General features: G+C 39.0%; 1 protein-coding gene across 1 annotated transcript; it reads right to left on the bottom strand.

Annotated features, from left to right (window-relative positions):
- Positions 1-32,461: 32,461 nt before the first annotated feature.
- LOC108291574 (NADH dehydrogenase [ubiquinone] 1 beta subcomplex subunit 3-like) lies at positions 32,462-61,696 on the bottom strand. The gene is made up of 2 exons (XM_037732622.1): positions 61,657-61,696; positions 32,462-32,766 (listed from the first exon to the last, which is right to left on the bottom strand). Exon 2 carries the CDS (start codon positions 32,756-32,758, stop codon positions 32,462-32,464), a length of 297 nt encoding a protein of 98 aa, XP_037588550.1. The 5' UTR covers positions 32,759-32,766; positions 61,657-61,696.
- Positions 61,697-72,089: the final 10,393 nt, after the last annotated feature.

Genomic DNA, 72,089 nt, shown 5'->3' with positions numbered 1-72,089 from the left:
ACAACTTAATTGCTTTCTCTATCCCAGAACTAAATGCTCTTCAAATAACTTTGAAATGTTTTTTCACAGATTTTAAAATATATTTTGATCAGTTAATTTCTGTGTACATAATTAAGTAGAAATTTTCTGTTCTTTCTTTTGTTCTTTCTTTTTCTTTTTTTCTTTTAAATTTTCATTTTTTACATTTTTGATTTGAATTTTACTGGCCTATTGAATATCCAAGATACACATATTATATCTAGAAATCTTATTGAATGTTGTTATTAATTGTAATTATTTCTAAATTATTTTGTTTTCTCCAGAGACAATTATGTCATCCTTAAGTAAAATAGTTTTTAGTCTATTTAATCTATTTCCTTTCCATTTTTTGATGTTTATTTTTCTTATTTCATTGGCTTGGATGTCTCAGTCGTATTCACCAGAAATGGTAACAGTGAGCTTTGGGTTTTTCTGACTGCAAATAAAATTCTTCCAATGTCAACATCTATTATTTAAATCATAGATGGGAATTTTATTTTCTCAAATTATTTTTCTACATCTGCTAAAATGAATATATAATGTAAAATGTAATATAGTGAATTATGTCAGTACATTTTTATAATGTTACATTATTATTGCATTGCTGGAATATACCTTATTTGGTCATAATGTGTACAGTTTATGTGTCTGTATACTTAATGCATAACTGGATTTGTTTTTCTGATCATTTATCAGTTTCTGTCGCCACCATTTCTTATGTACAACTCCTCTTCTATGTTAAATTATGGAAATGTTTTAGTCATGATCTCTTCAATTCTTGTATCTTTTCTATTATCTGATGCCAATATTTCATGCCAATTTCAGCCTTGAAACTATCTTTCTGTATTATTTAGTGGTATTTTAAATTTCTATCCGATTGTCTCTCAGTTAGGTTTTAAATGACTTCATCAGTGACATCTATCAATTTACTACTTTTCTCTCCAACTGTGTTTTGGAAGTCTACTGCTTTCTTCTCTATTGTATATTTTATTTCACTGGCTTTATCCCCCTGAATTTTGTTCTTCTGTCTTTGCTTTTGTATTTAATTTTTGCCTGATTTTGTGTTCTTTTTTTAAATGGAAGTTATGACCTATATTTTTGAACACCTCAAACATATTTTATCTGACTAAAATACATTTGTAATCCAATTACTATGTCAGCCTGCTTTAACATTGGATTTTGTGTGTTTTGTGATCTTATTTTGCAATCTAGTTTTGAATGGGAATTTGGGGTTTTGTGGAGATTTTTGTTTTGTTTTTCTTTTTTCTCTCTCTTTCTTCATCATCTCTCTATGTTCATCCTCCCCTGTAATTTTGTTTTGTAATTGTTTCTATCCATTGTTTAAGGCAGCTTACCCAGTATGAATTTGTTTACTGGTGTGTGGATGAATTTCTGGAGATAATGCTCCAAATATCTTAGCCCTGGTGCCAGAGCCTGTTGGTTGTCTGGCTCAACAATTGGTCCCAAGACTGTATTCTTTTCCCCAAATTTCCCTAGGTAATTGGACCTCAGGAGCTATAATCTCGGGTAATTTTTATGCAAGATTCTTATTTTCTCTCCCAGCATTTCTGAATGAATAGTGAATAACTCGTGACCACCACAAGCTTAGTTAGTAGTCTAGGCAACAATTATCTATACAATTTTCGTTATAATTATTTACCAGAAAGAGAAAAAAAAACCCAAACCAAATGGTGTTACCAATTGTTCAAATATATTGTTTAACTTATTGACTGTAATATCCTTCTGAGCTAAGTACTATTCATATTTCCTAGCAATAATAGGTTGGAAGTGGGAGAAGGAAAAAGTTAAGTATCTTTTCCAAGTGGTCATGACCAAGAGAGGAAAAAAGGGTTGGAGCTGGGTTTTCTGATTCCCAGTAGAGAACTGAAATAGTTAAATAATTGTAGTGAAGCTCTTTGCACTGTTGTCCCACTGGGTTAAGTGTCCTTTCTCAGCTACAGATATGGGGAGTTGTATGATATGGTTTAACTGTGTCCCCATTCAAATCTCAACCTGAATTGTATCTCCCAGAATTCCCATGTGCTGTGGGAGGCTTCCAGGGGGAGTTAATTAAATCATGGAGGCTGGTCTTTCTGATGCTATTCTGGTGACAGGGAATAAGTATCACAAGATTTGAAGGGTTTATCAGGGGTTTCCACTTTTGCTTCCTCCTCATTTTCTCTTGATGTTGCCATGTAAGAAGTACCTTTTACCTCCCATCATGATTCTGAGGCCTTCCCAACCATGTGGAACTGTAAGTCCAGTTAAACCTTTTTCTTCCCAGTCTCAGGCATGTCTTTATCAGCAGCACAAAAATGGACTAATATTAATTCATTTATGGGCAATTTTAAAAAGAGGTTGAATTGGACTTACAGTTCTGTGTAGCTAGGGAAGCCTCACAATCATGGCAGACGGCAAGGAGGAGCAAGTCACATCTTACATAGATGGCAGCAGGCAAAGAGAGAATGAGGAAGACGCAAAAGCAGAAACTCCTGATAAAACCATCAGATCTTGTGAGACTTATTCACTACCACGAAAATGGTATGAGGAAACTGCTGCCATGATTCAGTTATCTCCCACAGGGTTTCTCTTACAACACATGAGAATTACGGGAGTACAATACAAGATGAGATTTGGGTGGGGACACAGAGCCAAACTGTATGATAGGTCTAAGTAATTCAGGATAATTTTGGGTGTACAACTGATCTTCCATGTCTGTGGGTTTCTTGTTGTAAATTCAACCATCCATAGATCAAAAATATTTGAAAAAAATGGATGATTACATCTGTACTGGACATGTACAAATTTTTTATTGTCACTATTCCCTAAACAATACAGTGTAAGTACTACTTATATATCATTTACATTTTTCGGGCATTAAAAACAATCTAGAGATGCTTTAAAGTGTAGCGGAAGAGATGTGTGAGTTATATGAAATATTATTCCATTTTATATCCCTGACTTTAGAAATCATGGATCCTGGTATCTGTGGAGGTCCTGGATCCAATCCCCCATAAATACGGAGGGATGACTGCAATTAATTTTTTAGAGAAAGTTATTAGAGGCTGGGCATGGTGGCTCATGCTTGTAATCCCAGCATTTTGGGAGGCTGAGGCTGGTGGATCCCTTGAGGCCAGGAGTTGAAGACCAGCCTGGCTAACATGGCAAAACCCCATCTCTACTAAAAATACAAAAAATATCTAGGCATGGTGGTGCACTCTCACAATCCCAGCTACCTGGGAGGCTGAGGATCACTTGAACTCAGGAGGCAGAGGTTTCAGTGAGCTGAGATTGTACCATTGTATCCCAGCCTGGGCAACAAAGCAAGACTCTATCTCAAAAAATAAAACCTTCTTAAACAATGGTGCTTCCCACATCTGATGCCATGGAATGGGCTCAGGGCTTTGAGGCATTGATATTTAAATTTTGTACCTTTCTATCCCCTCAGCATATACACCACTCCTTAGATATTCATGGCATCAAGTTTGACCCAACTCAAACATAGCCTTCTTCTTGCCCAGAAAGAATGAAGGACACTTAGAACTAAGGCCACAGGCAAAGAGGTCACTGTCAAGTGAGGGGATGAGGGCCTTTTCTTTCCTTCTTTTCTTCCCTTCTTTCTATTGGATCACATTACTGTTGAGAAATACTGGTGAGGTGATGCAGGTGAAATCCTGGATTAACTGAGTTACAGGGCCAGGAGACAAAGCCAGAGAGACACTGTACACAGTAACTCTACTATGTGTGGTGCTGTGTGGATAAACCTCCAAGGCTCTCAAGGATCCACTGTCATCCAGAATTATTTTTTCCGTTGACTTCCTCAACATGACTTCCATAGTGCAGACTGCAGAGGTTGGCCCCTGGTTAATTTTCAGAAAACCAGCACATTCAAGGAAACAAAACCAACTCACTGTTGCCAGACTGTGTGTCTTTCTCCTTCTCCCCTCTTCTGTTTCAAAGCCCTTTTGCTTTATTACATGACAGCAGTCTTTCTCTCTTGTCTAGTAAAGTAATCTTGCACGCCATGAGTGATGCTGAGCCATTAATGTTGTTTATGGCTTTGCTAGTTTATGTCCCTACCCTCCTGCAGGTTACCTCCTACTAAGAGGCACCATCTCCTATCGCTGACCTGCTCAGTTTTCCTGAAGAGACCCAGAGTGCACTGTGGCACAGAATGTCAAAATTAGTCTTTTCAGGTCTTATAATCCAACTCTAAGGTTTACGGAACGCAGAATACCCGATCCCCCACCTCCTCAGCTGTAGAGTTGGGAACCTAATAGCAACTCCTCTGTCAAGGGCTATTTCCACTCAGCATCCAGGTCAGCCCCTGAGACACAGACTCAGGTTTCCCATTTCTGCTGCTTTTACAAAGTCCCCTTGACAGTCGTGAATGAAAGTCTAGCTCAACATATTCCCCTACTTTAGGATATTTTAAGATAATTCTTGCAGACCTCAGGAAGCTATCCATGATGAGGGGATTGCAATCATTTATGCAGGAAATTGGTGGAAATATTTTGAGATAGAGGGATTGCAGCTATATGGTACTTATGTTAATTTACGTCTTGTTAATACCCTCCTTCTGTAGGTCCACATGTGAATAGGCCATGTATAAACAAGGACACCCATGAAATGAAGTATGGGTCACCCTGCTTAGTCCATCACATGGAGCCATGAGCAGCACACAGGAAGTCAGCCAACTATAAACAAGCACTGTCTGTGGATCTCAAAAGTTACTTGATCCTCACTTTAACTGATTCAATTAACAGGAAAACTATGAAATACATAGATCCACTGTACAGATGAGGAGATGTGCAGAGTTTTTTAGGATCTTACTGAAAATCTGAGTTTTAATGGTGACAGTGAAATGTGAACCCAGATTTTTGAAGGCAGATTCTATACCTGATGTTCTTTTCACTACAGTGCATGTCTCAAAAGAAGGAACTTTAAAGTGAAAAGGTCTTTAGAAGCAATGTGCCTTACACTGATGAAACTGACATGTAGAGGTATGTAATGATTTTGTTTTCACCCCAAGGTCACGTATACAAAGAGCCGCAAGGCCAGGATCAGAGTCCTAATCTCGTCTCATGCCATCTCCAATGCCATTGCCACTATGTTCCCCTCACTGTGGAGGATGAAACTCTCCTTTAGACCCACCATTTCCACTTTCAACTTGTATTCCCCCACAGGCTCCTTCTAGCACTCAGGTTACCAATTCCTCTCTGATCTCTGGGACCCAGTAACCACAAAAGCAGCTAATCTAAGTAATATCTCTGCCTTCTTTTGAAAGGACCAATTTAAGAGGAGCAACTTGAAGCAAAGAGGTCAGAAGACAGACTACAAGGAACATGTTTTATTAACACATCAAACAGGCATGCAGATCCAGGCAGCCTTCTCAGCAAAGATAAGGGGAGAATATTTTACTAGGAATAGGGATGAGGCAGAGGGGCCAACTATACCTGGAGGGCTCTCACCATAAATACTGCTACCTGAAGATGCTATAGTATACCTTACAAGTGAGGAGAGCATAGCAGCTGGAGACTCTCTGTCTAATCCACTAGAGGTGGGTACCAGTGTGGGCCTTCTGACAGTGACTGCCACCATTATCTCAGGTAGTTTATTCACTCAGATGTAGCTCTGCCTTTTCAGGTCTTGATTTCCATTGACTCCATTCTGCTTATGCCAGCTGCTCCCATGATCATACTCTAAATTTGCCTCTGAACTCACTAATTAGGACAAACATTTCTTATTCTCAAACTTTTTAATCATCTCATTTCACCCTACTCAATATCCATGCACATACTCTTAACTATGGCATATTATATCACCTTTAGGTTCATGAGATCGATAGTACATCTCATATGATAATACCTTCAATTTGTGCCAAGAGCGCAACAATTCAAATTGTTGAGCTTGAATTTCTGCTGTTCACACTGACATGAATTTAACCTGTTTGCTTAGCTTCTCCTCTTGAGATGAAGGATGTTTTTCTACTGCCATTCATGGGCAGTTCCTCCCCATGCCCAAGTCCTGGCTCCCCTCCCTGAATCTGCTCCTACAGTGTTCTCATCCCACTAAATGGAACCACCAGATATTCAAGTAGCTAAAAGCAGAATCTTACAGATGCTCTTGAAGTCACCCCCTTCCCTGCATCCTCCAAATGCAATCTATTATCAAATAAAGCATCAGTTCTGAAAAGCAATAGAGAGGCTTGGACTCCCTTGTTAGACCTAGATCCTGTAAGTCTATAGACTTAATAATAAATGTCTTCCTGCCGGTGGGATATTAAGATGATATAAAATGTGAATGAGCCCTGGGAAGGGAGCCTCTGCATCCCAGAGCCTCATGTGCTGAATTAAAAATTTGAACACAGACCAAATTACCCTCAATAGGCTAAATTTTCTAGGACCTTGGAATATGCTGTATTTATTTTCCCCTTCTTTACATATGAGTCATTTCTTAAAAGATTGTTTATTCACTGTTACCTGATCTCTGGTTGGTTTTGAGGCACATTAGGCATAAACACCATGTCTGTGCTTAATAATAATCGTAGCACATGTGTTGAGCATTTATCATCCAAGGCAGCATGCTAAGTGTTTTCCATGTATTAGTTCATCTAATCCTCTCACTAAATCTACAAAATTGGCACAATTGTTACTATTAGTATCCCCATTTTACACATGAAGCAACTGAGACTCACAGAAGTTAAATAATGTGCTCCAAGTCAGAGCTAATAAGTGACACTTCACAGATGAGAACAATGAGCCCAACAAGGTTAAGTTCAAATGCACATTGTAAACAGGCAGCCAAATTGATATACGACCTATATCTGTTTGGAACAAATGCCTATGGTCTTTAGAAGGTTAACAAAATTCAGTATGTCCTGGGTATATTGTGTTTATCTGAGTTAAAATCAATTTTGTCCAGTTCCTCAACAAGAAAAGCAGTGTTCAAGCAGGGGAGACAGAATGCATGTGAAGAGAAATGCTCTCAATTCAGGAACAGGGTCTTGACTAGGACAAAAAGCCAAAAATTAGAAACCAAAAAGGCATTGACGAGAAGTTGGAATAGGGAGATCTAGGACAATAATCACAAACATATTGGGGTGCTGACTGCCTCAGTAGATAAAACGCTAATATCTATCAGGCTAGCCCAGCAGCAGAACTGTAGAATAGAGCATTGTCACCAACGATAATTTAGAAATTCTAAGGCAAATCAAGCCAATGGCTTTATCCCAACATTATAATAGCAAAGACCATTTTATAAGAAGTCTAATTCCTGAATAGTCCACTTCTTTCCTGAAAGCTGGCACTGTCTTGTTGGCCTTGGCAAAGAACAATAGAAATCCTTTGTCTCTTACCCAGACATCAACAGCTTTATTCTATTTCTGTGGACCATTGCAGAACACCAAGGATGTAGTTCACTGTGGAACAGTGCGCGGGGTGAACAAAAGAGAATTGAGTGGTTTTATTAAGATGTGAGAAACCAAGGCAGAAGAGGCGCAACGCTAATACAATGGGCGTTGTGTAACTAAGCACAGATGCTGAAGGGTTGGGCAGATCATCATAACTGATTTGGAGCTCACTTTGTAAGGTGAAAAAGGAGTACATTTTTTTCCTTAGAAATAAGAAGGAATGTGAAAAGAAAACCCATTCTTCCTCCTGTAAGAGATGCGGAAGGAGAGAGCAGCAGGGTAAATGTGTCCATGAATAAGAGGGATTCTCACGCTCGTGAAAAAAAGCAAATGAAGACCATGCTTTGATGGTAAAAATAATTTTATCAAGGTCTTATGGTGTGGCTTGCAGCATTTGAAGAAGGAGGAGGAAAGACATGTGTCTTTATTATAGCTTAAAAACTGCCAAAAATTAACTTTCCAGAACTCCTAACCTACTTGATTATGACTCCCATATTGCAGTTATCAAGACTATAATTCATATCAGCTGTTCTTAATCTAGGATGCGTGAATTTCACGAGGAGTCTATGGATTGTCATTAAGACATCAGAAATTTTTAAATTGTGTTCAAAATTATATGTTTCTGTGAATGCGAGTGCATTCATTTTGAAAGGGAGAGAAGTTTGCAGAGATTTCATAAATTTCTTGAAGGAGACTAAGTTCCCAAATATTGAAGAAACATTGTCAGTCTAATAATAGTCATACAGTATTGATTTTTCTTACTTTCCCCTAAGTCCCTGATTTGGGTTTTCATCACATAGCTCAGGTATCTTTGAAACTGGCATTTCTATTGCAGCGATACATAAGTTACCTTGTAGCGCAAAACTCTTTGGGCCAGCAACATTGATATAACTTGGGGGCTTGCAGAATAGGCGTCCCACCCATTACACATGGGATGTATTTGGGGTATCTCTCTGATTCCTAATGCTTTCCTGAACTCCCTTTCTCTAGCTTCACCAAATCCTTTGCTTTTAAATAAAAGCCTTAAGTGAATGTGCTCTGTGGATTCTGGTCAATTCTTTTAATTATCTAAACTGGGGAACCTTTGCAGGGTAAAATTCCTGACCCATGAGCTAGAGCAAGTAACTAGCTTTGCCTAATAGGATATTGGTGGATCTGATGATAGCCAAGTCAAAGATGCTTGAACTACAGGGATTTACCATTTTAGAATGACTCTCACTGCATGAAGACATGCTGGGAGTAGCTTGATGAAGGATGACTAATATGAGAAGCAGGATTGAGTCAGGCCAGTCACCTCAGCAAAGAGCAGCCTTAGCTCTGTGGACCCTGAACATCTAAGTAAGCCCAGTCCAAATCAACAGAGCGTCCTGACCAAACTCAGCTGACCTCAGAAAACTGAGAAAACAATGTCCATTGTTGTATGCCCTGAGGTTCTAAAGTTGCTTGTTATACAGCATTACTATGGCAATAGACTGGAGACATAGACCATCTTCCTACACCAGTCAACTAGGGTGTAGGAGGATGTATCAGAGTATGGCTGCCAATCAAATAACTACATCAATATTGCTAGAGTGCTCTGTAAAATGCCAAATAATTTGAAACCAGCAGTGAGGCACCTTGGAGACCTCATACATGAGAATCCCAGGGATCAGTTTTAAGGAAGGTTACCGAGATATATTTGCACTTTCTTAGCCACTTTAATGTACAGTAGCCACTTTTCATCACAAAAACATATCAACTTAGTGTGTGTGTGTGTGTGTGTGTGTGTGTGTGTGTGTGTGTGTGTGTGTAGTAATGCATCATTTAACAACAGGGATATACATTCTGAGAGATGTGTTTTTAGGTGATTTTGTCACTGATGTGGTTTGGATATTTGTCCCATCCAAATCTCCTGTTGAGATATAATCCTCAATGTCAGAGATGGGGCCCGGTGGGAGGCGTGTGGGTCGTGTTGGCAAATCCCTCAAGGCTTGGTTCTTCCCTCACCATAGTAAGTGAGCTCTATGAGATCTGATTATTTAAAAGTGTGTGGCACCTCCCTGTTTCTCTCATTCTTGCTCACACCATGATGCACCTGCTTTCCCTTCTTCATCCACCATGATTGTAAGGTTCTTGAGCCCCTCACCAGAAGCCAAATACATGTTGGTGCTATGCTAGTATAGCCTGCAGAATCATGAACCAAATAAACCTCTTCCCTTTATAAATTATCCACTCTTAGGTATTTATAGCAATGCAAGAACGATCAACCACAGTCATTGTGTGAACACCATAGAGTATACTCCCACAAACATAGATGGTGTAGACTACTGCAAACATGGAATGTAGGGTATAGACTATTGCTCCAAGACTACCAACCCGTACAGAACGTTAATATGCTGAATCCTGTAGGCAATTGTAACACAGTGGCAAGTTTTGTGTACCTAAACATTACTAAACATAGAAAAGGTACAGTAGAAATATGGTATTATACTCTTAGGGGACCACCATCTTATATGTGGTCTGTCATTAATTGAAACATTGTTATGGGACAAATGACTGGCTCTTTGCAGACCTCATAAATGGGAAACCCAGAGGTCACTTTTAAGGGAGGTTACTGACCTATTTAAACTTTAGTAGCCACTTCCATGAACGGTAGCCACTTTTTATCACAATAAATTATATCAATTTAGTGTGTGTGTGTGTGTGTATATATATATGGTGTATGCATACACATACATACATACACACAATAGATAATAGTACATAGACAAAAATACTGAATTCAATAGTAAAAATAACGTGAATTTTCTTCCCACCTGGTATAGAAGTTTATTTCTTTTGAGGCAGTTCAATATTGACAGTGTCTTATACATTGTTCTGTTGAGGGGCTAGCAATTAAATTAGTAAATCCCCATGGCTAAAACAGGCTCTTGGGGGAAGTAAACCCATTTGTATATTTTCTTCTTTATTTGTTGTAACAGGTATAATGCCATGTCACATTTAAAAAATAAAAATACCACACTACTGTGAATTAAAAGTACTCTCTAGTGCCTAGAAGAAAAATCCAGTGGGCAGTCCATGTAAACTCTTTGAAGGAGCTTCTCACATTGCTGGAGGAAATGCATCCTTGCTCCTGGGAAGTGCATAACGAGGTATCCGCCTTGCTGAAAGCCATGCTTGCTTTACATGTATCATTACGTTTAAATGGTCACATATGCATTATTCTCACTCATATAAATACATTTTAAACTATTTGATTCATGTCAAAAAATACCAGATTAGTTTGTTATGATTGCAATGGTGTGATATTATATAAAGGACACAGGCTTTGGACTCAGATATCAAAAGTTTGCTACTCTGGCTCTCTCAATTACTAGCTTTATGATTTTGATAAGATGCTCAATGTTTCTGAGTCTCAGTTTCCTCATCAATAAAGTGGAGAGCATAGTATCTATTTAACAAATAATTATTGAGAAATCATAGTGCTTGTCACTAAGGATATAATGGCAATAAATATAAACACCAACCCTTCCCTCCAGGAATCAGCAGGGAAGACAATAGGGTTAGTTACGACTTCTTCCTCAGCCCTATCTTGAGAATTTATAATATAGATCCCAAATATATTACTCTGTTTTCATACTGCTATAAAGAGCTGCCCAAGACTGGGTAATTTATAAAGGAAAAAGGTTTAATTGACTCACAGTTCAGCATGGCTATGGAGGCCTCAGGAAACTTACAATTAGGACAGAAGGGGAAGGGAAAGCAAGGCATCTTGTTTACAAGGTAGCAGGAAGGGAATTACCGAACGAAGGGGGAAGACCCCTTATAAAACCACCAGATCTTGTGAGAACTTACTGTCATGAGAACAGAATGGGGGAATCTGGCCCCATGATTTAGTTTTCTCCACCTGGTCTCTTCCTTGACAAGTGGCGATTATGGGGATTACAATTCAAGGTGAGAGTTGGGTGGGGACACAAAGCCTAACCATATCCAAAGAAAGAGAAATCAGTCCCAGCAATCAAGGATCTTACTTATAAAATCCCTTAAAAAATGAAGACTTCTCTATTTAATCTCTGGTCTGTAGTGGCTGGAAACTGTGCCTGAACCCATGTGACTCATGTAACCCATTGCAGGGACCCATCTGACTCATCTAGCTCCCCTTCTAGCTGCCCTGCAAAACCCACCAATTCACAGAGCTTAACGTTCTGCACTGGAAAAATGCACATCGGGAACTGTATGCTCAAATTGTATGACAGCCAGCTGCATGTAGTGGACTATTTCACATTCCACGGCAACATGCTGGTTTCCTTTATAAGTCCACCACCAACAACACATTGTTGTTTTCTGTTTCTACCTGCCTCCTGGCTATACAAATCAATTTCAATTTTGTGTTTAAAATGGGAATGAGAACTGAGGACTTTGTAAAAATAGCTTTTTAATATATAGGTGTCCTCAGAGGTTCCTGAGCATATTTCAAAGTAGAAACTGATCAACAATGATAACAACTGACAGAGGCTTTCAGTGCATTCAGGGGAGGAATTGAGAGTCTCCTTTGATTTTGCGCTGGCTCCCGTCCAGCATGAAACAAATGAGGACAGTCACTGTCTTAGAAAAGAGTCTACTGAAATTTGTAGATAATATTTTCATCTCTGATGAGAGATAAACTGTTCAAGTCATTTTGTGAGAATATTTGTTTTAAAAACAATTCCCTCTTATTATGAGCACCCTTAGAAAATTCCCAAATGCAACCAGGTGTAACTAAATTTTGATTTTTTTTTAATTTTTTTCCAGAATAGATGAAATGTAATGCCTAGACCCATGGTGTCTATGTAAGGTGGGCATAGCCCTTGTATCCCTTTTGTAAAAGTAGAGTGCACATTATTTCTATTAATAAATGCCCTGATAAAACTATCCATCACCTCCCTTTTAACAACAGTGCACATTTTTTGTCTTCAGTTATTAAATCCTGTATGTTTACCTTCTTTGAGATATATGTCCCATGGATAGTTTAGGGGTACCTTAGAGACAGATCACAAACAAGGTGCAGAGGAGATCTAAGTAGATATCAGCACGGGCCACAATTATCACCCAAGAAAGCAATGAAAAAGAATCAGAACTACCCTTTGCTTGTTGAAACAGACACCAGCTGGGATCGGTGGGGAGTTTGACATCACATTTCAGGTATAACGTTCCCTCATCCAGTCAGCAGTCTCTGAGGAAGTAGTGTCTCTGAAACTCAGGGATGTTTGGATGACTGGAGAATCTAAGTTTTGGCAGGAAGCTGTCAGTTAGGGTGGGTGTTGGCAAGGTAGGAGAGGAAAGGATGCCTACCCACTGAACCACTGAAGGGCACTGTATTTTCCAGATGAAAAACTGACCTGTTTCTGTCCCTGGAAGTTCTAAAATTTTATCTCACTCTAAAAAAAAAAAAAAAAAAAGATGGTCTAGCCTCCAGGAAAGATGACAGTCTTAATTTGGGGAGAGTTTAAGATCACTCTCTTATTTTTTTCTGGGGTAGGTAGAGATGAATTTGCCTTTTGCTTAAGTTCCAAAGGAAGAAAGATATTTCATAACTCCAGCTCATTGTGATTTCCCCCTCTGCTCTGTGGTCTAAAAAGGAGACTCCATTTGCTACTTCCCTTTCTTGGCATACCCATGCAAACAGACTGTTACTGTGGGCATCATGCACCTTTTAATAACGAAATAAAATATGACCTAAAACATGAAATAGCACAAGCAGTGAAAACTTAGGATGGAAAGTTTCTGCTAGTGAGAAAATCTGGACCTCATCATCTCTACAGCAGGCTGTGTTTTTAAAAGTCTGATTTGGCAGCTGAAGTCTGTCATTTATGCTAAAATCCAAAGTGTTGAGGGAAGGTGGGGGGCTCTGAATTTATCGTATGTGGGAAGACCACCCTGCTTGCTCATTTCCCTGCCGTATGGGAAGGCTATTATTACAGGCTCTTCTGTTAGGCATTTGAAACTTCTTCAATAATCTTTCTGAATGTTTCAAAATTTGTCGCAATTAAAATGTCAGATGGGGAGGCATACCTGGAACATGTTTTCTAGGGGATGAGCCTTCAGCAACCCACTTTGGGAATCTTCATGTGCTGTGGCCTTGGGAAGTGGAGACAAGGCAAGGTGAGAGAGGATGTTGTCTTGCCCTCAGGTTTTATAGTCTGGAGAAGTGCATTATCAGCTAATGCTGCATTCTTCATCCCATCTTAGAAGACAGACAATGAGTATCAATAGAGTTTTTATCAGGTTCCTTATGGAGGCTGTTGCAGTAAGGCAAGGGTTCAAGTCTTTCTTGGTTTGGCCACCAAATCCATATGTGATCATCCAGCATGTAAACTGAAGAAAAGAATAGTCCCTTTCTCAGAGGGCTGTTGTGAGGTTGTAATGAGGTAATTCTCATCAAAAACTTGCAGCTTCCCTACACCATTGCAAGCTTCATGGCATTGGAAAGACAGGGCAGCCCTGGCTTATGCTCCCTGATGCTTAGTCTGCTGGTGGCCAAGTTGTGAAGCAGGTGACAGTCTGTCCTGTAGTGACTGAATGTCTGACTATGGATGGATCCAAGTCTCTCCACAGATGTGTTCCAAAGTCTAGGCTCACTAAGGGCCATAGGATGTCTTGTTACAAACTTGAATACAAACTTATCATTTGTAAATATTTTGCTTTCTTTCTATTTTGATCTAACTCCCCGAGTCCACAACTGTTAAGACTCATGAGATGGAAGCATGGAGATGAAACCATTGAACACCACCAAACCTCCAACATACGTATATAAGAAATAGGGTTTAGGTAAGGCATCTATCCAGCCCAAAGAGATTGTCTTAGCTTCATCATTCCATAATTTAGTGAATCATTTTTTCTTTACTCCTCCATAAAAGGCTTCTGTTTTCAGTCTTTTTACAGAAAAATATAATTTTCTTTCATCAGATCTTCATTTTGTTCCAATTATGAAGCTACCACAATAGATATAAAAGATAAATACGATATGTTCTCTGTCATCAGAAAACATCCTGTAAGTGAAGGAGACAAAGATGTTAGCAATACAGTATATCCTAATAACTGTAATTATAATGTAAAATGTCCTAGATACAACTCTTACCAGCACTGTAGCCTCAGACAAGTTAATTAACCTCTTTGGAATTTCATTTTATCACCTGATAAATTGATATAACATATCTCTAGTATGGTTAGGTTAGAAATAATAGGTATTGCTAAATAGCAACAATAATAATGGTGCTGTCTTGTGAAATTTCAGAGCTTTCTAAGGAGGTACCTGGGTTGCCAGTCCCCATGTCATTTAACCAGAATGTACATAGAACCAGGCAGAAGATCATACATAGGTTTAGGTTTTCTGATTTTTTAAGAGATAAGATATCTGTTTCTTAAAATTACTTAATAAAAATTCCTAACATAAAAGTGCTGTAAGAATGGAATTTTGGTAAGGAATACATACAAAGAAATAAGCTTCGAATATTTTGAAAAAGTAGCTGTCATTTATCATGGAAGAAAAAATGTCAAGAGCAGAGAAGACATAGCTGTTGAAATCTCTATTGTTGGGGTGTAAGACCTAAAATCAAGACTCAAAATGACATGTTGCCTTGACATCTCATGAGATAGCCTTACCACAAGTTTTTCTCCTCCCTTTGTTTCCTTGAATAAGATTCCTTGACCAAACAACCTTCTCATTCAAAGGGCCCAGGCACACTTTCTGCTTATAACTGAGGAGTTGGTTTCTGTTCCTTGCCAGACTATAGAATGATTCAAACAAGCCAATTACATCCTCCCACAGAAAAAAGGGTCACCCCATCCTCTTGATTCTGCAAGGCATGTCTCTCACAACCCCTGCTCATTCACTGCATTCTCAGTTGTAAGCTCCACAAGGTCCTTCTCTCTGGGGCCATGAGTAGATGTGACTAATAAACTGCTGTGAGCTTCTCTGTCTAGTGCTGGGTATCATGTGTTTGTCCATCTCCATGACTCTTGGGTGGAAATCCTTCCTCATAAACGGTGCATGGGAAACAGTTAACACAATTGTTCTCTGATGGCTTTATTTGTGTGCATTTCATGTCATTAACTGCCTTCAAAAAATTGTTTTTAATTCAATGTGTGCTTGATTAAAAAGAATATCTTAGCATCATTTGGAATAAGTCAGACAAATTGAGAAGTAGAAACTGAGACTTCGAAAATGGACACATGCATGTCCTTTATTGAAATTAAATGCATTTGATTAAGTGAATCCAAATAAATGCATTTTCAAATACCAAATATTTTAATGTGTTGCCAGTAAAAACACCTTTTTTTTCATTTAAATGTTTGAAAATGTTTTCAAATGCCTGGATCAACTGCAACTAAAAGAAAATAACGTATTTTCTAAATTATAAATTATTTCACATAGAATAATGCAAAAATTCAATTTACAGTTTCTAACTGATCACTCTAAGGAAACAAAAATCTACATTCCTAGACCTGAAGCTTGAGGGTTTTCTTTCTCAAACATAAAGTGGTGCCCTTCTTAGCATTCTACTGAGCAGCAACATCTCATCTAAATGAATGGTTCATCTGACATGTTCAAGTACAAGGTGACTCTGGTTATGCTAAGACAATATCTGTAAGACAAAGAGGGGTTCATCTTACAGGTGCTGTTCCTAAACACCTTGTAATTCCTTTAGGTAATCGTTTCTTTGCAGATAATACAGATAGAGTACAGGATGTGTTAAACCAATCAATTTAACAAAAACAAAGCTAAGAATGAAAATAGAATCTGAAAGTAAGGGGATTAACACAGCTCTGACTCCACCCCGACAGTGGCTGTCCATATTGGTATAAAGGCACCTGGCTACCTGCCATCATCATATTATGATGACTCTAGGAGCAGCTACCTCCATTTTGTGCTTAGAATCATTAGAGAAATGCAAATCAAAACCACAATGAGATAGCATTTCACACCAGTCAGAATGGTGATTATTAAAAAGTCAAGAAACAACAGATGCTGGTGAGGTTATGGAGAAATATGAACACTTTTACACTGTTGGTGGGAAAGTAAATTGATTCAACCATTGTGGAAGATAATGTGGCAATTCCTCAAAGACCTAGAACCAGAATACCATTTGACCCAGCAATCCCATTACTGGGTATATACCCAAAGGAATATAGATAAATCATTCCACTACAAAGATACATGCACTCCTATGTTCATTAACAGCATTGTTCACAATAGCAAAGACATGGAATCAGCTCAAATGCCCACCAATGCCAGGCTGAATAAAGAAAATGTGGCACATATACATCATGAAATACTATAGAGCCATGTAAAGGAATAAGATAGTGTCCTTTACAAGGACATGGATGGAGCTGGAAGCCATATTCCTCAGCAAACTAATGCAGGAAGAGAAAATCAAACACCACATGTTCTCACTTATAAGCGGGAGCTGAACAATGAGAGGACATGGTCACAGAGAGAGGAGCAACACACACTGGGGCCTATCAGAGGGTGGGGCGAGTGGGGGAGAGAGCATTAGGAAAAATAGCTAATGAATGCTGGGCTTAATACCTAGGTGATGGGTTGATAGGTGCAGCAAACCACCACAGCACACATTAACCTATGCAACAGACCTGCACATGCTGCCTATGTACTCCAGAACTTTAAATACAGATTAAAAAATTTTAGAAACATAAGAGTCAGTGGTGGCTGTTACACCTTTAACCATGGTTTGATTCAAGCAAAATTGTAGGTGTAAATAGTTTGGACATCTTCATCAGCTTCTGGTGCAAAACCACATAATATTTCCTTTCTTACTTTGTTTTAAAAGATCCAAGTCTCAATCCCACCGACGGTCAGAAGACAGTTTTTCTCTTTAGTTCTCCTCCTCAGGTACGTCCAAGGCATTGAAGGGTCTTTTTTTAATTCAAAGAAGGAATCTATACTTAAACATTGTCATCACCCCTCTCTCCGATGTTCTGGACAGTTCATAGAACAACTCCCAGAGAATATAGTCTCTAATTGTCATGGATCATTATCAGAAACATGTTATTTTGACCTTAGATGCTGAGACATTCTAACCTCTGCTGGGAAGCTGTGCTTACTACCCTGGCATTTCCCTCTTCTTTTTCTAGAAGTGGGTGGAGAAAATTCCTCCCACCTCACTACTATGCTCTCTATCAGGGAATGACTTACGACAGAAAGAACAAAATTGCGCCCATGATCCACTTGTTGTGGAAGATGGACATGGGACTTTTCTTGCAAATATCCCTGAAATCTCAGGTTTGTTCACTCCTAATTCAAACACTGGTAACCCCTTATCTGGAGAATGCATTGGTGACCCTTATCTCATTGGGGCACAACATTTTTACCTGGACTTTGGGTATTCTAGATGAGAATGTACATATGGCAGGTATTTTAATAACATTGTTTTGTTCAATGTCACTTCATTATGACATTGATGAGAAAAAATAGATTCCCTATCTCAGTGAGGCTTGCACATTCTTCCCATGGCTACATGGGTTTCTCCAGGTACTTTTGTTTCCTCCCACATCCCAAAGCTGTGCACCTTAGGTTAATTGCTGTGCTACACTGTCCCAGTCTGAGTGAGTGTGGCTGAGTGTGTGTGTACCTGCAATGAGACAGCCTCCTGCCCAGGGCTGGTTCATGCCTTTCATCCTGAGCTGCTGGGACAGGCTCCAGCCACCTGTGACCCTGAAATGAATATTGGGCAAATAATTCTCTTACTTACGTTTATTATTTTTTAATGTATATTAGCTTACATTTATTTCAGTGTTTTGAGTCTTTAGAAGTTTGGTAATCGATGTTTTTGTGGTCAGAAATATACTGTAGAAACTTAACTCTTATTTATATTAATTAGCATATGGTAAAATTGATTTTGCTACATGTTGATTCAATTAATATCATAGTTTCCAAGAACCTATTGATGACGTTAAGTGAGGACTTATTTTGCCTCAGAAGGAATTGTCAGAGTTTTCTCCCTTCCCAGTGAAAACATGAACCAATAAATAAATTCTCATAGGACCTTAGGCGTGAAAATCAGTTGGCTTCAACTTGAAAGCCTTGACTGTCTAAAACAAGGGAAACTTAATTCGACTTCATGTCTCTGGGGGAGGGACATTCATTCTGTAGTGCTCTGCTAATGCCCTCATGTTCAGCTCTCAGTGACGACATCCCAAGTTTATACATCCTGCATTGGAGCATCCAAGAAATTCATCAGCATCTGGGAGAGTCCTCAGAGGAGGGATGGGATGAACCACTAGAGAATGTGATTGTCCCTAGAAGGAATCAGCATCAGTGTCTCTTAATTCCCATCTTCCCAAGAGCAACTGACTCAATTCAGGAAGAATTATTCTCCTCCAATGCTACCTGTCTGTCATTTTATAATGAAAATGCATAATTAAATCTTATTCACCTTGTAGAAATTTGCTAGAACCTTTTCAATCTATCAACTAAAAGCGTGACACTCTTTTAAATATGTTTTATATACAGACAATGCATTCCAACAAAAGGTATCTTCTTTGCGCTCTATCTATTTTTTGGCTCTAATTAGAGTATAAACTATTGAAGTCCAGAAAGACCAACCTTTTATTTCAGTCTTCTTCTCTGTGGAACCTACTCTATTAACTGCATTAACCTGACTGACCTTTGGTAAATATTGATTGAGTCAAATTAAATTGAAGGACAGACTCTCTGTGTGTGATTTCAGAATTAAAAACACAGTGTTTACATGGTGAACTTGAGGGCATATTTCCAGGAACTCAAGCATCAGTTTGAGAACAGTGAATTTTATTCCCAGTGAGATAAACAACTGAATAGCTTTACTCATTTAGTGCAAGCGAAGGGATATGAAACACAGGGGAGCAATCATCCAGTACTGCACTCTGATTCAACCAGGTTCCAAGTGTGTTGTCACTGCAAACTTTATTCCATTAAGGCTCAGAGATTACTGGGGATCAGGAGATCTCTTTGCATGCAGACTATGGCCACATCTCCGTCAGCATGTACCAGACTTAACCTATCGTCTATGCCCCAAATCCACACTCCCTCTCCTCTACCCTACATTGGCTCACTCTTGGCTGATATTTACTCCAGACTGCCCTCACTGCTCACTGACGCCACTCCCTCCCTCCATGCTCAAATCTCAATATGTAACAATGGTTCAGGGTCTTCCTGTTATCAGTAGGATTCCATGTCATGACCCATAGATACCCCCGTAACCAGGGGTCATCTACCTTCTCAGTCTCATCTCCATTTTTTTGCCTACATAAAGTTACATGCAGCTACAGGTCATTCCTGTAAGGCAGTAGGTCCCTTATACTGCTCTGTATTTCCCTGTGCTGATTCATTGGATAGGATGCCTGCACCTGATTATCTGCCAATCACTTGCTCATCTTTACAACCACACAGAAATCACCTTCAAGAGGTTCCTTGTCCTACACTTCCCAGGCAGAAGAGGGACTCAGCTCACAGAGTCCCCTCTAGACTCCTCTGCCATCATTCTTATGGCATGGTCTTACACCTTCACTAGATGTTGGCTTCATTGCATCTCTTTTCCCCTTTAGGGCATGGCAAGCTTTTCTAAGGCATCTTAGATGCTTTTATTTATCTTCCAGATTTTCTCTTCAGCTTTAATTCAATCAGTGGCTGCTTGATGTTTAGATCATATATGCCTCACCAGCCAATATTTCCCTAATATTGATCTCTGTCATCTATTGATTAGGGAGGATAAGTCATGGAACTTCTTTGAATTCTGGTTTTCACCTCTAAAATGAACTTACTATTATCAGTTAAAACATTAGAGTGAAAATGGAAAATAACTTCAGTAAACTGTATACCACAATGTTTTGTCATTGTAAATCCACAATATACCATTAGATTATTTAGCAAATATTCAGTTTATACTCTAGGCCAAGCAATGCAAAATATTAAGAAAAGTCAAACCCAACCCATGACCTCATTGGGTGTACAACAAACTGGAAGTGATAGACAATAGTTATATTATTACAGCTGCACACACACTCACACACACACACAACTGTAAGAGAAATACGATCTTAGAAGAGGAACTTTGTGTTATAGAAATTATAATAGGGGCCTTCTAAACCTAGTGTAGGGTCAGGAGAGTCTTCCTCAAGGAACCTGATGGCTGAAGAATAAACAAAACACAGCTGGGGCCAGTCGCAGTGGCTCACCCCTGTAATCCCAGCACTTTGGCAGGCCAAGGCAGGTGGATCATGAGGTCAGGTGTTCGAGACCAGCCTGGTCAACATAGTGAAACCTCATCTCTACTAAAAAGAAAAAAAATACAAAAAGTTCACTGGGTGTGTTGGTGGGTGCCTGTAACCCCAGCTACTCAGGAGGCTGAGGCTGGAGAGTCGCTTGAACCTGGAAGGTGGAGCTGCAGTGAGCTGCGATTGTGCCACTGCACTCCAGCTCAGGGGACAGAGTGAGACTCCATCTCAAAACACACACACACACACTTACACACACACACACACACACACACACACACACACACAGCTGGAATGAGTAGAGCATTCTCCTTTTTTCTCTTCTGTTCTGATATCCACTTCTTATGAAGCCAAAGAGGCACACACATGCATGCACACACGCGCACACACACACACACTCTCTCTCTCTCTCCTTATGCCCAGTTCTCTACACCAGCTTTGTCCAATAGAACTTTCTGTGATGATGAAAGTGTTCTATACCTGCACTGACCAATGCAGTAACCACTAACTCTTTGTGGCTACTGAGTCCTTCAAATGCAACTGATAAGACTTAGAAACTGAAATTTTTATTTTATTTATTTTAGTTAATTTTACTGTGAACATAAAGAGCCACATGCCTCTGGAGGCTACCACATTGGACAGTGAAGTTCTAGACTCTATTCCCTTTCCAAATCTCAGACTCTGCTTGATTCATGATGGGTACTAACATACACTAACTCCAGGCTGTTTGGGGAAACAGGATGTCAGAAAGGCATCTTGGCACCTTTCATTCAGAGCGAAAGTGACATACACTAGCTCAAGTCAACTCTAACTGATTCATCTGTCTGGGACAAGTTGCCATGCCAGAGCATGAACTCACCCTCGAGACTTCTCACTAAGAATATCAAATATGCCATCATGTTTTCCATTAAACAAGCATTAAAAAGTAACTAGTTCTTCCCTTTCCTCCTATGCAGCTGTACACAGGAATTCACTCAATTAACATTTGATGATGATTTTCCATGTACACGGTTCTAGGATAGACATCAATAATGAAAATGAAGAAGAAAACGTCTGTCCTCAAAGAGCTTTAATACTGGGAGTGACAAGGATGAGCAATTAAATCAGAACTTGGGTGGGGCTGGTTAGGAGGACTCACTGGAGGTGGCTACATGAAATGAGTTACCAAAACAAGGCAGCCCCTTCCGATCACTGACAGGGGTTGCGGTGTGGGCCCCCACTAGTTTTGAGGGTTCACCTATGGGATTGGGCCCCAGCTCCTGTGGTGGGAACTGGTCCCATTATGCACCATAGGCTGCCTTCCCTTCCTGCACTTTCCTCACTCTGCCACTCTTACAAAAGTACTTCATGGCTCACCTTCGAAACACGCCATTGACATACAAACCTGTGTCCTTAGAGCATGCTTCTAAGGGAACCTAATAAAGAACAAAGAAGTGGTAATCACTAACATGCAATTTCATGGGCTGACAAATTTTCAAGCAGTAGCAACATGTGATTGTTATTTCTTTTTCTCATTTCCTGTGTTAGGACATTTAAAGAACAACAGAGTATCATCAATAAATAAAAGGATTTATTTGAAGGAAATACAACTGTTCATCTCTTCCAAAACACACAATAAGGAAAAGATGAAAATTACATGCTATTAGTAGAGGAGAAAATCATTTTAAAGAGGACAGCTACCTGCTTTTGCCCTTGTTTTCCCCATCTCACTGTGGAACAATTAGAACTCTACCACAGATGTGCTCATGTCCCTGGGACTGTGCTTAGGAAGTATTGAAGTAGAAAAACAAAGGGGGATGGAATGCAATAGAGGAAATAAGGAAATAATAGAGCAGCACAGGGAGGCCTTTTGACTTGAAAGGAAATGAGTGCTCGCTCAAAGGCCTATGAGAAGCTTTGGTGATTTCAGGGTGAGGTGTGGGCTGGGTGTGCAGTACATATTCTCTCTTTGCTGCATCAGAAGAAGGCCTGGATTGGGGTGGTGATGAGAGAACTTGAGAGAAAAGTGTAAGTCCAAGAGATGTTTCAGAAGCAAAAGGCTGATCTATTGCAGAGGAAAGTAGAAGGATGAGTCTAGGATGATTCCCAAGTCTCTGTTTCGGGTGATGGAGGGATAATGGTATTGTTGTACAGAATCTACTATACAAAAGAAGAAAATTTAGAAGAAAAGATAAGGCATGCCTGGGGAATTAGCAGATTGAAATATTTTGTTCTGTAGGGAAGTCATGTGTGTGTGCGTGTGCGGTGTTTCTGCAGAGAGAAAGAGAGAGATTGGTGTCTTCTCTAGAACTTTGGTCCTCAGCTCTTATCCAGAAGCCATTTTGCCCCCTCCATGTACCTTTGGCAATATATGAAGATGTTTCCATTGGAAAGGGAGCTACTGGCATCTAGTAGGATGTAGGTAGAGGCCAAGAATGCACAACAAATAATTCTAGTGTCAAATGTCAATAGTACAGAGAGAGGAAGTTCTACAATTAACATGAGACAAATAAAAGAACACCAATTGTGAGATAAGACATACCTGGATTGAAATCTCAACTCTACCACTTACTTGCTGTGTGACCTGGAGGATGAGATTTGTTTTCCTGGAGAACCAGTTTCTATATATGGGAAATGATGATGACACCATTGCTGCAAATGCTACATGAAATTGTGTGCATGGAATCGATGGATGCATTTAGGTGCTTAGAAAATGCTTCGTTTCTTTTTCTTATATTTAAAACCCATAAATGATTGATAAAGTAGGTCCTAGATATATTAACAGCTTCTATTTCCCATACTGTGACATGGCTATTTCTTTACCTATATGTATAATGTTCTCTAGCAGAGAAGGTCCATAGTAAAGCTGAGGTGGAATTCCTCCAAATCCCCATGCCTTCCCTTGAATACTTGTTTCCCTTTCATGCTGTCATCTGTCAATGCATTCTCATTGCATTATATGTTTATTTCCCCAAGTCTAGATGGTAAACTCCTTGAGGCTAGAGACTGTATTGTACTCATCTTGTGTCTTCATCACTCTTCCTAATGTCTAGGATGTGATAGATATGCAGTAAACATTTATTAATGAAGAATTAGTTATGAATAGCTGAAATAATTCCATGTAAACGATTACCAAAAGGACTCTACTTTGTTCTCTCCTCGAATCCATCTTATCTTATCATCTTAATTTTATACCTCATTTTCATGCCTTATACATTAATTCGTATTTTGTGTTTTATTTGATATTTCAAATGTAATGTTTCTGAAGTTGGCTTTATTTGCCTTCTCCACTAAGCTTGTTTTCTAAATAAATTATGCTTATATTCATGAAAGGGCCTCTTCCCAATCATTTAGACTTTTTTTTTTTTTTGAGATGAAGTCCCGCTCTGCTGCTCCAGGCTGGAGCTAAAATCTCAGCTCACTGCAGCCTCCACCTCCCAGGTTCAAGCGATTTTCCTGCCTCAGACTCCTGAGTAACTGGGATCACAGGCACCTACTACCATACCTGGCTGATTTTTGTAATTATTTTTTTAGTAAAGTTTCACCATATTTGCCAGGCTGGTCTCTAACTCCTGACTTCAGGTGATATGCCCGCCTTGGTGTTCCAAAGTGCTGGGATTACAGGCATAAGCCACCATGTCCAGGCTCCTATCATTTAGATTTGAAACTTTATAGTAATCTTTTATTCCCTCCTTTTGGTGGCAGCTGTATCTAAACAGTCTGAGATTCATGAGGACACTGTTCATGCAGTCTCTTCAAGATAAATGATGCCCCTTCCGCCCTCACTGGCTTCGCTACAGCTCATGAGCTTAAATAGGAGCTCCAGAACAATGGTACCAGTCTCTATAAGAGATGATGACTTTTGGGAAAAGTCTGGTCCCAGCATCCTGCCCAAGATCCCTCATGATCTGTCCCCTTCTTAACAGTTTCAACCCCCAAATTCCTTTCCTCTCATGTGCAAGCCCTTCTCTCCAAACAATCTGCTGTGTCTCACATTTACTATCCTTGTATTCTGTTTCTCTGCATCTACACTTGGAGAATGATGGTCTGGTCAACAATTACCAATAATGACCATCCCTATATTATGTTACTTGACCATTAGGCAGCATTTGAAAGACCAACAATTTCTTCTTATTTGAACAGCTCTTGCTTTTTTCATTTATTTCATTGGCTGAAGGTTCTCAGTCTCCACTGTCAGTGTAGGCTCTCCTTTCAGCTTCTACAAGGCGATGGAGTCCCTCAACCCTGTTTTCCTACTAACTCTCTTGAGATTACTTCATTCACTCCCTTGGTTTTAAGCATTATCTGTTTGTCAGAGACAGTGTGGTAGAAACTGTTCTTTATCTACTCAGTAGCCAATCCCTCTTTTATATATATCAGAATCATGATTTTATTCAGGATGGCAATATATCCAGATTTTAAATTCTGTTTCAGAGCTTCCCTTGCAAGGTAGGCACAACCTATACTACATAAAAGAAAAAAAAAAAGTAGAAGTTGTTGGATTGAGTTTCCAGAGAAGCCTGTTATCCTTTCCTACCCTTCTTCCTGGGCATAACTCCTACCGGAAACACAGGTAAGAGGGCTAGAGTTTAAGAAGCCATCTTTGACCATGAAGCCAGCTTCAGTGGATAAGCCACTTAATATGATTTATAGAGATGAAAGATAAAAATGAGGGTTAGTCCTTGATAATACTGAACCAACAAGTCAGCTCAAGACTTCCTACCTTTGGGTATTAATGTGAGATAATAGTAGAATTCCCTTTCATTTAAATGATTGTTATTTTCATCTCTGTTACTATCAGCCCATGACAATTTCTAACTGATACACACACCCAGTTTTAGGTCTATGTTTCTAAACTCCATCTAGAATTATTGACTTTTACATAAAAGTCCTAATAAATATCCAATATATCTCTCAGAAAAAAATATAGATAAAATGAAACTCATGTTTTCTTCTGGAAGGCATGCTCCATCTGCAGTCTTCCCCATGTATATAAATTATACCATCTACCCTACCTCTCTAGATAACTGCTCCAGGGTTTTCTTGATTCTTGGTTTTTGTTCATCTTGTTCAGATCATTCCTACCTACAAGTTATCACACGTCATTCCTAATTTCATCCCATATCTATTGATTTCTCTTTGTTGTCGCTTGCAGTCTAGTCCAAGCCATCATTCTCTTGCCCTGACTGCCATGACAGCCTCTTCACTAATGTCCTTGTTTCCACCTCTCCTGGTTGACAGTCCGATCTCTGTACAGTAGCTGGAGTGATTTTAACAAATGCATGCTTTTATATAATCCCTTTGCTGAAAACCCTTCAGGAACCTTCTACTGTAGTCAAAACCACACAGCCCGAACTGAGATGCCTCCCCCTAGTATATACCTTAGCCCTCATCCCAAATCACTCGCCCTCTGCTATGCCTCCACTGCATTGCCTTTGTTGTGGAAGCTGAGGTGCTAAAATTCTTTCTCAGCACGTGTCAGTGTATTGGCACTAGACATGTCCCATTCCAGGAATGCATCTTCCCCAATCTCTGTGTGTGCCTAGCTCCTATTTTATAACCAGAACTAAGCTGGAAAGTTATTTTCTCCCTGACCACTTGTGCAAGATTTCCATCAACCACTTCCTATATCATCATCTTGTAATTATCTGCACACCATTATTTTATATCTTTTTTTTTCTTTTCTTTATTTTAGCTTATTTAATGTCTTTCTTTCCCACATTAAATGTAAGCTCCCTCACAGCAGGGACCTTGTTTTTTCCATCTGCTTGTGTATCCCTAGATCCTAGAATGGGGAGAGCAAATGAATGGTACCACACAAAATGTCTTTTGAGCAAAGGAATGAGAAAATGTATCTCTGATTACTTCAGCCCTTCTGCCTTTAAAATCCCTCAGTCTCCTTTCTCTATCAGTAGTTAAATGGGCTCATCTCTCAAGTTATATCTCTCCAGCTAGATTTCAAGACTTTTTGGGAGACTGTCTTGCACTTATTTGTACCCCCAAGTGTCTCACACAGTATTAAAAGTCAGCAACCAAGTCATTGATCCAGGGGAACAGACCTCACCATTGTCACTGTTGTCCAGAACCCAACATCCCTCACTTTCTCCTGTTTGTCTGATTTTCATGTGCTGGTCTGCGTGCTCAGATTGACCTTTCTTACTGCACATAAACTCCTCCTGATTATCAAAACTCTTTTTAAGTATCAGCAAAACTTCTCCTCACCACTTCAGCAAAACAATCACTGACTTCTTTGATTCAAATGGTATTTTCACATTCCCTTATTATTGCACATATCACAGTGTTTGCAGGACTGTGTTTTTTGTTTGTTTGGTTTTGGTTTTAGTTTTTTGTTTTTAAGACAGAGTCTTGCTGTGTCTCCAAGCTGGAGTGCAGTGGCACGATCTCAGTTCACTGCAACCTCTGCCACCCAAGTTCGAGTGATTCCCTTGCTTCAGCCTCCCAAATAGCTGGGTCTACAGGTGCACACGACCACACCCAGCTTAGTTTTGTTTTTAGTAGAGACAGGTTTCACCATGTTGGCCAGGATGGTCTCGATCTCCTGACCTTGTGATCTGCCTGCCTCTCGAGTGCTGGGATTACAGGAGAGAGCCACTGCACCTGGCTGGCTGTATTTTTAATATACCTGCTAACTTCTCTAATTTGATTATAAGCTCTTTGGCAGCAGACCATGCCTCACCCATTTCTAGAACCCCATTCTTTTGGAACAATTTCTGTTACATATTCTCCATATGTTTTTTGTTGAATGTTGTTGAATGCTTATGTTCTGCTTTATGTTCCTTTTATAGATTTTCACTGAAATATTCGTATTTTTCTAGACAATATATTTTCAGTGATTCTCTTAAGAGTACCTCATTTCTCCAAGGCTATTTTTCTGATATCCATTTTCCTGAAAACTTATTTTTGGACCATTGCATAAGAAGCTCCATTTACAGGTTAAGGGTGGTGAGTAAGAAGAAGGAAACACAGGTGCTCTTTGTTTTTGTTTTTTTTTCCTTAGACATAAAACTCAAAATGAATTATGGTATAATTCCATGAGGTACAGAATAGAAAGTGAATCCTGTTTTCCATGGCACTGACTTCATCACTTCCAGCAGGCAGATGGTGAGCTGGGGCTTGCTATCTCTATGAAAGGATGTCTGTGCCACTAGGGAGAGACACACCCACGAAGCCACCCTGCCCCATCTCAGAGCCTAAGAACCCTCACACTTAGGACTAGAAGGAGACACCAAAGTCACCATTCTAACCATCTCACAAACAGCTCTAGAAGGGACAGAGGATGACACTAAAGTCAGTTCAAACTAAAGTGGGTTTTTTTGTTGTTTTTTTTTTTTTTTTTTTTTTTTTTTTTGAGATGGAGTGTTGCTCTGTTACCCAGACTGGAGTGCACTATTGCAATCTCGGCTCACTGCAACCTCTGCCTCCCCAGGTTCAAGAGATTCTATCTCAGGCTCCAGAGAAGCTGGGATTATAGGCACGCACTACCATCCCCAGCTAATTTTTGTATTTTTAGTAGAGACAGTGTTTCACCATGTTGACCAGGCTAGTCTCCAACTCCTAACCTCAGGTGATCTGCCCACCTCAGCCTCCCAAAGTGCTGGGATTACAGAAGCCACCACTCCTGGCTCAAACTAAAGTTCCTGAGTATGATTAACCTACGGAGCTGATGAGTGGGGCAATCTGAAGCAGAACTCACCCCATCATGTCCTCAGTGCCCATCCTGCTGCACCATGCTAACTACTCAGGGGAGAAAGAAAGTTTGTCACCTTCTACCCAGGGATAACCATGTGTCTCATGATTCTCTGCAATATCCTTATCAGAAACCTAATTGACTTTGTCTTTTATAATGTATTATTACTTCTTCAGTTCTCTTTCTTCTATGCTAGACTGCAGGTTCTAAGAATAGAAACCATGGGTGTTATTTTCTGTTTCTAGCTCCTAACACATTGTCTACTTCTTGCAGATACTCAATAACTATTTGTTGAATGAAGGCAGGAAGGATGTATAAGCTTTTTGTTCTCTCTCACTCTTATTCTTTCTCACTCTTGATCTCTTTAATAGAGAATGCAAACATCTACGTAAGCATTTACCTAGAAAAATGTGTGACAGCCTGTGCAACCTAAGGACAATCCAGATATCACCAGTTAGAACCTTATATTCAACTAGGATCTTCACTATCATTACCTATTTACAGTTTGCCTGAGGACCTAGGAACAAAGAGATACTGTTTGAAAATCAGAACATACCTGAGAACATATATAACCTTCTTGGGAACTTTTCTTCAAATGTGTCCAAAGCCCCTGGCTTCTGCCATGTGACTTTTCTCCCTCCTTTTTATGGGAAGAAAGGATAGTATTATATCAAGAACACCATTCTTAAGCAGAGCAGAGTAAGTTCATAGTCCCCTTTCTCATAAAATACCTGCATATCTGAATTAAGGGAAAATGAATATTGCTCTAATTGTTTAGTCAGTTCATTTGTTTGATACACACATTTCTATATAGTTTTAGGAGAAATGTGTCTTTTTGTTTTTTAAATAAGCAAAAAGAAATAATTGAACATGGATTTTTCATGATCCGACAATTCCTACCGTGAGGTGCTGTGAGAGGGAGAATCATAATCCTGAAAGCTTTCTATGTCCTATCCCTAGGATCTGTGGATAATATTACCTTACAAGGGAAAAGCAGTTTTGTATATGTGACTGAAGTTAAGAAACTTGAGATGGAGAGAATATCCTGGATTCTTCAGGTCGGCATAATCCAGTTACACAAATCTTTAAAAGCTAAGACCCTTTCCTGGATGTGGTCAGAGGGTGATGTAACTAAGCATAATGGTCAGAGAACTGCAACGCTGCTGACTTGAAGATGGAGAAAGGGTCATGAACCGGGGAACGCAGGTGGCTCCCAGAATCTGGAAAGCAAAGCAATGTATTTTCCCTGAAAGCCTCCAGAAAGGCGTATAGTTCTGCTGACACCAGGATTTTATCCCAGTGAGATTTATATCAGAGTGGGAGATACCTAAAAAACGATTAAGTCATATGCTTGTTTCATTTTAAAGTATGAAGTTCATGGTAATTTGTTACAGCGGCAAATGGAAAACCAGAGAGTAATGAAAAGAGCCAATGGAGCTCTTGTCGGTGCAGGGAGGATAGGGTGGCCTGATTGATTGTGTAGCTCCTTAGCTGTTAGGCCAGGGACAGGCCCTCTGATCAATCCCTGATCACCAAGCTTGGACCAAGAACCACTGCAATGGGTAAAGATGCTCATCTCCAGACAAAAGGCTGAATATGGGGGAGTGGGGGCTCAGAGGGATCTGATTAAGTATAATATCATGGAACAGGGAGTCAGCTTACCTCTCTGTCTCTGCTACCTAATTTAGTGCCAGTACCCACAGAGAAATGCTTCAATGAATGAGAGCTATGTGAACACTGCAGTTGACCTGTAATAAGTGGAACATAAAACTCTTGGACTGATCTTTCTGGGGTGATGTCTTCAGAAGCATTTTTATAAAAATGAAAAAGAGCATTAAAAAATTAAAGTTCTTTGCACTAGTCTAACTTATCTCAGAAGTTAACACATGGAAACTTTGAGAAGATTTTTTTTTTCTTTCTTTCTTTTTGCCTGGGGTCATCTAGCCAACTGGGGAAAAAAATACCACACAATCCATGTGCCCTTGACCACCGCTGCCTGTATTATATCAACCTGCAGTGAAACTGGCAAATCCATTAAAGAGGCAGACCCACTTCTATAGCCCAGAAAATATTTAGAACATAAGCTAGTAATTTCCACTGGGCGGGGAGGGAGACATAATTGCCCAGGCTGGAGTGCAATGGCGCGATCTCAGCTCACCGCAACCTCCACTTCCCGGATTCAAGCAATTCTCTGCCTCAGCTTCCTGAGTATCTATCTGGGATTACAGCCACATGCCACCACCCCCAGCTATTTTTTTTTTTTTTTTTGTATTTTTAGTAGAAACAAGGTTTCACCATCTTTGCCAGGCTGATCTTGAACTCCTGACCTGGTGATCCACCTGCCTCAGCCTCCCAAAGTGCTGGGATTACAGGCATGAGCCACTGTGCCTGGTCCATATATGCTAGTAATTTTAACACAACAGCCTATGTAATAAAAACCATATGTCCTGTTGGCTTGCAAACACTTTAGACAAATTCATGGGTGAGCAATCCATGGCATGTCATTCTGTTGTCCACTCCCCATAAGAACAGGGTCCCTTTGTAGACAGGGGACAATTATAACCATGCATGAGTAGCAAACCCATAGAAAGTCACACCATAATATCTCGGAAAAGTAGAGTACTGAAATTCAGTTGACATCATGTGGAAGTTTTAAGGAGCAAAGGCTTGAAATTTGGAAGAAGCAACATTGCGATCTAGACATGGAAACATTAAAAGAGCTGTTGGTGGGCTTTGTCCGGGGACTTGGCGTCTTGAACACTGAATTTGCTCATTATAATACAGGGATAATAGTACATGCTTTGCAAAGTGATAGATTATAAGGATTTATTAATTCATTAAATCATCAGATAAAATTAGATAAATGCATGGAATTTCATTCAATCGGTGTTTAATTTTTTAAAAATGTTTCTCACCTTTCCCCAATTCTTTATAATTTTCCCCTAACATCTGAAATGAAAACTTGACAAAAACGCTTGTTGTATGAGAAATTATTTCCATACGATCTGTGTAAATTGCAATGATCAGTTGCCCCAACTCCCAGGAGATGGGTTGGATGGAGGCTTGCACGAGGTCTTAGCCAGCTCCAAACATTCTGTCTCACCTGCAACATTTTCCAGGGCTGGCTTGCTGCAAGCTTCACTTCCTTTCCTGAAGAAAAAAAAAAAAAATCCTGGCCAGGGATGGTGAGAGCACTTTGGGAGGCCAGGGCAGGCAGATAACGAGGTCAGGAGTTTGAGACCAGCCTGACCAACATGATAAAACTCTGTCTCTACTAAAAATACAAAAATTACCTGGGTGTAGTGGCAAGCACCTGTAATCCCAACTACTTGAGAGGCTGAGGCAGGAGAATTGTTTGAACCTGGGAGGCAGAGATTGCAGTGAGCCAAGATTGCACACCATTGCACTCCAGCCTGTGCAACAGGAGAGACTCCATCTCAAAACAAAACAAAACAAAACAAAAAAAACCTGTTCCTCACGATTGTGGACTCACAGCTCCATCTCGTGGCTATCTTTGGACTTCCTTAGTATTTTTTTTCCTTACTAGAAAGTTCAACAAATTAAATACCATCTCTCTCAGCACAGAGGATACAAAACCCACAAACTTCATTTCTGGCTTTAAGAAGAAAACGTCTCCTTGGAAAAATGTACATATCCAAAACTAACTGAAATGGAAGGAAAATCCTAGCATATCTGTCTAGCAAGCTTACAGGAAAGTACTTCTAATCAATGCGGAGGGCATGGCCGGAAGGCTTCCTGGAGGAGGTGGCAGATCATGATAACAGGCGGTATGCATTGAGCACTGCTCAGACTGGCCTTCTAGATGCTTTATGTGTATTTATTCTCATTTAATCCTTACAAAAACACTGTGAGCATATAGGGAAAGCCAACCTTTGAATCTAGGTGGTCTTGCTCCCAAATTCACTCTCAGTTACAAATGCCGGTTGCTACTAGCTGAATAATAGTTTACATTTCTTTTTTATTATTATTATTTTATTTTACTTTATTAAATCTTACTAATATTCTTTAAGGGACAAACCAAACAAGTAGGCTATAGTGAGGAAATCGTATTTTGGAGAATCAAGAAACCACTCAGATACTTCCAGGTATTATCTTCAGTGATGCTTCTTATCTTTATTCAGGGAGTCCAGGTAATATTTAGCTCCTACGGCTACCACAAATGCAGGAAATCTCCATTTGAATCCTTTAAAAAATATATCAAAAAAGGTAACCTTTTTTGCAAAGCCACATATGTATCTCCCAGCTTCATTGCGGCCCCATGGGTCCCTTAGCCCTCGTGCAGCCAGCCTCTTCTGAACAGTTTCTAATGGTGTCCCTTCTATGTTCCCTTGTCTATAATCTGGAAGTTCCATTTTACTATGTCCATGTTCATGTCCATGTCCATGGGCCATGTCTGTGTCTCAAGTGAATCTAAAAGTCTGATGAAGATCAACCTCCACTTAAGGAAGCTGGCTCTAGTACAGAAAAATTGCTGGTATCCTTTCCCTGACGTCAATCTGACCTCTCAGGACACTCACCTCTGCAACCAGAGCCAACCGGAAGCCTAGTTTGCATTTCAAATGAAAGATTAAAAGTGCCAGAGACATGCTGAAATTCAAATTCCCTAACTACACATTACCTAATTCCTAGGAAGGAAACAAAAGGGATTTTTAAAGCAGCAGGCTTTGAATGAGCAGGGCAGTTGGTATCTGCACAGGGCGGGCTTTCCAGGGAAGGGAGTGATATGGGCTAAGTACAGCTGTGGGGAACTGTAAGGGAAAGGGTGGTTGTCCCTCCAGATCTCATGGGGAGACAAGCAAAGGGGAGTGGGTGGCATGTTTTGCAGAATGGTTAATCTCAAAAAAAAAAAAAAAAAAACACTAGAAAATTCTAGACACGGATGACACAGGGAGGGAAAGAATGCTGGACACCGGGGAGATTGATGTGGAATATTGGCTCTACATTTATTGAGTTCTGTGACCTAAGACAAGTCACACTTTTTTTTTTTTTTGAGACAGAATCTCATTCTGTTGCACAGGCTGGAGTGCAGTGGCACGATCTCAGCTCACTGCAACCTCCATCTCCCAGGTTTAAGTGATTCTCCTGCCTCAGCCTCCCAAGTAGCTGGGACTACAGGCACATGTCACCACGTTGGTTAATTTTTGTACTTTTTTAAGTAGAGACAGGGTTTCGTCATGTTGCCCAGGCTGGTTTCGAACTCCTGACCTAAGGTGATCCACCCGCCTCAGATGACAACTTTTTGATGTAGGGACTATTTTAGCATGTCCCACCCACAGCATCAAGGGAGAAGAGGGTACAGGAAGAAGCAGAGTGAGGCCAGAGTGGAGTGGGAGTCAAAAGAGGTCGGTGCTTGTGCAGAAAGGTAAGAGCTTTAATCTGAATGTCACAGAAAGCCATGGGAGGGTTTGGAGCAGGCGAGTGACATGGCAGGATGAATGTTTTGTAAAGGATTTCACATAGGTCAATATGCAGGAATATCACAAATACTGTGAAGTGGGGAGAAGACCAGATCTAAAGAGCACATACTGGGTTCCATTCATACAAAGTAGAAACGTGGGCAAAACTTTTCCATGCTGAGAGCAGTGGTTGATGTTGAGACGGGGCTGTGTCTGGCGGGGAGTAGGAGGAAGGCTGAGGATGGTGGGACAGGGTCTGATTCTTCATCTGGATGCTGGTTCCTGGGGGTACTCAAGTTGTAGAAGTTCACCAAGCCGTATGCTTATTGTATGCACACTTCTCTGCATGCATGCCATATACTAATAACAAATTTAAAGGGAAATATTCCAGGAGGTCCTGTGTGGATAGGGACAGCAGAAGAATCAGCCCAGTTAAGAGGCAAACTCAGCCCTCCTGGTGAGAGACAAGGGAGGCTGGGACTAGGATAACTGGATGAAGGTGGCGAGAAGTTGTCAAATTCATTCTCCACATCTGTGGCATCAACGTCTACTCCAAGCCACTGTGATCTCTCCTCCTGGCCTGTCCTTCAACCTCCGTGCCTTCCCCCTCCATAACCCAACCCTTTCTGCAGCCACTGACCTCTTGAGTGGAGAATGCTCTATGCTCTTCCCCATATAAGCAGGGCCAGCAGCTCCAGGCTCTCCTTTCTCTTCTTCCCTCTATTGCTGCAGCCACCCTGCATTTCGTGAGAATAAGTTTATAAAGAAGTTACCATAAACTAAGGTTGATGTATTATTTGAAGGAAGAAATCAAACTATTAATTTAGTGTGGCCTAAGTGTACAATGTTTATAGTCTACAGCAGTGTACGAGCATGTCCTCGGCCTTGGCATTCACTTGCTTCATCACTCAGAGCAATTTCCAGTCCTGCCAGCTCCAGACATGCGCCTAAAGGCTATATCACATAGCCTAGGTGTGTAGTAGGTTATACGATCTAGGTTTGTGTAAGCATACTGAGACTATAATCTTCTCACAACAACATCACTTAAGGACGCAATTTTCTGTGCATATTCTCACTGTTAAGTGGTGCATGACTGTATAGGTAACAATATTTAACTTTCCTATCTGGGAGTGCTTTGATGTCTTTGATTCTCATTTTAATCTGATCCTTTTGGTATCATGACATTCTTGTCTGTTGCATTAAAAAACAGTGTTTTCCAACTCACTAAATACATATGAGATACTGATGTCTTTCTGCTCATAATCTGAAGCATCCTGCTGAACTCAATGCCCATATGCTTTATGAACCTACACAACAGCAGGAGAGATTGAAAACAGCCTGCCAAGTGTTTTCTCACTGCCCCACTCCCACTTTCAGAATAAATTGCTTCAGCCCTTCAGATTTTCGACATATTTATAAGGTAGCAGAGAAAAACTGAATGTTATCCAGCCTCTATTCTATTTAAGCATGTTTTTCCCCCAACAATGACCTTTCACTAATTTTAACATGAACATAATGAGTAGAAACATTGCATAGCACTGATTCTATAGAACTATCTCTATGCATGCACCAGGACAGATTCTTTTCTTTTAAAAAAAAATTCAGCAGTAAATTTTTTAGACATATAATTATCAGGTCTCTATTCTATGATTTATCTACCAGCATATCTCAAAATATATTCTGTGAGGTGCTATTTGCAATACATGTACACACGTCATAAGAAATATAAGCTTCTAGGTCAAATTTCTTTGGGAGATTATGGCTAAATAATGTTTTACAAGTTTTTTTTGCTGCACAACTTCTTAGAGCTTTTAATAAACTACATATAAATTCATATATATCTTTCCTACATTCGACTCTATATCTAACTTGACATCTCTATGGAATATTTAATACATAGCTCAAGCTTAACATGTGCAAACATGCTTTTTGATTCTTCCTTATCTGATTCTTGATCCTCTTGTTGACTTCTTCCTAACTGGCAACATATTCCAGGTGTGCAGTCCAAAATCTATGTTTTATACTTGATTCACCTATTTTTGAAATATAAACAAAAATAATCCTCATATCCTATCTTTTCATACATTCTAAATAAATCCCCAGCTTCACTGGTCCAATTCACCATTATTTCCAGCCTGCGTTATTAGAATAACTTCTAAATAGTCCCCCGCTTGTAGTCTCGATCCAATTCTAGAGGTTCTCTAGACGCGGCTTAGAGTGAACTGTTAAAACTATAAGTCAGACTGTACCCTTTCCTCTATGATCAACATCTTCCACTGGCTTCTTTTTGTATTTGGAATAAAATTCAAAATCCTTCCCATGGGCTTCAAGGAATAATATCACACGGCTCTTGGCTACCTCTCCCACTTTTTTTTACCTACCCTCACACCCTCCCCCGGCCAGCTAGCTATTCTTCCTTTCTCTCTCTCATGTATGCCAACTACTTTTCTAACCAAGGGACTTTAATCTATGCCTGTCATGTTCTTTCCCTTGATATATACATTTTTTTTTTTTTTGAGACAAAGTCTTGCTCTGTCGCCCAGGCTGGAGTGCAGTGGCACAATCTCAGCTCACTGCAACCTCCGCCTCCTGTGTTTAAGCAATTCCTCTGCCTCAGCCTCCTGAGTAGCCGGGATTATAGGCATATGCCACCACATCCATCAAATTTTTGTATTCTTTTAGTAGAGACGGGGTTTCACCATGTTGACTAGGCTAGTCTCGAACTCCTGACCTTGTGCTTCACCCACCCCAGCCTCCCAAAGTGCAGAGATTACAGGCGTGGGCCACTGTACTCAGCAGATACATACTTTAAAAAAAAAAAAAGTTTTACTATTCTACATTATCCCAATGCTTGCTCATACAACAACTTTCCTACCCATCCTGTCTAAAACCACATCTGTTCCTATTCTCTGTCCATTTTACTGCTTTATTTATTTATTTATGTATTTTGTTTGGGACTCATCACTCCTTTATAGTATGTATTCTTGCATACCTGTCCACTTTTTGGTTGTTAGGTGTCCCCAGCAAGAATATGAGCTCCATAAAAGCAGGGACTTTATTTTTATTAACAGCCACATCCTCGGTGCCCAGAAGTATGTCTGGCACATAGTAGGCTCCCAACAATTAAGCGCTGAAAAATAAATACATATGCTAATTAAAAAATTAAATATAACATTCTCTCAGCAAATATGCAATTTTTATAGAATTTGTACATTTTTGTAAAGTTGATAAATGTTTGTAAACATTTATTTTGTAAATGTAATTTTCCCCCACAGACCAGCTCTCTGCCACCAGAGGTCCTTCTCTCCAGCTCCACCAAAACAAAGTCCTCAGTCTCTACTTGAAATAGAGTCAATTAATTACTAGATCTGATGTGACCAAAAGTCTCAGTCTAGCTCTATATGCTCCACATTGATTTATACCAAATGTTTTAGATTTATGCCATCACCAAATGAAGCACAGACCCTTGCTAATGACAGTCTCAGCCAGTTCATTTTTGAGGGCAAAAATATGTCTGAAAGAAGATTGTTGTGCCACCTTTTTTTTTTTTTTTTTTGAGACCAAGTCTCTCTGTGTGGCCCAGGATGGAGTGCAATGGTGCAATCTCAGCTCACTGCAACCTCCACCTTGTGGGTTCCAACAATTCTCCTGCCTCAGCCTCCCGAGCAGCTGGGACTAGAGGCACTCCCCACCATGCCCAGCTAATTTTTGTGTTTTTAGTAGAGATGGGGTTTCACCATGTTGGCCAGGCTGGTTTTAATTTCCTAACCTCGTGATCCGCCCACTTCAGCCTCCCAAAGTGCTGGGATTACAGGTGTGAACCACCACGCCTGGCCGCCTCCTTTCTTTTTAAGAAATACTTTAGATTCCCAGGCTATTTTAACTGTGAGAGAAGTCATTTGGAAATAAGTCCATGCTGACCGTTCTGTCCTACTCTGACAACTGTGAGCGTTGTCAGAGTAAGCCTTTGACAGCGTCAGAGGCAGGAGAGAGGAAGGACTGGAGAAGCAGAAGGGAAAGGAAAGGAAGCAGAAGGAGGAAGCAGGAAGAAAAAAAGAAAAGGAGAAGAAGTTTGGATTTTGTTGTCTCAAAAGTAGAGCTTTTTATTTTTAAGGCTAAATGATATTCCATTAGGCGTGTGTGTACCTCACATTTTTCTTTATCCATTTACCTACCACAGACACTAAGATTGTACGTAATGCTTCGGTGGACATGAGAGCACAGAAATCTCTTTGAGGCACTGACTTTATTTTCTTTCGTTATATACCCAGAAGAGAGATTGCTGGATCCTATGGTATTGCCATTTTTAATTTTGGTGGGGAGAATCTCCATAATATTTTCTATAATGAATGTACCAATTTACATTCCCACCAACAGTATACAAGTGTTCCCTTTTCTCCACTTCCTCACAAACACGTGTCATTTTTCACTTTTTTAATACTAGGCACTATAAGAGGTGTGAGGTGGTATCTCACGAGAAGAACCGTAGTTACCAGACGTAGGTAGGCAAGAGAAATGGAGAGATGTTGACTGAGGGTACAAAGTTGCAGTTACACATAATGGAAAGTCTAGAGATACAGTTGTAGGGCTTGAAAACTATATAGTGGTCACATGTTACGTAATGACAGGGATGTGTTCTGAGAAATGCATCCTTAGGCAATGCTGTCATTGTGTAAACATCATAGAGTATATTTACGTTAACCTAGGTGGGGATAGCCTACTATATATTTAAGCTACAAACCTGTACAGCATGTCACTATACTGAATGAATACTGTAGGCAATTGTAACACGGTAGTATGCATTTATGTATCTAAACATATCTAAACATAGAAAACATACAGTGACACTATGGTAGAAAAGATTAAAAATGATGCACTTGTACAGGGCACTAACCATGAATGGAGCTTGTGGGACTGGAAGATGCTCTGGTGAGTCCCTGACTGAGGGGTGCATGAAGGTGCAGGCCTAGGACATTACTGTGTACCATCACCAACTTCAGAAACATGGTACACTTACACTATCCTAGATTTATTAACAAATAGTTTTCATTTTTGGATAATAACCTTAGCTTACTGTAATGTTATTCTTTATAAATTTGTTTTAATTTTTTTTTTACTCTTTTAAGTTACCTGAAAATGAAACATTGTACAGCTGTACAAAAATATTTTGTTGATTTCTTTATTCTCTATACTTTCTTCCATTTTTATTTCTTCAAGTTTTTTTTTTACCATTATTTTTAAAACTCTTTTGTTACAAACTAAGACATAAACACACAGTAGCCCAGGCTCACCGTCTCAGGATCGTCTACATCACTGTCTTCCACCTCCACATCGTGTCCCATTGAAGGTCATCAGGGACAGCAGCATGCCTGGAGCTGTCATCTGTTGTATAACAATGTCCTCTTCTGGATAATTCCTGAAGGACCTGTCTGTGGCTGTTTTACAGTTACCTTTGTCTTTTTAAGAAGTAGAAGGAGTATACTCTAAGATAATGACAGTAAGTATAATATAGTAAACACATAAACCAGCAACATAGTTGATTATTGTCATTATCAAGTATTATGTGCTGTACATACTTGGAAATGCTATACTTTCATAAGACTGGCAGCACAGTGGCTTTGCTCATATCAGCATCACCACACACATACGAGTGATATGTCATGCCACAATATTAAGATGGCTGTGATGTTACTAGGTGACAGGTAGTTTTAGCTCTATTACAATATATACAGCCCATCATGGGTCAGAACAGCATGCAGCACAGGACTGTTATTGTATGTTGGAAATGTCCTGAAAGTGTAGTTTTCAGGAGCTCTCAACACACACAAACATGGCAGCTTTGTGAGGAGATGAATATGTCCATTAACTTGCCTGTGGTAATTGTTATACTGTGTATACCTATAACAAAACATCAGGTTGTACACCTTAAATGGATACAGTTTTTATTTATAATAAGTGAGCAAATATTTAAAATTTTCTTTATCATCATTTTCGTTGCTGCATAATAGATGTACACATTTTCAGGGTACATGTGATATTTTGATACCTTCATATGATGTGTAAAGATCAAATCAGGGTAATTGGGATATCTATCAACTTCAGTATTTATCTTTTCTTTGTGCTAGGGAAATTCAAGTTATTTTCTTCTAGCTATTTTAAAATGTAAATTTTTAAGAACTACAAAGGGGAAGCAAGGAAAGGTGAGAGAACAAAGGAAGAAGAGGAGGAAGATGGGAGAAGTTTTGGGGGAATGTGGACGGCGATGGTAAAGTAAAAGTTAGGGAGATGAGACAGGGGCACAGGAAGAGAAAGTTCCGTAGGACGAGGACATGAGGGGACAGAAGACGGGAGACAGAGGAACGCAAAAAGTTCTATGACTCACTGCAAGCCTTATCCATGGAAAGAAAAATTCATAAATTATACCTCATCAAAGTAAGGGTTAACAAATGAAAACTGGGGTAAACATTTGCAAGCCATTATTTCAACAAAAGACATGTATCTACAATGTAGAAAAATGATCTCAAAAGTTTAAAACAGTAAAATGAATAAACACAAAACTTTTATTCAATGTCTTACTGGGAATTCTAGTCAACAGAATAAGAAAAGAGAAATAAGAAAAGGCAGATTGAAAAGAAAGAAATAAAAAAATTGTTTCTATTTGCAGATGGGTTCAACAAGGTTGCAGGATTCAAGATTAATGCATAAAAATCAATTTCATATTGATATATGAATAATACAAGCATAGAAACTCATGTTTCTATGTTAAAAGATACAATAACATTTACAACTTCTCCAAAGAAGATGAAGTACTTAGGTATACACTTAACAAAATGTGTAATATCTGTATGATAAAAATTACAAATTGTTGATGAAAGACATTTTTTAAAAGACCTGAGTAAATAGAGAGCTATATGCCAAATATGGAGTAAGAGTAAATAGGAACTCATGAAGTGGAAGTGTTAAACTAGTAAAGATGATTTATAAATTGATGTATAAATTTAATGTGACTCTTATCAAAATCTTAGCAAGATTTGATTACAGACTTGAAAAGCATCTTATAAAACTTATATGGAAAGGAGTGAGCCCTAAAATAGCTAAAACAGTCTGACAAAGAATGTAGGAGTGATCACTTCTCTGATATTCAGGTTTAATATTTATATTCAGTGGTTGAGACAGTCCAATATTGGTGGAAGCATAGATTGGTAGCTTAATGGAACAGAAAACAGAACCCAGAAATAAGCCAAAATAAATAAACTCAATAGGATTTTTACCAAGGTATGAAAACAAATCAATAAGAAACGTTTAACAAATAGATCTGGGCCAATGGATCATCCATTCATTCTAGGCAAGAAAATGAACCCTGACCTAAACCTCTCACCTCACACAAGCACTAACTGAAAACCAATCCTGTTCACCAAAGTGAAACATGAAATATAGTAAATATTATGTTATGTAAAATGTAATAAATATTATATTACATAAATTCTTAATAAAACATAGAAGAAAACCTTTAGGTTTTTAGGCTAGGCAAACAGTTCTTAGACTTCATACTATAAGCTAGACCTACAAAGGGAAAAATTGATAAATTACACCTCATCAAAATGAGGGCTGTCCCTACAACTACAGAGAATAATCAAAGTAGATAACCCTTGCAATTTCCCACAGGTACAGCAAAGAACACTCATGGAGCCTGAAGGGAGCTAAGGTTGAGTTGGGGCTCAAATGATTTTTAAGCCTGAGAAGAATAATTTTTTACACCCCAGATCCTGCCTTTTGAATGATTGTATGGAAGGTGGTTTTCTCTCAGAAATCACACTAAAGAACTTATTCATGTAACCAAACACCGCCTGCTCCCTTAAAACCTATTAAAATAAAAAATAAATTTTAAAAAAAAGGTAGAAATATATTATAGAGGCTATAGAAGAATTGAATATCATCCTGGACTGAATGGTGCTCCTCATCAGAATCCTGGCCTTAAGGAATCTTGCTTTATTCAGTTTCTGAGAAAGAAGAGATCGGGAAAATTTAGTTCCTGGAATAAAAAGGTGCCTTTGGAGGAAACACAAATCTCATACCAGCCATGCCAAGAATACTACTTGCTCACAAATTTCAAACATGATTTTTGGATCACCCACAGAAAGTGTTGAAAAATTCTTATAAAGAGCATGAGACGTCTCTCACATTCTCTACTTTCTCTAAAGAGAATGATGCTAATTTCTAATATGTAACTGCAAATGTCTTTGTGAGACTGCATTAAAGAGATCAAACGTGAGTGAGCATGAAGACTAAAAGAGGGTGAACACATTGCATTCCTCACAGCATTGAACAGTTCACACACTGTCTTCTTTTCTCCTTTCGAGCTTTAAAATCCCAACTTCTCTGTCCTGTTTCTACCACTGCACATGGTGGCTGGTCCATGAAGCTCCTATTTGAAGTCCTACTTTTGTGCCATAGAAATAGCATGCATTTTTTAAAACAAGAGGAATAATAACTTTGTAAGAAACATTTACTAAACAAACAGAAAAGTCTTTGTAGAAGATCATTTATTTGAGTTTGACCAAATGTTAGAATATTCTATCTTGAATTCCTGCATATGCATTCAGAAGGCAGTTAAAAGATATTCTTCTAATCCTGTGGCTAAAAATAAAATTGTGGAGCACAGGCAATCTAACAGATCATCTGGTTAAACTTGACAAAGCTGGGGCCTAAACTCGCGAGAACCAAGATGTAGGAACAGGTGCCGGGGAGAATCTCTTGGCCTTGATTCCATGTGGAGGAGCTGCCATAGGAGGGATGTTCCTGCCTTCTTGCCCAACTCCTTCATTATCCACAAAGAAGGTGAAAGAATGAATTGTTCAAGCGTGTCTTTCTCTAAACCCATGATTCCCTGGGGTTGCGGGGGACACCCTACCTCCAGACGCTATACATGATGGAGGAATGAGGTGGCAGGGGGTGTGGTGAAAGACGGTGTGAATGACTTCCTTTTGGTCACAAATATAGAACCTCGTTCTCCAAATAGGTGATTACTGATAAAGCTGAACTTTGAGTCTGTTTTCCACTCTTGTATCTCTCTCTCAATTGGTTTTATGTTTGGGAAGGGAAGAAGAGGCCTATATATCACCCCCTGGAGTCCTGGGGTCACATGCTGAGATGATCAGGGAGTTCCACCTGAGAGCTTCCAATTCTCTGTGGATGTGAGAGGAGATTATCAGTTGAGAATGTGAGGCAAATGCTGGGATGTGGTAGAGAGGCAGATGTAAAAGTGGATTAAGGAAGTGTGGCAGTGAGTCTGTTAGACCAGAATGGCAAGGCTGTCTGTCTGGACTGAGTCTGACAATTCACACCTGTTAATGGGAAATGCACACTTACATGGTTTGTTTGAGCCAAGCAAATGAGGAGTCTCAACTGTTCTTTCAGTTTTCGCACCTAGGAAATTCTTATTTCCAATTCCCTGGATCGCTCTCTCACCTCTGATGAAGAATAAAGAGGACTGCAGAGTCCCCAATATGCAAACAACTGATTTATACAACCCCTCCTTCCTGCAATAGCCACTCTGATGCCTGCATGCCATGATTCTTTACCACAGAGTTCCAATACACATTTGCATCATTATTGTATTTAGAAAGTTAGGAAGTGTGCATAGAAGTTCACAAATTGGTACTAACTCTGTCTCATGAGGATACATAAAATAAGTCCATTCCATAGAATATCTTTTAAGAAACTGCAAGACAGAAGCTATGCTTCCGAATTTAGAGGTTGGTTTGGATTACTAGTCTATTTTTAGGAATCATGTGATGGTTAATAATGAGTGTCAACTTGATTGGATTGAAGGATGCAAAATATTGTTCCTGGGTGTGTCTGGGAGGGTATTGCCAAGAGAGATTAACATGTGAGTCAACGGACTGGCAAAGGCAGACCCACCCTCAATCTGGGTGAGCACAATCTACTCAGCTGCCAGTGAGGCCAGAATAAAAGCAGGCAGAAGAACCTGGGGAGCTAGATTGACTTAACCTCTGAGGCTACATCTTTCTCCCTCTGAGCCTACATCTTTCTCCCATGCTGGATGCTTCCTGCCCTTGAATATTGGACTGCAAGTTGTTCCCCTTTAGGACTTGGACTCTCTCTCCTTGCTCCTCAGCTTGCAGATGGCCTATAGTGGGACGTTGTGATCGAGTGAGTTAATGCTCCTTAATAAACTCCTCTTTATATATAAATACATCCTATTAGTTCTGTCCATCCAGAGAACCCTAATACAAAATGTAATCATTTTTATACACATACCTCTCAGGCAGTTCAGCAGAGATCATGTATAATCAGATGGCTTTTCCTATTTCTCAAGCAGAAAAAATGAAAGTTTTTGATGGAGAAGCATTGTAGGAAGTAAGAAAAGTGTCTTCTGTCCCATCCGCCAGAGAGCGCAACTGTCTTTCTGGGTACTAAAGCCCAGGAGGAGAGGGTTTGCTGAATGAGGAAAGCAGAAAGAGGTCTGTAATGGAAAACACACGGACTTTGATGCACAACAGACCTCCAGTCAAATGGAAGCTTTTCTATATTAATCAATCATATGACCCAGGCCAAGTCACCAAGTCTCATGTATTCTGATATTTGTGATAGGAAAATCCCTATTTCTCTGGGGAAGTTTGGGTGAGAGCGGTTTGTTTCAACTAAATGGAAAGAGCCTGACAGTCAAGGGCACAAAATTGACACGTTTGAATTGCTATTTTTTCTATTTTGGCAATTATTATCATATGTAGTGTTTTTGATTTGCTTCTTTTTTTTGTCTGATAAAGTTTTGCTCTGTCACCCAGGTTAGAATGAGGTAAGGCAATCTCGACTTACTGCTGCAACCTCTGCCTCCCAGGTTCAAGCGATTCTCCTGCCTCAGCCTCCCAAGTAGCTGGGACTACAGGTGCACACCACCACAACCGGCTAATTTTTTAAATTTATTTTTAGTAGAAAGAGGTTTTCTCCATCTTGGCCAGGCTAGTCTCAAACTCCTGATCTCAGGTGATCCACCTGCCTTAGCCTCCAAAAGTGCTGGAATTACAGGTGTGAGTCACCACACCCAGCTTTTGTTTGCTTTTAAATCAAGTACAGATGTATTTTATATAAAACAGAATCCATAGTGACCCATGAGTTAGTTTCACTTCCCATCTAAGAAGCAGTAGGGGAAGGCAATGCTGAAACATGGCTGGGTTTACAGACGTTAGTAATTAAATGTTGGAGCTGGTCCATTTCTCTGGGGAAGGTTGCGGGTCCATGAGCAAGGCATGCAGAACTGAAGGCTGGGCAAAGGTTGCCAACAGCAAAGGGGAAGGATGGCCATAGTCACGGTTATAGTCAAAGGGTTTATTAGAACAAGTCATAGGACCATACCTATGGATGGGAGAGAGAAGATAAGGAAGAATACAGCATAGCTCTGGAATATTCTGACATGGCCACCTGTGCAACTTCTTGATCTTGCCAAAAGGGAGGAAGAAAAGGTACAGAGAAAGGTCATGTGCTGTTCGCCCACTGGGCTCTGGGAGCTTTACGAATATCATCCCAATGTCCCCATGAAAATGAACTGAGACAAATAATATTATTTCTATTTTATGAATGAGGAAATTCTGGTTTAAAGAAGTTAAAAATCTCATTTCAGGTCATCTAGGTAATAATAACAGAACCGATTCAAACCTGTTGATGCTTAGTTCCAAAACCCATATTTTTTCACATGCATTCCACTGTTTGTAGGTTGACATTTGTCTCTCGTGTAGTTAATCACCAATGGCAAATGTTGCCAAAGTTTAAATTTGGCCAAGCTGAATTTATATCCAAAAAATATGTAAGAACTGCTCCTGCACATTTTCTCCTTGCTTCTCCTTTTTCATAGGTGTTCTAGAACTCGGGTCATAGATTGTGACTGAACATAATTCAGCTATGTGATGAACTCAAAGGGTATCTATGAACTAACTTATGAGCCAGCTTGCTTTTATTACATTATTTCTATGAGAATATCTATGCATAGTTTCAAATAGCAAATGCATTGCTGGAGGACAGCATATCCTTATGGTGGGCACTGTGCTTCCAGAAGAAGCAACCCAGGCAGATGCTGAGTGAGGTGTGGGAACCTGCACCATGGCTGTAAGCTAAGGAGCCTTCATCAGCCAGCCCTTGAGCTGGGTCACTAAGAAACAAGTCCTAGGGACCATGCCTCGATTCTGACAGCCACTCCCTAATAGGATGGGAGTGTCACAAACACACACTGTACTTGCCCCAACATCTCCCCAAGCAAGTTCAAGGAGTCCCTCTTGCTGACACACAACTTAGCAGAATGCTTTTCTGCTAGTGCCATTAGAAGCAGCACCTCCTTTTCAGGTTTCCACTTGCGTAGAAAATGCACTGAGGAAGACAACACTGACAGCCTCGTAGGGATGTTTCTAGATTTGAGAACCAGCAAGCAAGAATGCCGGCAGTGACAAAGAGGAATCCTTAACTGATATGTATAGCCTTCACTTATAGAGATTTGCAAAGAACTCTCAACTACATATTCATATTTGCTGCCATAGAATCTCTGTGAGAAATAAGTTGTTACTATACTTGAAAATAAGGACTCCAGTGGTACAGTGAGATAGCTTTGTCCAAGGCTTTTAACTATTATCGGATAAGCCACTGAATTAAACTCAGTTCTGACTCAAAGTTCCTTCATTTATGCACTAAAATTCAATTAGCATTTGTTATTTATTATTATTTGCTGGATGCTCTAGGACTCAGTCCTGGAAATAAAAATAGCACATATTAGCTGGTGGTTTTGATTGCTTTCCAAGAACCAGACATTCTATTAAGTGCCTTGGACACATTATCTCCTTCTGGCTTGAGTTATAAGACATTATTTTACTCATTTTTATTAATGAATTGGCAGTGGTGAGAATTTAAAACTGTGGAAAGAGTAACATTAAAAACTGGCTAAGGTTGCACGTTCATTTGGTTTGGTCCCGTTTTTAAATGCATGCTTTTTCCACTGTGACATAGACAGCCTCTGCCTGAAGAAGCCCTTCAGTGGTAGAGAGAGCTGCATAGATACGGAATTAGAGAACTGTGTGCTAGGTGCTATCAGAATGATACCCAATGTGCTTTAGAGGAAGTCTCTATGCCTGCCATGTTGATCTGCACATATATATATAAAAACAAAGAACATAGAACTTGAATTCAGACTCTTTGCCTCTCTCATGAGTCTTTAGAGAAAGGAGTCAAACATTCTCTGTGTTGTGGTTTCTTACCCACAGACTATGCTTGTGATTTTCAACATGGCATCTGCTTTTAAAAGCTGTTTTCTTTCTAAGCATTTGAGCAAAATGAATTGCTTATAAGAAAGCCTGGTTGACAGCCTCTCCCTCGAGGTTTCACCATGCCACTTGGGAACCACATGGAGCCTCATCCACAGGTCCCACAGTTCCATGGAGAGCCACCCAATCCCCACCCCCCCAATGATCTTATTTGTTTATTGAGACAGAGTCTCACTCTGTCACCCAGCCTGAAGTGCAGTGCACCATCTCGGCTCACTGCAACCTCCCAGGTTCAAGCAATTCACCTCCCTCAGCCTCCTGAGTAGCTGAAATTACAGCAGTGCCACCACACCGGCTATTTTTTCTTTTTGTATTTTTAGTGAAGACAGGGTTTCACCATGTTGGCAAGGCTGATCTCGAACTCTTGACCTTAGGTGATCTGCCCGCCTCAGCCTCCCAAAGTGCTGGGATTATAGGGGTGAGCTACCACGCTCAGCCTGCCCCATGACTTTATAATACTCACCTTGCCTTTTCCCTTCCCTTCTAAAGATAAAACATAACTATATTTCCTTGATCTGCTAAATAGTTCAGACGGCATTTTTTGCCACTTCCTTGCCTGGCTTAATTTAAAGCAGATGAGGAGACATTTGCTCCTAGAGATGAACAGAAGCCTGGGAATCTCTTAGAGGAAGAACAGCAGGAACAGAATACCCTTTTTAAAGTTTTAGGATTCATTTATACAGATTTTAGTAGGAGTCAGCAGAGTTTTGTGACTGTGCACACCCCAACCGAAGGAAGGGTTTCGGCAGCATTGATAAGAATATGAGGTCTAGACAGAAGCTGTGATGCCGATAATGTCAATCTTCTCCTACTTGGAATATTGCATTCTGTTTGAAATTCATGTTTTTCCATTTTTAAGCATGTATATTGAATAATATTTCAATTAAGGTTAATTTTCAGAGAATGGAATTGTCTCCTGCTAGTTTAGGGGACTTATTAGAGTACCAAGCAGATCACTGAATTGTTGAGATGGCTGAGGAAACAGTCTACTAAAGTGAACTTCCAAAAATGAGCCCCAAAGCTTGCTGCAGTACCAGCTCACCAGGTGCTGCTGCTCCTTGGAGGCTTTAGTATCAGAACATTGCCTGCCAATCAGGGAAGCCACCTGCAAACCACTGGTTCCACAATCACAATCAGCATCAAATAAACAGATGCGTTTCACCTTATCCTAGTTCTGAATTCAAAGAAACGCCTAATTGGAATGCTCTAAATCACATCTAGAAACCTAGCAGCAAGTACAGTTGAGAAAACCTAGCAAATACTTAGGTTTCTGACCCCTGTGAGACAAAAGTACATACAGGGAGTTTGGAATGAACATCAGTAAATTCAATCTATGGTATTCACAATAAACAACTTTTGTTTTTTCCCCTGATAGCATCCAAGATTTTTTTTTTAAGTTGAGAATCCATTATTTACTTTTTTATCTGTTTACCCATTAAAATTTTACCATGCAACACCTAAAACATATAATAATGTATAAATAATAAAGTAACAAAAGCTCATCTAACAAAGGACTCGTTCAAGATAACCTTGTAAAGGGTCAACAGCTTTCTGTGCTGCACATATATACACTCCAAGTGTGAAAAAGTAATAGACACAGTGAGATACTGGAGAAGTTCTATGAGAGAAAATGCAAAGGCTACTCCTCCCCCTAAGGATCTGAGTGCAGCACATTCCAGGCTTTTTCAGACACCTGCTGAGAAGGAAAAGGTAGGCTAATGTTTTGAAACAGATATTCCCCAGCATTCAGAGCTCCCACATCAGGTTCAGCAGGCTCCAAGATGGCCATTATGCATGATTTTTAATTATAATTTAGAAAGTAGAAAATCATAGAACTTCTTTATTATTTCCCAGGTTTTTTGCTGTCGTCGTTGTTTTAATTTAATTAATTAATTTTTTTCAGAAATGTACCAGCAGCATCTAGTCATTCAACAGGCTCTTCCCTCCTGCTGATGAGATGGTGTGCCTCTTACCAATACACCATGTTTCTCAGTGTCTAACGTGCTAAGTGGGCTCATACAAATGTCAGGTCTGGACTTCTCTGGTCGTCTCCATGATATCCTCATTCAGACACTGAGAAACTCAGGTACAGAAAAGTATTGAAGAAAGTAATTATTCTAGAGGATTATCTAGAAAAGGGCACCAAGGCTAAGGAGATAATTGTGAACTTGGTGTTGAGGCACCAGCTAGACTAGTAGATGCGTGGGTTATGAAAACAGAAAACCTACTCATGCATGGCTTGGTTTTATCTTTCTCCATGGTCCTTCTTGTTAGTGGGGAAATGTTTGTTCCAGCTTATGATTCCATTTGAAGGGCTTACTTAGCAAAACATCCCTTCTTCCCATGCCCTACTCACCAATCTTAGAGTCAGTGCAAAACGGTGATGCCAGTGACTAAGGTAAGGAAAACTCTACCCTTAGCCTAGGATTGAAGGTTCAAGAGAAAGACACACACTATGGTTAAGCAGGTCCTCGGAGCTCATTCAATATACAATTGATTTGGAGTTTAAGGCAATAGGAATATTTCAAACACCCTGGCTCACCAGCCCATAGTGTTTAATGTATCCTGAGCCTTGATTCCTGACCAGAAAAACTGGCTTAGAATCCAGGTTGGTGGACACTCTACAAGGCTAGACAGGGCAGGAGAGACAAAGGGAATGTGAGCCAGACCCAGTGTTTGAACATCAGACATTGGACTGTTATACATCACTTATTCTCAGTCTTTTTATTGTTTATCTTTTTATTTTTATTTATTTATTTTAGGTGTATAATATATTTGGCATTTCTCCCCATGTTATTCCTCCCTACCCCCCTCCCTCTCCACCCCCCACTGTCTCTCCCCTACCACCCCCAACTGTCCCCAGTGTGTGATGCTCCTCTCCCTGAGTCCACATGTTCTTGTTGTTCAACACCCACCTATCAGTGAGAACATATGGTGTTTGGCTTTCTGTTCCTGTGTCAGTTTGCTGAGAATGATGGTTTCCAGATTCATCCATGTCCCTATGAATGACACTAACTCATTGTTTTTTATGGTTGTGTAGTACTCCATGGTGCATATGTACCACATTTTCTTTGTCCAGTCTATCATTGTTGGGCATTTGGGTTGGTTCCAGGTCTTTGCTATTGTAAACAGTGCTGCAATGAACATATGTGTGCATGTGTCTTTATAGTAGAACAATTTGTAGTTCTTTGTGTATATACCCAGTAGTGGGATTGCTGGGTCAAATGGAATTTCTATTTCTAGATCCTTGAGGAATCGCCACACTGTCTTCCACAACGGTTGAACTAATTTACACTCCCACCAACTGTGTAAGAGTGTTCCTATTTCTCCACATCCTCTCCAGCATCTGTTGTCTCCAGATTTTTTAATGATTGCCATTCTAACTGGCATGAGATGGTATCTCAGTATGGTTTGATTTTCATTTCTCTAATGACCAGTGATGATGAGCACTTTTTCATATGTTTGTTGGCCTCATATATGTCCTCTTTTGAAAAATGTCTGTTCATATCCTTTGCCCACTTTTGAATGGGGTTGTTTGTTTTTTTCTTGTATATCTGTTTTAGTTCTTTGTAGATTCTGGATATTAGCACTTTGTCGGATCGGTAGATTGTCAAAATTTTTTTGCATTCTGTTGGTTGCCGATTCACTCTAATGATGGTTTCTTTTGCTGTGCAGAAGCTCTGGAGTTTAATTAGATCCCATTTGTCTATCCTGGCTTTTATTGCCATTGCTTTTGGTGTTTTAGTCATGAAGTCCTTGCCTATGCCTATGTCCTGGATGGTTTTGCCTATGTTTTCTTCTAGTGTTTTTATGGTGTTAGGTTTTATGTTTAAATCTTTGATCCATCTGGAGTTAATTTTAGTGTAAGGTGACAGGTAGGGGTCCAGTTTCTGCTTTCTGCACTTTGCTAGCCAGTTTTCCCAACACCATTTATTAAACATGGAGTCTTTTCCCCATTGCTTATTTTTGCCAGGTTTGTCAAAGATCAGATGGTTGTAGATGTGTGGTGTTTCTTCTGGGGTCTTTTTTCTGTTCCATTGGTCTATGTCTCTGTTTTGGGACCAGTACCATGCTGTTTTGATTACTGTAGCCTTGTAGTATAGTTTGGATTCCAGCAGTGTGATGCCTCTGGCTTTGTTCTTTTTGCTTAGGATTGTCTTGGCTATGTGGGGTCTTTTGTAATTCTATATGAAGTTTAATGTGGTTTTTTCCAGTTCTGTGAAGAAGGTCATTGGCAGCTTGATGGGGATAGTGTTGAATCTATAGATTACTTTGGGTAGTATGGTCATTTTCATGATATTGATTCTTCCTAACCATGAGCATGGAATGTTTCTCCATCTGTTTGTGTCCTCTCTTATTTCCTTGATCAGTGGTTTGTAGTTCTCCTTAAAGAGGTCCTTTACATCCTTTGTTAGTTGTATTCCTAGGTATTTTATTCTCTTTGTAGCAATTGTGAATGGGAGTTTGCTCTTGATTTTGTGCTCTGTCTGTTATTGGTATACAGGAATGCTTGTGATTTTTGCACATTGATTTTGTATCCTGAGACTTTGCTGAAGTTGCTTATTAGTTTGAGAAGATTTTGGGCTGAGATGATGGGGTCTTCTAAATATACAATCATGTCATCTGCAAATGGAGACAGTATTTCTTTTCTTGCCTGATTGCTGTGGCTAGAACTTCCAATACTATGTTGAATAGGAGTGGTGAGAGAGGGCATCCTTGTCTAGTGCCTCATGTCAAAGGGAATTCTTCCAGCTTTTGCCCATTCAGTATGATATTGGTTGTAGGTTTGCCATATTTAGCTTTTATCATTTTATGGTACGTTCCATCAATACCTAGTTTATTGAGGTTTTTAGCATGAAGGGCTGTTGAATTTTGTAGAAGACCTTCTCTGCACCTATTGCAATAATCATATGGTTTTTGTCTTTGGTTCCGTTTATGTGATGGATTACTTTTATGGATTTGCATACGTTGAACCAGCCTTGCATTCCCGGATGAAGCCTACTTGGTCGCGATGGGTAAGCTTCTTGATGTGCTATTGCAGTCGGTTTGCCAGTATTTTATTGAAGATTTTTGCATCAATGTTCATCATGGATATTGGCCTAAAGTTTTCTTTTTTAGTTTAGTCTTTGCCTAGTTTTGGTATCAGGATGATGTTGGTCTCATAAAATGAGTTAGGGAGGATTCCCTCTTTTTGGATTGTTTGATACAGTTTCAGAAGGAATGGAACCAGCTCCTCTTTGTACGTCTGGTAGAATTCGGTTGTGAACCCATCTGGACCTGGACTTTTTTTGGCTGGTAGGCTATTGATTGCTGCCTCTACTTCAGCTCTTGTTATTGGTCTATCCAGGGTTTCAACTTCCTCCTGGTTTAGTTGTGGTAGAGTACAAGTGACTAGGAATTTATCCATTTCTTCCTAGTTTACTAGTTTATGTGAGTAGAGCTGTTTGTGGTAATCTCTGATGGTAGTTTGTATTTCTGTGGGATCAGTGGTGATATCCCCTTTATTGTTTTTTATTGCCTCTATTTGATTCTTCTCCCTTTTCTTTTTTATTAATCTGGCCAGAAGTCTGTCTATTTTGTTGATCTTTTCAAAAAACCAGCTCCTGGATTTATTGATTTTTTGAAGGATTTTTTGTGTCTCTATCACCTTCAGCTCTGCTCTGATCTTACTTATTTCTTGTCTTCTGCTAGCTTTTGAGTTTTTTTGATCTTACACCTCTAGTTCTTTCAATTTTGATGATAGGGTGTCGATTTTAGATCTTTCCTCTCTTCTCTGGTGGGCATTTATTGCTATAAATTTCCCTCTTGACACTGCTTTAAAGGTGTCCCAGAGATTCTGGTAAGTTATGTCTTCATTCTGGTTGGTTTTGAAAACATCTTTACTTCTGCCTTCATTTCATCATTTATCTAGTCGACACTCAGAAGCAAGTTGTTCAGTTTCCAAGTGGTTGTGTGGGTTTAAGTGTGTTTCTTGATCCTGAGTTCTAGTCTGATTGCACTGTGGTCTGATAGACTGTTTGTTATGATTTCTGTTCTTCTGCATTTGCTGAGGAGTGATTTGCTTCCAATGATGTGGTCAATTTTAGAGTAAGTGCAATGTGGTGCTGAGAAAAATGCATATTCTTTGTATTTGGGGTGGAGCATTCTGTATATGTCTATTAGGTCCACTTGGTCCAGCACTGCATTCAAGTCCTGAATGTCCTTGTTAATTTCCTGTCTTGTTGATCTGTACAATATTGACAGTGGAGTGTTGAAGTCTCCCACTATTATTGTGTGGGAGTCTAAATCTCATTTTAGGTCATTAAGAACTTGCTTTATGTATCTGGGTGCTCCTGTGTTGGTGGCATATATATTTAGGATAGTTAGCTCTTCCTGTTGGATTGATACTTTTACCATTATGTAGTGTCCTTCTTTGTCTCTTTTGATCTTTGTTCGTTTGAAGTCCATTTTATCAGAGACTAGGATTGCAACCCCTGCTTTTTTTTGTTCTCAATTTGTTTGGTAAATTTTCTTCCATCCCTTTATATTGAGTCTATGTGTATCTTTGTATGTGAGATGGGTTTCCTGGATACCACTCACCAATGGGTTCTGACTTTTTATCCAGTTTGCCAGTCTGTGTCTTTTGATTGGGGTGTTTAGTCCATTTACATTCAATGTTAATATTGTTATGTGTGAATTTGATCCTGCCATTTTGCTACTGGCTGGTTTTCTTTCTCATTAGTTGACTCATTTTCTTCATTGCATTTTTGGTCTTTTCCAACTGGTTTGCTTTTGCAGTGACTGATACTTTTTCCTTTCCATGCTTAGTGTTTCTTTCAGGAGCTCTTGTAGGGCAGATCTGGTGGTGACAAAATCTCTCAATAACTGCTTGTCTGTATTTTATTTCTCCTTCACTCATGAAGCTTAGTTTGGCTGGATATGAGATATTGGGTTGAAAGTTCTTTTCTTTAAGGATGTTGAATATTGGCCTCCTCTCTCTTCTGGCTTGTAGGGTTTCTGCCGAGAGATCTGCTGTGAGTCTGATTGGCTTCCCTCTGTGGGGGACCTGACCTTTCTCTCTGGCTGCCCTTAGCATTTTTTCCTTCATTTTGACCCTGGTGAATCTGACAATTATGCCTTGGGGTTGCTCTTCTTGAGGAATATCTTTGTGGAGTTCTCTGTATTTCTTGAATTTGAAATTTGGACTGCCTTGCTAGGCTTGGGAAGTTCTCCTGGATAATATCTTGGAGAGGGTTTTCCAACTTGGATTCATTCTCCCCATCATGTTCAGGAACACTGATCAAGCGTAGATTAGATTTTTTGACATCATTCCATATTTCTTGGAGGCTTTGTTCATTTCTTTTCACTCTTTTTTCTCTTGTCTTGCCTTCTCTTTTTATTTCATTGAGTTGATCTTCAATCTCTGATATCCTTTCTTCTGCTTGATCAATTCAACTATTAAATGTGTGTTTGCTTCACATAGTTCTTGTGCTGTGTTTTTCAACTCCATCAAGTCGTTTATGTTCTCCTCTAAGCTGGTTATTCTAATTAGCATTTCGTCTAACCTTTTTTCAAGGTTTTTGGTTTCTTTGCATTGAGTTAGAACGTGTTCCTTTAGCTCAGAGAAGTTTGTTATTATCCACCTTCTGAAGCCTGTTTCTGTCAATTCGTCACACTTTTCGGTCCAGTTGTGATCCTAAGTTATTGAGGAGTTGTGATCCCTTGAAGGAGAAAAGGTGTTTTGGTCTTTGATGGTTTCATGTTTTTTGCACTGGTTTTTTCCCATCTTTGTGGATTTACCTGGCTGTGGTGTCAGAGAGTTGCTTGATGAGGTTGCTTGTCTGCCTGTGGAGGTGATACTGGGTTTCTAGGGACTCCTTTAGGTTACTAGGGAAGCTTCCTGTGTCTTTTTTGTTTATACTGGGAGATTAGGCCCACCTCTTCTGCTGACCTGTAGGTACTGCTGGGTTGTCAAGAACACCGTCCTGTTGCTAGGTAGGCTTCCTGTGTTTTTTGTTAAAACATGTAGCCCAGTCCCACCCCTCTAGTGGTGGGTTGTACCCTTCCTCCACTGGGCTGGATCATTTAGGGTTCATCTCAGACTGTGGCACTGGCTGCACAACCCACTAGAGTCAGAGCTTAAGCTCTCTGGGGTTTGTGGGGGAGGGTAGGGACCTGCCCAGCTTTCAGCTTCCTCTGTCACCAGTCAGGGGGTAGAGGCCCACCCAGCTGCTCCCGCTTACAGCTCCATCTCTCTCTGGGCAGGGGGAGAGGGCGATAGCTTAGTCTGCAGGTTCTTTTTCAACTCCGTGCTTGTAATTAATTCCCAGTGCTGGACTGGCAAAGATCCCCTGTTCTGTGCATTGCTGAGGCTTTGGGGGAAGCCCTGTGTCTGGACCAGAGCACCAGAAGTGGAGCCTCTGACTCGCTGGTCAGATGCACTTGCTGTGTGAAGCAACACCCCTCCCCACCTAGGTCTGCTCTGAGTGGGCTTTGCTCACCATCGGACCAGACCCATTGAAATGCACCTGTTACCTCATTTGAAGCTAGGAGATCTCTGGTTTTCTGTGTCTTTCTCGCTGGGTGTTGTGTGCTGGAGTTGTGTCTAGTCAGCCATCTTCCACTTATTCTCATTCATGCCAGAGTGGCAGTGGGATTTGCATTGTCTGGGAGTAAGGAGTCTCCTTGCCTAGTTCAGAACCTGAACATTTTTTTACCTTGTGGTTTTGCACAAGTCACTACACATTCCTAAGCTTCATATTTTCCAGAAGAAATGATCTGCACAGGCAGACAGTGTATATGCAGGCTCTTCTTTACAGTTGAAAGGTCCTTAGAAATAATTAGAATTCTTTATATTGGAAATAGAAAAATAAAAAGTCTGATGTGACAGAAGCAAGAAGGTGTGTTGGGTCATGGAACTGGAAAGCCCAAGTGATGAACCTGGCTGCAGAGACCATCTGAGTATTTATCTCAGCCTGCTTTTAGATATGCTTCCTCTGATTGGCTTCATTCTCATGCTCTGTCTCATGGTCCCTAGCATGGTAGACTCTGCATTGTCAGAGTAGAAGTCGTACAGGTTGGATGACACTGCCATTGCCATCACATGCTGTCTGGTGGATAAGATTGAATCAAGGCTCACTCCTGAAGCAATCACCAGTGTAATATGTTGTGCTTACTCATATATTCCACTATTAGGATGAGAATTACCCCAAAAACAAAAATCAGAGCTGTTGCTTGAAGAAGGAGAAGGACTGTCTAGAGCAGCACTCTCTAAAGGAAATACAAGGTGAGCCACATATGTCATTTTAAATTATCTGATAGACATACTTTTAAAAGTAAAAATGAACAAGTAAAATTAATTTCAACAATATATCCTATTTAACGTTTCCTTTTCTTTTCCACAGACATTATGGTGGGTTATGTTTAACTGAATATGTCTAAAATGTTATTTTCAACATGTGATCAACATAAACATTAGTAGGATAGTATTCTACATTTTTTCACACTATGTCTCTGAAATTCAGTGTGCATTTTACACTTACAGAATATATCAATTTCAACATATTTTAAGGGTTTCATAGACACATATTGCTACCATATTAGGTAGTACAAAATTAGGACAAAAATAACCACTGCTCTATTTCTTCATATCTGCTACCACATTGGATGCTTACAAACCAGTAGTTAGGATGAACCCATGTTTCACAAGTTGAATGACTAGCTTAAGCAACAGAGGGATCAGAACTCTAAAGTAGATATCATGAATTCAAATATAAGTTTTAAGGCCAATGAGGAATGTACTATATGTTCTATGAAAAGGAGTTGGAGTAGACTTTTTAGATTTTTATTGAAATAACAGAAGCTCCTTGTGTCAGGCCAAGTAGCCAGTTTATAGCCCAAATTCTGTTCATTCCACCCAACTTATACCAGGAGATCTCTCATTCGTTTCTGTAGGGCCCAGCCTCATGTCCCGTTGGCTACCCAGTCCTGAATTTGTACTCCAGTTTTACTACGTGAACTCTCCATGGCAGAGACTCTTCCTTAACCCTAGTTAGGGTCTTTACAGTCTCCTCTTGTTTTTTGGTGCAAGTCTCTGTCTGTGTAATTGGTGATCTGTCTAATAAACATCTCCTTGTAGAACTCATTCTTCATTTTCTTCTCTTGCTTATCCTTTTTTAGCCCCTAGAATCTTGCTTTTGTAACATGGGCCCTCCCACTTACAAGGAGACTCTACAGATTTTTTTCTGCCTTAAGAGAATAGCCTCACCCTTCATGGATCTTCCATAAAAATAATCCTGCATTCCTAATATCCATTAGCTAATGGGGTATTTGTGAGGATTTCCTTGCCAAACATGCCTTCTCTGGAACCCATAACCGATGACATCACATCCAGAGATTGTGCCTACTCCCCTGGTCATAACTGGGCACCTCAACTGATACTGCCCTTCACCCACCCTGATAATGAATGGGGGTAATTTCTGTCCTATTAATCACAAATATATATGATACTGACTGTGCTACTGTCGGCCATACTCTTTAGCAATGATATTCTGCATTTAAGGGACTCTTGGATTTTAGCGACTCTGGATTTAGGGAAAGAAGTGAGTGTAGGAGGATGACCACTTATTAACACTTACTATGTGTCAAGCATTTTGATAAATGCTCTACATTTATAATTTAATTCAATAGTCACTAACTGCAATTATTAACCATATTTTAAAGCTGAAATTTCAATTATTACTTATATTTTAAAGATGAGGAAACTGGGTATCCAAAAGTTCAATAACATTGCCGGAAGTCTCAGGCTAAGAAGTGATGGATGGAAGATCAAAACTCAGGCCAGTGCAGACTGCCCCCTTCTCCCTCCCTCTGTGTGCCCTGTGTTTGCTTCTTGACCATACAGTCCCTTTAAAAGAGCCAATTAAAACAAAACAAAATAACACAGAGGACTAAGAATCCAAGGCATTTTTGATGCCCAAGTTCTGTCATTCGATATTCTTTTGGGATGGAGAAGACATAAAATCAAATAAAGAATTATGTACCTTTAAAAAAATTCAATTGGCAAACTTTGAGTTTCATCTAAACAATTCATTTGGTGTTTATTGAGAATTACACTTCCCCTATCTATTTAATCATTCAGGACCACAATGCCATAATGCTCGACAGCCCCAAGCAGGATTTCTCTCCTTGATTTTTGTACTTTACATGAAATTCAAGCTCCCTTTTTATGTAGCAAAATAACAGAGAGCATCTGAACAAAAGTGCTGTAGGAACCAGAAATCCAGGGGTTTTTTGTTGTTTTTTGTTTTGCACTTGCAGACTCATTGTTTCCCTGCACAGCCTCACACACAATAGAATTCCAGATACTTTTAATAGATAGAATTTCACTCCAGTCTTTTGAAGAGCAATGATGTCTGTCTTGTGATCATTCCATCCTGCTTTGGCATTCAACAAAACCAAATCATCATCATGAGGAAAGGGTTTGCTTCTAATCCCCAAGATCATTATGATTCATGAATATGAGGGACACTATAAAGTCAGCAGTAAAAGTTCCCAGCACATGGTATGTACTGGATAAATGTTAGGTTTCCTCCTTCCTATCAGCACTCTTAAGGCCACATACAATTGTCCATTTATGTAGAAAATGACCTCCAAGTTTTGCTCACACATTATCTAATGTCTACATTAATTACAACATCTTGAAGATATTTGTTACTGTTTCTAAAGCGTGTTAACATTCAGCATCCCACTCTGACAAACATCCCTGAGAGGTAGGCAGCACCAAAATAACATCCATCTTGACAATAAAAGTCAAAGGTGAAGAGGGGCCAAGAGATTTGTCAAAAGTAGATTTGTTCATCGGAATACAGAAGTTCAGTGAATGGGCTCACTTAATGCCCATCCCATGGTTCACCTGGTCTACAAAGGAAAGAAAGCTAAAAACTACATTTCCCAGAGGTGTTTGTAACTTAGAATCCACCAATCAGAGACATTAACACCTGTTAAGAAACCACCAATCAGAAAGATTAACACCAAAGGGAAGTTTTGTTTGGAATTTATGCCTGGGGAGAGTGGTAGAGTAAAAAGGCACCCATTTGACCTGCAAGGATTGTAACCACAGCAGCATAATTCTGAATCTTACTAATGGGGCTGTGCTTTTTAATTCACAGTTTCCTGGCTTTGGTAAAAGCAGAAACTCCCTGGATAGTTCATTCTGCAGTGTGGCTTTGGAAGTCATTGCAGGAAGCTCAAACCAGAGCCTGCTGTGCAGCCCGGCCAGTGATTAGAGGTATCCTTGCATTTAATAAAATTTCTTTTGCTTAATCATCTAAAGAAAATTCTGTTAGCTGTAACTGAGAACACTGGCTGGTGCTTATGATTAAACCAATGATCAAAATCAGATTTTATTGACTCCATGGAAAAAATAAAATATTTTATATAACGGCAAAACTTAAAAGAGCTAGGATGATATAAATGGAAAGAAAAAAATAGACCTTTGAGCTACCTATGTCTGTATCCAAACCTCAGCTCCGCTACTTGTGGACATGGATAGGGTTACCAATAGGACCAGTAAGTGAAAGTTTCCTGGAAGTTTTGGGAAAATTAATCATGAGATTGTTGCCAGCCAAGTTTGGACATCAAATTATACAGAGAAGATGTGGTTACTGACATCAGGCAACTACAGGGTCTTAGTAGAAATAAAACTACGCAAGTAACTTTCCATACGTCCTTGAAAAATGCTTACATAAAAATCAGGATAAAAGTAGGGGCTGGGTTCATGCCTATAATCCCAGTACTTTGGGAGGCCAAGGCAGGGCGATTACCTGAGTTCAGGAATTCAATACCAGCCTGGCTAACATGGTGAAACCAGTCTCTGCTCAAAATACAAAAGTTAGCCGGGCGTGGTGGCGGATGCCTGTAATCCTAGCTACTCTGGAGGCTGAGGCAGGAGAATGCCTTTAACCCAGGAGACGGAGGTTGCAGTGGGCCAAGATCATGCCATTTCACTCCAGCTTGGAAAACAAGAGTGAGACTCCATCTCAAAACACAACACAAAACCTTGTATTTTAAAAATATATTTTCCTTATGTGTGTAAATCTCATTTTTAAAAACATAAAAAAGATAACAGCTAAAAAAAAAAAAAAAAAAAAAAAAAAAAAAGGAGGAAGAGCGATGATGTTATGAATAACACAGCAAAGGAAAAAAAAATTAGGACTTCTGGGGCCTGAAAATATGACTGACAGGCACTGCAGGTTGTCTTCATGCAGGTTGCCAACTTGTTGGAATTTGGTCCAATTTTCAGGAGAGGGACTATTGCTCTTATAAGCATAGGCAGTAAAATGCATCAGGGAGCAATTCCAGGTGCAGCTGCGGAGAAGAAATTCAAAGAGAACTAGATAGCCTCTTGGAGGTTGCTATGCTATTTATCTTTCTTTAAGCAAAAGGAAATAAAAAGCAATAGGAGAACTTAACTTTCTTTCGGCTACTGTTTTCTGAGATCACATTCTCCCACACAAGGGCCCTTCAAAAAAATTGAAGATGGTCTATTTTACAATTAAAAATTAACTTGTTAGGTAAGGGTTTATTATCCCTTTAATAATTTCCTAGGAGTAAGCATATTGAGAAACGTCCCCACTTTTCCACTCTTTGCTTGTTTTCACTCATAGTTTTCTTTCAGAATGGATTCTGTGAATTTTCTCAGGCCAAATTGTCACCTTCTTTTTAATTATATCAGGCAGAAAGAATTCTAGCCCTGTTTTCAAGAAGTGTACTCTCAAGCAAGGCCTGCCTGGTTCTATTCTTCACACTCCTTTCCTGCGGCTTCCAGATTCTGAAAATTTTTCTTAGTCTTCAGTTTCAAGCACATATTCATCTCTCAAGACAGTAAACATTTGTCTCATCTGGGTTCTGAAACTCAGTCTCCATTTGCATAACAGTTTTGTAGGGCTGTTGGAAAAGAAAGTGGAATAATACATCAGGAGTATTTAAAGCATGCCTAAGCAATATTTCTTTGAGAAAATTCTGGCTCTTTACGCAAAGCCATTTCCTTTTGTAGTTAGGTACTACCAGGACTCTGACTTCTAGCTGCTGAGGTTTTGGCAGAAGGGTCATGTATTACTTCCAAGCCTTCCTAGTACATAAAAGTATTCTACATTCTCCTCCATGCTCTGCCACCTTCCTGGCTATGTAGTCTCACTGTAGAAGTCAAGCCTTGAATATAGAAAAGATGCTATTATCCTAGATTCCTGAATGACTAATGGAGGAGGCTGATATGTGCCAAGAGGATCCTTTGTCCAGGACTGTTACATGAGGAATAATAACAATAAACAATTAAAACATTGAATTTTATTTGTTTGGCTGGACTTCTTTGCCTTAACTAATACAAGTTGTGTTAACTTTTGATTTCCTAAAGAAAGGTTTTATTGGCCAAGCACGGTGGTTCATGCCTGTAATCCTAGAACTTTGGGAGGCTGAGGCAGGCAAATCACCTGAGCTCAGGAGTTCAAGACCAGCCTTGCCAACATGGTGAAACCCTGTCTCTACTAAAAATACAAAAATTAGCTGGGTGTGGCGGCAGGCACCTATAACCCTAGCTACTTGGGAGGCTGAGGCAGAAGAATTGCTTGAACCTGGGAAGCAGAGGTTACAATGAGCCAAGATCACACCACTGCACTCCAGCCCGGGCAACAGAGTGAGACTCCATTTCAAAAAAAAAAAAAGAAAAGAAAAAAGGCAAGGAAGATTTTATTTATTTTCCTTGCCTTATTTTATCTGAGAACACATAACACATAGGGACAGCATTATTCCTTCGATCTTTATTTATCTGTTCTTCATGCCCTAAAATCTCATTGGCCCATGATATTTCATCTCCATTGGGTATGCCATTCTGGAAACCTTCCATCATGTATTCTCCGTACTGACAATATCACTCTCAAGAGAATGAAAATTGGTTATAGATGAAAGGGGAGAAAAGCATGCTCTTCTGTGTATAAAGCACAAATAATCATATTGTACGAAATGGATACATACTGATACACCTGGGGGATTAAAATTTTATGGGGGGATAGTAAGAAAAACAGTGTCTCAAAAGTCTTGTTAGAAAAACCATGATGAAGCAGCAAGGTTGAGAAGCACTGCCTTCAACGTAGCATTCTATGAACCAATTGTCAACATCTCCCCTCATCATAGCTATAAAGTATTCCTGAAATGGCTTCTTCACTTCCTTTAGAACGATACATTAGCTAAGAAAACAATATGCTCTGTAGGTGTTTATTACAATAAAGATGAAACGTATTGAACAAATCTTAGCCAAGAGACTCACCAGTAACTTTCAGTCCATTCAACAGTTCCCGAGAAATCCTTTTCTGTAGTCTTCATAAATGACCAACCCTAAAAGGAGTTGAGTCAAGGCAAAAAAAAAAAAAAAAAAATCAGGTAAAGAAAGCCTGAGTGGCCCATTAATAAAAGCCTTGAAACAAAGACTTTTGCATTTGAGAGTTTATTCTTTCTTTCAAAAGTTAAAAAAGAAAGTGATGAACTGAACTCTAGACCTAATATAAGTGTTTATATTTGGGAATTCCATTTAATTAATTCAGTGGAAACTATCCCCTAGGAATTATCCACTGAATGCACTCCATATGTCTATATCCCTAGTTACCTGATTATAAGAGCTATATATATTCATTGTAGAAATTTTAACACATTCACAAAAACAGTCATGCATCACTTAAGAGTAGGGACACAATCTGAAAAATGTGCTATTAGGCAATATTGTAATTGTGAGAAGATTGTAGAGTGTGCTTACACAAATCTGGATGGTGTAGCCCACTACACACCCAGGTTATATGATATGTAGGCTACAAATCTGTAAAATTTATACAGCATATTACTGTACAGAATATTATCAACAATTATAACACAATGATAAGTATTTGTCTATTTAAATATAGAAAAAGGTACAGTAAAAAATACAATAGATTAAAAAAACAGTACACTTGTATGAGGCACTTACTATGAATGGGGCTTGCGGGATTGGAAGTTGGTCTGGGTGTAGCCAGGGAGTATATGACAAGTGAACACGAATACCTAGAACATTACCGTACACTCCTGCAGACTTTATCAACACTGTACACTTAGGCTACATTAAATTTATAAAGATATCTCTTCAATAGTAATTTAACCTGAGGTTACTGTAACTTTTTACTTTACAAACTTTACTTTTTTAACTTTTTAGCACTTGTGATGACACTTCTCTGAAAACACAAATACGTTGTACAGCTGTAAAACTGTATTTTCTTTCTTTGTATGATTATTCTATGAGCATTTTTATTGTCAAAATCATTTTACTTTTTAAATGCTTTTGTTAAAAACTAAGACACAAGCACACACTACCGTAGGCCCAGCCAGGCTCAGGATCATCCACGTCACTGTCTTCTGCCTCCCCAGCTTGTCCTGTTGAAAGGTCTTCAGGGGCAATAACATGCATGAAGCTGTCATCTCTTAGGATAACAAGGCCTTCTGGAATACTTACTGAGAGACCTGCCTGAGTCTGTTTTACAGTTAAATTTTTAATATGTAAGTAGAAGAAGTGTACTCTAAAATATGGATAAAAATGATACAGCATAATAAATACATAAACCGGCAATATAGTTGCTTATAATCATGATGAAGAATGAGATAGCATACACAATGGTATGCATGATACTTCCATAGGACTGGTAACACAGGAGGCTTATTTTCACCAGCTTCATCACAAACACGTGCATGATGTGTGTGCTACAACATGACAGTGGCGAGGAGGTCACTAGGAGATAGGAATTTCTCAGATTCAATATAATTCTATGGGACCAGCATCATATGTGTGGCCCATCTTTAATCAGAACATTGTTATGCAGCCTATAACTGTGCATAAATAAATCACCCATACATTCTATCTTATCAGTAACTACTTCTAAATTCTGAGGTATTTATTTCTAGTATTTTTCTAGGCATATAAATTTGAACGAATGACTCCCATAATAAACATTATTCAAGTAATTCACTGTTGATTAACCCACCACTGAAGATAAAATCAGGTCAAATTAGAGCTTCTTAAAGCACCATGGCATATTAAACCTTTGGAGTTTTACACATACTTCTCTGTCTTCTGGGACGTTTCTTTCACACATTTGTGTGACTGAAATATCATTATTTATCTTTTAAGAATCCAGATTCAATAACTTTCCCTTTAGAATTTCTGATCCAACCATATCCTCCAGCAGAGCTGTTCATTACTCCCTTTTCAATAACTCTATCTTGGACATGCTCTATCATAAAGTGTTAGCATGCTATATCTTATTTTATTTGCCTAGATGTACATTCCTTACTAAACTGTGAGGAAATTAATTGAATACATATATACATATAGATAATTAGTCAACCATTATATGCTGGATATTGTATCAAGTACCATGGATTAATAAACTATGCCTAGCTTCCAGCTGTGCTAGAGAAAGTTGCAGCAAAACCATGTCTCCACCATGAAAAAGTATAAAAACGGATAAAAAACAACAACAACAACAGAAACATATCTTTTGAAGGCTTTAAGGAAGCTGCTAATCAACTATGACTTGAAGAGTCAAATATCGAGGAAAGGAAAATATATAAGCTCATTGAGCTGAGCCTAACATCTGCATGCTGCCTTTTAGCTGAGGAATTTAGTGATTTTTGTCTTTAGGCAGAAAACTAAGAAGTTAGGTAGAGGGATAGATTGTAAAAGCCTGAGAAAGAACCCACCAGATCTTAGGTCATCTCACTGGGCTGGAAAGAAAAACACCAGGGTTTAAGGTTACAAGGTAACCAGCACTCAAAAACCAAAACCCTGCGAAGGAGAAGCAGCAAATTAAACTCAACACCATTAGTCAATTTTTCCCTTGAAGCATTTACAATTAAATTGAACAGCCTAAGAGACTAAGAAGGCACTCAGAAAGCAGCTGAAAAATGGAAAGACGTTTTTTACAAATGTCACTGTAGAGGAAAGACAGTAATTGCAACTCAAAACCCACTAAGAAGGATCCCTAAGAAATATCCCTCACTCTAAATTTGCACCTCTGGAGGACCAAATTCTAGGAGTGGTAAAACAGAGGAAGAGCAAGCCTTATAAAGACTACTAAGCAGTTTCAAATCTGTTGAGTCCTTAAGTAGACTGAGGAGATCTGATCTACTGCTGTATATGAAGATAAAGAAAATGCTCTCAAGAGAAAGATACTAATATGTGGAATCTCCACAACATTCAGCAATTAGTTTAGACACACCCAACAGAACTCATGCTAAAAACAAAAATAAAACAGAACAGATGCATAAGTAACTTAGATATTGGAGATATCAATCATGGACTTTAAAATGATTTATTAAAATCTTGATGAAAATCTTCAGAAATTTGGAATTTGTATAAAAAGAACGAAATAAAAATCTTAACAACAAAAAATTTGTAACTAAAATGTACAGCTTAACTGATGGGTCAAACAATTTACTGGGCATGGCTGCAAAGAACATTCATGAGCTGGAAGATGTCAGTTAGAAATATCTCAAAAACAGAGAGCAAAGAAGATAGCACAGAAACAAGAAAACACAAGAGATACATAAGATACAGTAGAGAGATCAGTGCATGTAAAATAAATACCCAGAGAGAAGAATGATAAAACAAGGGAAAATAAATATTTGAAGGGATATTAGCTAAGAATTGTCCCAAACTGACAAATGACTCAAACTAGAAATTCTAGAATTACTATGAGCCCCAGGGCAAATAAATAAAGCAAGTAAATCACAATGGGGTCATTTTAGAGATAGTGTTGTAAATCATGGAGGTAATCTTGTAAGCATTCAGTTTAAAAAATAAAAACAAAATGCAAGAACTGATTCAATACCTTTAAAGAATTTACAATAGCAGTGATATAGAACTTATCAACAGAAATGATGAAAGCCAAGAGACGAGAAACATGTCCTCAAAATGCTGGAAGAAAACAAACAAAAACTGAAATGATATATCCAATAAAAATATTATCTAAAGGAGGAGATAAAATAAAGACATTTCTATACAAAGTATTAATTTAATTTCCATCACTCTTACACTAAATGAATTCCAGAGGATATGATTTAATTAAAAGTAAAATAATGCAAAAGGAAACATAAAAATGTAGAAAAAAGACTGAAAGAAAGGAAAATGGGTAGATGTTTGGGAAAATAGACAGTTACCATTTAGAATAAAACTCTCAATTCGAAATCTGAAGTCCAGTAAAAATACCTTTCAAAAAAAAAAGAAAAATTCAAACAAATCAACTAAATCTCAGAAAACTTAAAACTAGCAGAGTTATGTTACGAGGAATGTTTTAAAAAATATTCAAGCACAAACAATATGAGACAAGACTAAAATTAGCTCTACATAAAGAAACTAACAACTGGAAAGAAGATAAACATAAAAGCATTTCTCCTTTAAAAAGAATCTAAAGGATAATTGTCTAAAGCAAAAATAGTACAAATGTATTGCATCTTCAGAATGTATGTAAAGAGAAGTGCATAGCAAAAATAGAACAAGAGATAGAGGTGATTGAAATTATATTCTTATAAGACTATAAGGTGTTAACATTTTACATGAACTTTTATATTATTTTTATTGATACATACCGGATGTAGGTGTCTTCTAGGTACATGTGATATTTTGGTATATTCACATAATGTGATCAAATTGGAGTAATCGTGATATCCATCACCTTAAGCATTTTTCTTTTCTTTATGCTGGGAACATTCAGATTATTTGCTCCTAAATATTTTGAAATATAAAACAGATTATTGTTAACCATGATCACTCTATGGATCTATAGAACACTAAGTCTTATTTCTCTTATCTAACTTTATTTTTATATCCATTAGTTAACTTCTTTTCATTCCCTCCTTCCCATTCCCACCCTTTTGAGCCTCTGGTAACTACCAATATATTCACTTTATCTCATTCTAGCATTAACCCAAATGTCTCAGTCCAAAGTCTCATCTGAGACAAAGCAAGTCCCTTCCACCTCCAAGCCTGTAAAATAAAATTTAAAAAAAGTGAGTTACTTCTGAGATACAAGGTGGGTACAGGAATTAAATAAGTGCTCCAGTTCCAAATGGGAGAAATTGGCCTAACCACATATCATATCAAACATACACACACGCAAACAAAAACAAACAAATAACACATTAGGGCCAGGCTCGGTGGCTCATGTCTGTAATCCCAGCAATTTGGGAGGCCGCGGTGGGCAGATCACGAGGTCAAGAGATCAAGACCACCCTGGGCAACATGGTAAAACCCTGTCTCTACTAAAAATACAAAAATTAGCTGGGTGTGGTGGCATGCACCTGTAGTCCCAGCTACTCAGGAGGCTGAGGCAGGAGAATCGCTTAAACCCGTTGAACTAGGAGGCGGAAGTTGCAGTGAGCCGTGATCACACCGCTGCACTACAGCCTGGCAACAGAGCAAGACTCCATCTCAAATAAATAAATAATAAATAATACATTAAATGTAAAGATGTGTACAGGTTATAAGTAAAGCATGGGAGAAGATATACATGGCAAACTTTAAGTAAAAGAAATCTGGTGCAGAGAAATTGGCCAGCACAAAGGGGCTACAGTTCCATGCGAGGCTGAAACCCAGATGGCAGACATTAAATCTTAAAGTTTCAAAATAATCTCCTTTAACTCCATGTTTCACATCCAGAGCACACTGATTCAAAGGGTGGGCTCCTAAGGCCTTGGGTAGCTCTACCCCTATGACTCTGCAGGATACAGCCCCTGCAGCTGCTTTCATGGCTGGCAGAGTGCCTGCAGCTTTTCCAGGTGCATGGTGCAAGCTAATGGATCTTCCATTCTGGGTTCTGGAGGACAGTGGCCCTCTCCTTACAGTTCCACTAGGTAATGCCCAGTGGGGACACTGTCAGGAGGCTACAACCCACGTTTGCCTTTCATACTGTCTTAGCAGAGGTTCTCTATGAGAGTTTCACTCTTGCAGCAGACATCTGCCTAGACATCCAGATGTTTCTGTACAGCCTCTGAAATCTAGGCAGAGGTTCTCAAACCTCAACTCTTGACTTCTGTGTCCCACAGGCTCAACACCATGTAGAAGCTGCCAAAGCTTGCGGCCGCCAAAGCTGGGCCCAGGGCCTGGGCCCCAGGACCCTATTTCCCTCCTGGGCCCCTGGGCCTCTGATGGGAGGTGCTGCCAGGAAGTTCTCTGACATGGCCTAGAGCCATTTTCCCCATTGTTTTGGCTATAAACATTCAACTCCTTATTACTTTCGAAAATTTCTGCCACCAGCTTGAATTTCTCCCCAGAAAATGGGTTTTTCTTTTCTACCACATGGTTAGTCTGTAAATTTTCCAAACTTTTATGCTCCACTTCCCTTTTAAACAAAAACTCCAGTTTTAAATAATCTTTTTGTGAATGCCTAGGACTGTGCAATTTCAGCAAAAACCAGATCACTTCTTGAATGCTTTGCTGCTTAAAGATTTCTGCCAGATACACTAAATCATCTCTCTCAAGTTCAAAGTTTCACAGATTCCCTAGGCCAGGGGCACAATGCCGCCAGTCTCTTTGCTAAAGCGTAGCAAGAGTGACCTTTCTTCCAGTTCCCAGTAAGTTCCTCATTGCCATCTGAGACCACCTCAGCTTGGACTTCAGTGTCCATATCACTATCAGCATTTTAGTCAAAACCATTTTACAAGTCTCTAGGAAGTTCCAAATTTTCTAACATCTTTCTGTCTTCTGGGCACTTCAAACTGTTCCAACCTCTGCCGATTACTCAGTTCCAAAGTCATTTCCACATTTTCGGGAACTTTATAACAATGCCCCACTCTCATGGTACCAATTTGCTGTAGCAGTCCGTTTTCATACTACTATAAAGAACTACCTGAGACTGGGTAATTTATGAACAAAAAGAGGTTTAATTGACTCACAGTTCTTTCAGCTTAACAGAAAGCATGACTGGGAGGCCTCAGGAAACTTATAATCATGGTGAAGGCAAAGGGGAAGAAAGCAGGTCTTGCCGTGGCGGAGCAGGGGAGATACAGGGGTGGGCAGGGAGGTGAGGTGAGGGGGAAGTGTCACACACTTTTAAACAACCAGATCTCCTGAGAACTTCCTCATTATCACAACAACAGCAAGGAACAATTGACAAGTACACCCCCCTAATTCAATCACCTCCCATCTCCCACCGGGCCCCTCCCAAGACTTGTAGGGATTAGGGATTACAATTCCAGATGGAATTGTGGTGGGGAAAAGAGCCAAACCAAATCAGTACCCATGAAAATTAAAAAAAAAAAAAAAATTATAAGGGAAAAATTTGAAAAACAACACACAAACAATTCAGGGATCAAAAAAAGTAAGAAGGGCAATTAAAAATGCTTAAAGTTGCAATTAAAATAGGACAGTAAAACACATAGAATGCAGCCAAAGCAGTGTTTAAAGAAACATTTACAGCATTAAATTTCATTAAATTATATTAGAAAGCAAGATAGTTCTCAAATCAGTGATCTAGGCTTCTACCCTAAGAAACTAAAGGAATAATTAAGTTGCAAAAGAAAATAATGAAAGACAGAAATCAATAAAATTGCAAAAAGAAAAACATATTTGTTTTTAAATGGAGAACAAAAAGGTCTTTGAAAAGATCAATAAAATGCTAAATCATTAGCCAGGCTAAATAAGGATGAAAGAAAGAATATACAAGTTGCCAATATCAGGAATAAATGAAGAAACATCTCTATAGATTCTTGGTAGATGAACAGGATAATAAGAAGTTTTATGAACAAAGTTTTACCTTTGAAGTAAGAAACAGAACATTCATGAGAAGACCAAGAATGATAAAAGGAGACAGCATTCTAGATCCTACAGAAATTAAAGTACACAAAATATGAATAAATTATTAATGTATGTAAGTCAACCATTTAAAAATTCTGATAAAATAGATGAATTGCTATAAAAACACATTTTTCCTGAAACTGAAACAAAAATCTGAATAATCATATACATTCAATACTTGAAAAATGCACAGGAAAAGATCTTCAAAATTAAATGGCCTGACCCTTGTACTCCTGGAAATATTTGTAGAAAGAAATAACACTAACATTAATGTCATGCAACGTTTTGTTTTCTTTTTCCGGAGAATTTTTCTAGAAAAAAAGAAAAATTCTCAACTTGCTTCGTGAGGCCAAACTTTAATATGGAAACTTGAAAGGAAAATAACAACAACAAAAAAATGAAAAGTCTTAGCCAATTTCTCTCGTAAACATGAATGCAAAAATCTTAAATAAGATATTAATATACGACTGATAACTGATATATAGTAAAATGAAGATATATTATTTTTCAATCTTGTCAGGTTTATTTCAGAAAATCTCAGTAATTGAAAATTCATCAGAATGATTTACAATATTAACACAATAAATAAAAGCTATATGATTATCACAATAGATGGAGAAAAATTGTTTTGTAAATGTCAACACTATTTGAATAGAAACAAATTTAAAGTGAATTAAAAAAACCTTCCTAACAAATATTATATACAAAATATTCTGTATCCTATGCAAAAAAATATTAAAATGGGAAATCTTTAATTGGAAAGGAAGAAACAAAATGTTATTTGCAGATTACGTAATTACAAAAGTAAAAAAGATGTTGACATCTACCCTTTAAATAAAAAAATGAATTTAGCAAATTGCTGAATGTAGATTAATATAAAAAACTCAATTGTATTTCAAATTCCATCAAAATTATGTCAATAATGCCATTTAAAATAGCACTAAAAAATGTCAAATAGCAATAAATCCAATAAATGACATGCAAGACCTCTTTCACAATACTACCAAACACAAAGGAGAAAAATTAAACAAAACAAATGAAAGGGGAAATATATTCTGTTAATGGACTAGAAGAATCACTATTATAAATATGCCAATTTTATCTAATTTGAACAACAGACTTAGGGTAAGCCTAATCATCTCCTGATATTTTTGGTTTTGTTTTTAATAAAAACGGATAAGCTAATTCTAAAATACATATGGGCATGCAAAGGAACAGTAACAGCTACACATAAACAGAAATAAGATTGGATGACTTACTAGCAGAGAGTAAGACATTATAAAGCCACAGTGATTATAACATTGTGTCATTTATGCAAGTATAAACTGTAGAACAGGACAGAATTCAAAAACAGACATCACATGTACAATTATTTGATTCATAACAAAGATACACTAAGAACAATGGTAAAGAATAAATTTTTAAATATGCTATTAGAAAACAAATGGAAAAAAAGAATTTTTATTTCTACCTTCAGACTGAAAAAAATTAATTTAGGATAAACTTAAAAGTTTACTGTGAAGATGAAATGCTTAAGCTTAGAAGAAAACAGCAAATATCTTCACAGCATTGGAATAGGATAAAGATTTTTCAAATAGAACCCAACAAGCTGCAACAATAAAGTATATGTTTGATAAATTGAACTATATCAAAGAATGTCATTATGATTCTACAAATACAAATCCTAGAACAAGTATAAAATCTTCTACAAAGATGACATGTAGAAAGTACAAAACTTCCTCAAATCAATGTGCAAAATGTCAACACAATTTTAAAAGGTACAAAGTAAAAAAGAGAATATTAAAGTGACTCAGGAATATAGTAAAAGATATTCAATTTGTTTAGTCGTCAGAGAAATTCAAATTTAAACCATAATGAGATATCATTACCCAATCACTAGAATGTCTACGATTTTACAAGACTGGCAATGTCAACTTTTGTAAAGTAATGGGGTAACTGAATCCTTCATGTGTGAATACAAATGGTGTGAATTGGTACAACCACTTTGAAAAACTGTTGGCAGTGTCTACCAAAGGTGAAAATATACACACCTTTACCCAGTAATTTCATGCCTAGTATGTACCTACAGAAATGTACACATAAACTCACCAAAAGTCGTGTACAAAAGTGTTCATGACAACACTACTCTTAACAC

This window comes from Cebus imitator, unplaced genomic scaffold, assembly GCF_001604975.1.
Source record: "Cebus imitator isolate Cc_AM_T3 unplaced genomic scaffold, Cebus_imitator-1.0 Scaffold459, whole genome shotgun sequence".
Classification (NCBI taxonomy): domain Eukaryota; kingdom Metazoa; phylum Chordata; class Mammalia; order Primates; family Cebidae; genus Cebus; species Cebus imitator.
Note: the sequence above shows the minus strand (reverse complement) of the source record. Positions and strands in the feature narration are given on the sequence as shown.

Bases quoted from the DNA above. Each gene is read 5' to 3' on its own strand.
- LOC108291574 (XM_037732622.1), bottom strand. From the start codon at position 32,758: ATGGCCCATGGACATGGACATGAACATGGACATAGTAAAATGGAACTT.